The 72,089-nt window shown below is 36.7% G+C and overlaps 4 long non-coding RNA genes across 4 annotated transcripts; all 4 read left to right on the top strand.

Annotated features, from left to right (window-relative positions):
- Positions 1 to 2,378: 2,378 nt before the first annotated feature.
- Positions 2,379 to 3,651, top strand: LOC110352944 (uncharacterized). Its single transcript, XR_002402771.4, has 3 exons — positions 2,379 to 2,471; positions 2,560 to 2,628; positions 2,838 to 3,651. It is a non-coding gene; the product is annotated as an uncharacterized lncRNA (long non-coding RNA).
- A 573-nt stretch (positions 3,652 to 4,224) lies between these two features.
- On the top strand, positions 4,225 to 4,730 carry LOC119717777 (uncharacterized). The gene is made up of 3 exons (XR_005268079.2): positions 4,225 to 4,393; positions 4,545 to 4,565; positions 4,664 to 4,730. It is a non-coding gene; the product is annotated as an uncharacterized lncRNA (long non-coding RNA).
- An 18,420-nt stretch (positions 4,731 to 23,150) lies between these two features.
- LOC119717738 (uncharacterized) lies at positions 23,151 to 34,435 on the top strand. Its single transcript, XR_005267885.2, has 4 exons — positions 23,151 to 23,255; positions 25,132 to 25,338; positions 32,498 to 32,694; positions 34,326 to 34,435. It is a non-coding gene; the product is annotated as an uncharacterized lncRNA (long non-coding RNA).
- Positions 34,436 to 62,849: 28,414 nt separating this feature from the next.
- Positions 62,850 to 65,399, top strand: LOC110352945 (uncharacterized). Its single transcript, XR_003499266.3, has 3 exons — positions 62,850 to 62,950; positions 64,541 to 64,735; positions 64,849 to 65,399. It is a non-coding gene; the product is annotated as an uncharacterized lncRNA (long non-coding RNA).
- Positions 65,400 to 72,089: the final 6,690 nt, after the last annotated feature.

Here is a 72,089-nt window from a genome sequence, read left to right as displayed (position 1 = left end):
TGCTGACTTTGTCTGGGTGTCGGACATAGAGCAACCTGATCAGTCATAGGTGCTCTGCTCTAAGTGACCTGTTTGGTCCAGAAATGTTAGAGCTGTCTGCCATGCTTATGCAGATTTTCTCTCAGATCCACAGCAGTTCTTGCTGTCCAGGAAAGAATGAGACTTATGGATAATTTGTGCAAGTGCAGTATATCTCCAAAGTGCTGCATTTACTGCACACTACAGGGCAACTATAACCACCAGTCCTAGAGCTGAAGCTGTTTCATTTACATGTCTCTTAGCAAAAGAAAGTACTTTAAAACATAAATGTCTGTCTTAACTAAATCTACTCATTTGACATACAATTTTTCTAGCGTTGTGCTTTGTTTTTCACTAAAGTACAACTGCTTAGAGAGCTAAACTCTTAACCTTGTATCTCAATTTCATCTTGAATTGGGTTAATCAGGACACCCTGCGTAGTTGTTTATTCGTCTGGTACAGAGAAAAGTACATGCAAGGAAGGGATAATAACCCGGAATGGCAATAGGTTTTTGCCTTGAGAATTTTTGACCAGCAAGTTGATGAATACTGATGTTAAAAAAGAATGATCACAACTGTGTTGATTTAGAGGGTAGGAAAATCCTACTTAACAGTGCGCAGGTCACACTTGGCACACACACACAATTGACCTAGAACTGTTCTTTGCATGTCCAGCAGTCCATAGCCTGTTTGATCCCATTACTTTCAAAGATAATGTACATTACTGCTATCTGCTTAGATGGTGCCTTCAAAATAAATAAAACAGCAACAGCAGTTTAATGTGTAACAATGCATAATGTGTTATCAGGGCCCTTACTTCCAGTCTTGACTGGCAGTTTGCTCAGCTTTGTAGGAGATGAGAGATTAAAACTGTTGTCCAAAAACTGGACTGTGGCTGCCTTTGGTGAATATTGTGACTGTGATTCATTTTTAGCTGCATGCTTAGGCAAACCAGCTATCTAATCTTCACTCTGTCACGTGCCATACAACAAACCGTGGCTGTTGATTTCACACCTTTCATGCGTTACTAACAGGATACAACGTGATTTTATGTACTTTGTTTTCTTATCGCACATGTCTTTAACTTGGAATAGAAAGGCTCTTTTAAGATCAAAGATTTTTTCAGTTCCTTTAAGAGCAGAGGACTATTAATTGAAAACTAAATACATCTCCATGCTTATTCCAAAGTAAGCTGAAAACAAAGGAAAAACAACAAAAAAACACCAAGCTTCTCTATTTGTTTATCCGTTAACACACTATTTGTATGTTTAACAAAGTTGCTGATATTCATCTTTTCTTGTTTGTACATTCTTTGGCATTTCCACACTTACTTCCAATCAAACATGCAAGATTTTTTTTTTAATTGAAGACAGCAGACTATATTTTTAAAGGTGCCATGCATCTCCTGTACTTGCTTGAAGAACTTATTTCTGAAATACGTGTTTTTAAAATATTTTTAATTCTTACTCTAAACTTGCTGTGACAAATGGAAGGCTTGAGACATCAGACTGACCAATCTGTTAATATTTTATGAGCATTTGTGCATTTTCAAACTAGAAATTTTAACTGTTCTGTGCAGCTCTTTAAAGTCTTTCATAGTTCTTTTATATAAGAAGAGTCAGCTAGATTTTGTTGTTTTTCTAAATTTTATTCTATTTTTCACTCCTACTGAAAGAAATACATATAATTGTTACCAAGTATATAACTGTTCACAAGAAATTACAGTTCAAATCAAATTCAGAGTTCCTACTCTGGAACCTCATGGGCCTCAGCAAGGCTCTATGACGCTGAACAAATTTCCTTGAACAAAATCAAAACAGGGAAGGAATCAGCTGGAAAAGTTCAGAATTCAGACCATGTTAATTTCTTACAAGAAAGATGGTAGTAACCTCCACTGTTTCCTTGCTAGAGGGCACAGAAGAAATCCCGGGTTGCAAATAGTGCAGACGTCAAATTTTTGAGATTTTATGTTCTTTTAACAGAAGTGGAACATCTTGTCAAGGAAGCCAGTTCAGAGAGGCACTGGCTATGGTAACTCACATCCTTCCAAAGATCTCCTTTTGAGGTTATATACTTTGGTGGTCTAATACTGCTACAGCCTATGACTTAAGCCATTCTTTGGCTCCAGAGTGATGCCACTTGCAACTTTCTCATTTCTTCATTACTAATATTTGTCTTACAGCTCTCCAGCAAATACCATCATGTCCAACTTTACATGGCTTCCCTTCATCTTCAGTTGCTACCAATAGCAACAAGGGAGGTTAATCTTTCTGGCCGTCTGCAGCTGTGAACTGACTCAGCGTTTGCATTTCCTGATGATAGGCTGATAAAAGTGGCATAAATCATCCTCTTGAGAACTGTGTATAAATACATCTTGTCAAACGCAGGAGTTTCGGGAAGACTCAGAATTAGACACCCCAGACCTCTCTGGAGTCTTACACTGGCTCTCCATTGTAAACAATTTCTATACACAGTGGCTGGCTTTACCGCTTAGCTATTTTACTTCTGCTTTGATTGTTCATGTTTTTGGTGTCTTGACAGACAGCATTGGATAATCCTTTATACTCCACATGAGGTTGTGTGTGTATACAGAAGAATCAAATGTCTCAGGTCAGAGCTCTTTGAGAAGACAGAAATTTATTACTCTCTTCACAAACAGCTTTAAGTTCTGCTCTGTGTAGGCTAAGTCACAGAGCTAGTGGGATTTTTTGTCTGCTTCTTGCCTTCTGTGAGATGAATGGATGGATGTTGCTTTTATTCACAGACTGTGTATGCATTTGAATAAGACCTTGGCTAACTTTCCTTTTTCTTGGCTACAGCTCAAGCCCTTGAACTTCTGATACTGTTTTACCTTGCTGGATCTGTTTCAAGATTAAAATGCAAAGACCGTCAGCTTTTCAACAGGAATAGGCTTCAAGTTTTACTCAGAGAACACACTAACAAGATGATTTACCTTCTGCCCTAATTATTTTCCTCCTAAAAATGTTTGTCATTTGACCAATAGCATAAGTAACAAATGAGCAACCAACCTAGATAAATAGTTGAAACTCAACAGTCAAAACAAATAGTCTCAGACTGAACTTTATTGGCCTCAGCAATTTAGCAAATACAAATAATGCGTTACTTGTGAAGACGGTGAATTGAATGTGTGCCCAGTCTGAGACAACAAAGGTGGGCTTATGCATGCCACTGTGCTGTCAGGCAGCATTTTCTGGGTGAAATTCTGGGCTTTTATCTCCTTAAAGATCGAGCCTGTGAAATGACGTAAAGCTGAGACAGGTGCTTTAACTTCACTTTTGTCCTCTGCTTGGGGATTACATCTCCCCTGCCCCTACAAGTGACCTCGGACCTTCCTCTCCCCTCCTGGGTGTGGTGGCCTGGCCCTTCTACCTCCTCACGAGGAGGCTACTTCATGCTGGTCTTCTTTCTGCTCTTGCAGTAGTTTTTAGGCTCCCTAGATATATTAGCCTTGAGGGCTTGCCTGCATTCAATATCGTTACTAATACAGCTGCCTAATTGGGTACACACAGACTTCAACTACAGTTTGTAAAAAGGTCTGTGGAAGCTTGTGCAGGTCTTGTGCCTCTCCCTTTGGTCTAACAGAGGCCTGGGGTAGGTTTGCATAACATCAATCCTTTTATATGGCCTAACATGTTTGGAATGGAGCAAAAATGTTTGTTGTTTTTGCTGTTGATTGTTTCTTTTCTCTGTGAACTGAGACAGAGTTTCATAGGAAGAAGCTACTTAGGTGTTTGGAATGAGGAGCTTCTAAACGTGTAAAAGAACATGCACTGAGGTGCTAGTGGAGAACCGTATTGCAAAATAACCAGTTGAGTTCATTGCTTAAAGGCCATCCTTACACTGAAGAATACATGTATGTAGTCCTACCTATTTTTGGCATCTTAGTTACAGAATGTTGGTCGTTATATGCAATACACGTGGTCTGAGTTTCAGTGATGAATTTAATTTCTATGATGCTAGAAGTCAGCAATGATTATTTGTAGCAGTAAGCAAAGTTAGAACTACAGTTTCATTCATTCTTTATCAGTTTTCTTCTAATTCTGACTGATAACACCTGGGCTGGTAGTGCTAAAGAATTTGGGTTAATAACCTCTGCCTGCTGTGTTACCTAGTTTTAATCCAAACTGTTGTGTTCCATGAATACACCGCTGAGTTTCACAGTCCCTCCTTCAGGTACCAAAACAGGTTAAGAAACCCCAAGAACATTCTGCTAAATGTATTAGGCCATATTCATTTATATGTTCTGGCTAATTTGTGCTGCTCTGGTGATGCAAAGCAGCCATAAACCTGGATTAGTGCAGTGGAGCAGTGGGGAGACTTTAGTAAAGAAACAGGAAGACTGTAGTTTGCTGTGGTATTTGCTCCTCTCTGAGACTTGTATCATTAATTAATTGACTAACTTAATAAAATTCTAGTTCAATGCAGATCAATTCTCCCAGGAGTCATGCATATAATAAAATTATGACTTTTTTTTTTTTTTTTTTTTTTTTTTTTCTCCCTGGAAGAGACATAGACTGTATGTAGGGGTAAGTCTTCATCTGTTTTAATTAGTTATTACTCATAGTCTTAAAGGATTTGCCCTTAGCTGTGAAAAATGAACACGCTTTACTCTGCATCTGCACAGTTTTGCAGAAGAAGGAAGGAGACGGGAGAACAAGACTGAGCATTTGCTCTATATCCATGGGGAGGAGTAAGTCTTTTTTTCATTTGTTTAAAAAGTTGTATTTGCTTATAGTTGAAGGGTATAAAGAAATAAAAGAGCTTACAGAATCTGAGGTCAACTTCTAAGGTCTGTGATCACCACCTTTGACTAAATTAGCAAGGCAGTGGGAGTATCTTGTCTTGCTGTATTAGACTGTCACAATGCCTACCATGAAATAGTGAGCAACTGACATTAAACAGATACTAAAATGGGAATCTTTATTTCTAAACTCTTAAAATTATATATGATCCCATTCTAAGAAGAAAATGGAGTATGCTTTGCAGAAGAAAGATAAGGCTAGTCTTAAAGCTAGTACAACACAATGTTTTATACTGCCATTTTCTCCTTATTATATTTTATTTGCACTCTCTGTCAGCATAATGAACTAAATCTTGGGAGACATAAAAATTCCAGAAATAGCTAATAACGACTCTTGTTTGAAACACAGCATAAGTTAAGCAAACTGAGCTGAAGTAGGTGTTAATACTTCATTTCCTTTATATGTGTAACTAACAAACCTATTTTTACAGTTACTTTTTTTTTTTTCCTCCTGAAGAACAATTAATAAAGGACAGATTTTCATAACTTCAACTACAGTCTGTACACATGGCCCCAGTTTCTCTTGCTTCTGTTCCTTGATTGCTTTCCAGTAGGAAATTGATGGTATTTCAGCTCAAACTTTTTGAGCATTAGGATCAGCCCCAAAGGAATGAACTTGACAGCATTCCCCCTACCACACTGAAGCAAATATATGCAGCATCATGAGTGCGGCCTTCCCCTTTTTTATTGAGATTCTTAGAAGTACTGAGTTTTTCAATTTGCATAATTTACAGGAAGTCCACATAGAAATTAACATTAATTACATTGTTTCTTATTCTAAATTTATTCTTCTCAGCTAACTACCAGGTCAGATTTAATGCTGTGTTCTTCAGAGCTGTGCTTTGAGAAGCTGAGATGTACAATCTAGCAATGTCTATAGCTTTTTATATTCATTCTTTCTGTATTCAAAGCATTACTTGCCATAACATTAGGGCTTGTTCATATGCATTACTGTACCTCTTTAAATTAAGGTGTAATTTAAAATCAGTGTCATTAAACCAGTCCAATAGACTGTGTTGCCACTCTTATTTCAGCATAAACTACATTTATTTCAGGTTAGTGTAAATCAGCTAGGAACACTGTTAGCTTAAGATATAATAATCCATTAAATTAGACTAAAATTGCAGACCTCACAGGATTTTGCACCGCTGTACGCTTGCTTAAATTAGCTAAAGCAAGTTTATGTGTACACAAGGAATTAGAAATGAAATCAAGCACATTAACTCTGGCAGAGTGCTTCTCTCCTTCAGGTAAGCTGCCTTCTACACCTGAATGTGTTCCTTCAGCACAAACTGGTGCTGTTTGTACATGACGTTGCATTGGGTGGTGTAAACATCACCAGAAATACTGCAGAAGTTTCCAACTCCCAGCTTCCCAGAAGTTTCCTCTGGCTTTCCTCCCCTGGCACACAGCCAGGGTGCTGTCCTGCCTGCCCCTGTCCCGAGCTGTCTTCTGGGTTCCTGTGCCCTTAACTTCAGAGCTGGAGGTGGGAAGAGAAGATAATTTGATTTTGTGGTTTGCCCAGTACATTTTGCATGCTTGTTTTTCTCACAGCTCAGTCCATCTCTCTATTCACAAACATAATAGAGAAGGGGGACGGAGAGGGTGAGTAATACTAGGAGTGGGTTTTTTGCGTGAGGAATGGACTGTATGTTGTTGCTCTTCTGCAGGATTTTTAGGAGGGAAATATGCAGGTGCAAAATGGTAAAAATAACCTACGCTCTATATCTGGAAAGTTTATAGCACCATCTGTGCTTTGGCACAGCTTTCATCAGCAGAGAAATACTGGACTGCTTCCTTACTACTAGTGAATTCTTTTACCAAGTTGCCATTTAAAAAAAATATTTTCTTTGCGTATTCAGCAATATTTTCTGAAATATTTACTACATTTTTCTTTTGTTCCTTGAAATGAGTGAGTTCAAAAGTGTGTTTTTGGGGCCTGTATTTTTCTTCTGCTTAATTTAGGCTCAAATTATTCTTCTATTTTAGATGAAATTCTGAAAAGACTCAGCAGGAGAGATAGAAGGAAGGGGCATCTTTAGCCTTTAATTGAGGTTCCGGTCTTGTATTCAATACCTGTGGAGCTCTACACAGTGCCCAGCACTGAAGAATTGCATTGGGAGCACTGTGACAGTGGTGCCCTCCCTGGCAGGAGTACCCCCACCAATTGAACTTTCTTGTTTCCATCACAAAATTCATGGGGGGACAGAAGAGGTCCATCTGCAGCTGGCATCACTGAAGCATTTTCTCTTAAGAGCAGTGATAAAGACAACCAGAATAGCTATTTTCTCATGCTTACAGCAGGTGTTAATGCAGCAACCTCAGTGATCATCATGAGGGCAGCAGTTCGTTATCATATTGATATTAAGAAGGAACTAAGGCAAATACTATTTTTTATTTCCAATTTATTTTATATTTCTCTTGGTTGCATGTCAACATCAATAAGGACAGCAAAACAGCTTTTTCCTATTTTTTTTTGTGCTGTGAAAAAAAAAGAGAAGAGGCATTTAGGCTTCAGTCACTCCTACTGCTTATGTGCTGTGTGATTTTGATAGGAATAGATATTTTTCCTTTTTATCTATAAATTCATTTATATAGTCCTTGGTATACAAGTTGGGACCTGAGTTGTACTGGTATAAAAATTGTTGATGTTATGAGATGTCTTAGCTTTTTGTTTATTTTTCAGGCAACGAGTATCTGAAGGTATGGCTTGTTAATTATACAGTATGCACCTCGTCAGCTCCACTATCTTTAACCTGTATGAGAGGAGCTGTATTAAATTTGTACCCTTATGAAATACTAATTGGTCATCAACTGCACCAAAGTATTGGAATAAGAGATTGTTTTTTGTAATACTAAAACAAGAGAGCACCATTTTCAAGGGGAAATTGAATTAAGGTTCTTGAGAAGGAAGCTCCTAATCTTTGGGAATGCATGAATGTAAGCCCTGTGTAGATTTTATCTCCTAGCTGTAATAAAAAAATGAGCACTGTAATTGGAATATATTTTATATATACACATATATATAAGTAAATATAAAATTTCCTTTAGTTGATGGCAGGTTCTAGAAGAGGGAACCTTTGAATCTAGCAGTTTCTGAATTCTTGCAGTTTGTTTGAGGGGGCATTAAAACATTGTGAGGAAGCAAGTAGATCTGCAAGGATCCACTGGCTTGATTAGAAAGCAAACTTGATGAAGGTGGTATTTCAGAGTTCCTCAAAAGGCTCAGTTTGACCTGAGGTTCTTACTGGGAGCAGAATGTTTGCTAAGAATGGTCTGGTGAGTTTAATATTGCCAAATTGTTAAATACAAAGGAAAGTCAAGTTGCTTTTGTGCTTAAGATGCCTGAAGAAAAAACGTGTTAAGTAGGTTTGGGATCTTGTGGACTTTGAATATGCTATAGCTGGAAATCCAAATTATTTTAAATTTTTTTAAAAAGAAATAACAGTTTACTGACAGATTGGCCATCTGCCTTCTGTTACATTGACATTGTTTGCCTTTAATTTTAAAATGTAAATAGCTCTAAAATGTTTACAGATCCTCAAGGAAAATATAGTTTGCTGTTATATATCTTCAGGGGCCTATGCTGATTTAAGGAGGATTACTGAGCTAAACTGTCTTTTATTGATCAGCTGTGTGTAGCTTTTTAATTTTTATTTATTAGTTTTTCAGCACTTTCAAGTTTTTTGAACTACCAGACAGAAAATACATAGTCTTCAGATGCTCTCCATTGTAGGCACTGATTCTGAAAACCTGTAAGTGCTCATTTAACATAGCTGTCTGTTGTCTTAAAAATATAGCTACTGTATGCATGAGTAAGCACAAGCTTGTTTAAAAGCTCCTGAAGACTTGTCTTAAGGTAGGGAAAGCATAGTCATTTATATATACTTGCTACAGAGAGTTTTTCATTTCTACATTTCATTTGATTAGACAGTGCACTCAGGCTTGTAGTTTATGTATGTATATATATTGTGGTAGGTATATTGATTATTAGACATGTGAATCACCGCTAAAATTCCATATTTGTATGTAAAAAAATAAATAAATGTAATATAAGCTCAAGCTTCTGAATGCTGTGAAAGCAAGGTTGGTTTTCTTTGCACTGTAATCCATGTTCTTTTAACTGAGACTTCAAGTGATGCACTCAGTGCTTTTGTAGGTATATTCATTTGTTTCTGAGAGAGGAAAGGCAAACTCAGAACTTACAAGACTGATCGATGCTCTTTACATGAAGCAATCCTGGGAACACTGTGTACAAATGTAACCAGATTTGTGGTTCTTGCCTGCCTCCCCCCCCCCAAAAAAAAAAAAAAAAAAGAATTTTTGGCTTGCTGAAGACGATAGGGAAATGTAGCAGGACAGATTACCCAGAACAATTTGTTCTCTCTACTTCTTTATTTCATTTTTCTACAATGTGCTGTAAAAATCAAAGTACTATTCCTGCCTCAGAATGCTGAAGGCCGTGAAACTAGTGTTGTGAGGACGGAATGAAACTGGAAGCTGTGTTTCTCTCAGGGATTAGAGTGAGACCTGAACTTGAATTCCTTGTATAAAGGGGATGTTCATGGCATGTTTAAGCTCTACCCTATTGTGACAAAAGAAATTATTTGGCAACATAGTAGAGCAGCAAGTAACACAGGATGGTCTGGGCACCAGTCAAATGTTTTGACTTGGTAATGAATTTTTCATAATCTTACTGAGATTTTGGACAATTTAAAGAACCTTTTCTTTTTAAAAACATCAATGAATGTCCTTAACTGTCTTGCTGTGTCTACAGACTGTGTCTTCTCTACAATGTATTTAGTCATTTGCTTCATTTCCATGCTTTATCAGGAATGAATGCACATGCACTGCAGTTCAGAGTATGGTATGGGTCATCACATCTTGTAGTAACTTTTGTGAGATGCAGCTGCAAGTGCCTCTTATACCCTAATTATTTTCATATAGAAGTTATAGAAATATTATGTCCATGTAACAAGTACTGTGTCCAATATCGAATAGAATTCGTACTTATTTAAATTTATTGTTAACCAGCCCATTCCCATTTACAGTGTAAGCCTTAAGATGTAATAATTTAGCTTATTTTGAAGCTACAGTGATGAGTAATTACATAATTCATAACTATGTTGCTTAACAGATTTCAACAGCTATGTTCATATCCTTCTTGTCCTGGTGCATATATACATACATACATACATATATAAATATATATAAAATACTTCTTGCCAGTTTTTGTCTTTGTTGATATTCTGGTCAAGCTGTATGTGTGCAAAATAGCTGGTACCTGGCTTAGATTTATTAGATTTGCTGTCAGCTGAATTACCTATTCCATTAACCAGTTATGTCTTCAATTTATTTGACACTGTTGATGAAAATGGGAAAATGGAATGGATTTCATGTTCTTGTGTCAATTTCTAGAATACGGAGAGCTGAACTGTGAGTTACAGGGTAGTTTTTGTCCCATTAATATGACAATGTGATCCTGTTATGCAGCTGCACTTTAAGAGTTGAGAGATCTCAGGGCAGTGCTGGTGAGCGTGTATTTCTGTGCACATACTGCATTCTGTTTGGGCAAGTGGAAAAAAAATATCACTGAGAGTTAAAATAGGCAAAGAGAGAAGTGCTTGAGGTATCAGCAGAACAAATTTGGGGTATGACATTAAAAAGTACACACACACACAAAGCTCATAGTGAGACTTAGTTGAAACAAGAAATTTAGTTTTTACTGAGCTCGACAAGTGGTAACGAGGAAGAAAGTCTGATACCTTATGCAAGATGTGAACTCTGACCTGGCTGCCAAAGCCACCCTCTGGAAGGATTTATGTACCAATCTGCCTAAGCTGAACTGAAAAATTTCCAGCGGTTGCCTAGGCTCTCGTAGAAGATGTCATTAAACCTCTCCTTATTGAGAAAATAGCAGCTGAACATGCACTACAAAATGCTAATTGGATACCACATTATTGTGGTTTGAGCTATAGTGAGACATCGATAAAATACGCCAAACCAAGTGAATTATATTATTAGACTTCACAGTTCAATCAGGAGAACAGGCATCTTATTAGAAAATTTGGCAGTTCAGTCAATGCATTATGAATCTCAATCCCCAAGGTATATGATAAAGCAACGACTGCTTTAATGTATGCAATCTGATCATTAAAGTATAGAAACATTTATTGAACTAGTAAAGTATGTGCTTGAAAATGGAATGAGTTCTGTCTTAAATGGCATCTCATAACAAGGATCAATAAAACACTTATGCCGTATGAATCCTTAAGATGACTATGTATCTAAGAGTTGTTTTTAGCTGGTTTATTTTCTCGAGTTGGTGCAGACAACTGTATAGAAAAAAAAACAAACAGTGAAGACTGTCATTCAAGTACATTTGTTTTCATTCAGCATGATAAATGACATCCTTTTGAAGATACTATGTACTTGAATGTATTTTAAGGCTAGGAAGGTTTTGTCTGCTATTTTGTGTGTTTGTGAAGTTGGAAATGTTTTGATTTCACTTATACTTAAGTTTTGTGCATCATTAACTGCGTATTTAACGAGAGGCAAGGAAGACAAGTGCAACGCTTTCTTAGCTTTATACTTGTGTGAAGCAGAATTCTGTGATGGGACTGGCAACCAGCAGTCTGAAGACTCGGCTCTTCTCAGTTCTGCTGGTTATTGGCTGGTTTGCATAATCTCTCGGTCAGCTACTTCTCTATACTTGTTTTTCCACTACTTTTTTCATCATTATAAACAATTGTTCAGTAACTGAATGTTCATTGTAGTATCAAAGGCCTTGTTTTGGTGTTTGGAATGGTATCAATGGTGTCTGGAATAGTTTCTCCTTGATATTTTAAAGTTCATTTGCTGATCAGGATGATTATGAAATGGCTGAACTCTTCCCATACAAGTTGTGTACAGTTATGTACTATTAATCCTTGCCACAAAATTGGTGAAATATTTGGTTTCAACTTTTCACAGCAGTTGAGTACAAATAACAGTCATTTGTGTATGGGGTTTCTTCTCATGATGATTTGTTCTTTAGTTTAGACTTTTTATATATTTATCATAGTTGTAGTGGAAAAAAATATAGAAATAACCTGCAAATAATTTACGTCAAAGAATAATAACTATTGTTCTTTTTTTTTTTTTTTTTTTTTTTTTTTTTTTTGTTTGTTTGTTTGTTTCTGCGCAGGGGCTGAAAACTGCAAATTTTAAATATGCATCCAAAGATGTCTATTGCTAATTTTATCATCCGTAGGATGGACTGAGAAAATCAACAAGAGTTTGGGCTGTGCAGTCTCTCATTAATATGTTTTGGCTTCTGGGATGACTACTCAGAGGACATACCGAGATAAGTGTTGCAATATATTTACACAGACAAGAAAAAGCTGTTAAGAAAATTATTAATATGTGTTGAAAAATGCACATGAATATATATATATTTTAGTCTGAGTTAGTGGCATATGTAAGGATTATACATATATGTGTTTAAGGGGTGTGTGTATGTGTATAAATGCATATTACTTCTCAAAATGAGAATTGCTTGATTGAGATTGGAGTTGTTAATTCTCATGGCAATGACAGTCTAAAAAGGCAAAAGAGAAATGATATATAAACAATTTATTGAAAGTGAAGTCTGTAAATAACGATTTCTAACCTCACCTGGTCCTAGCTCTGTTACTCTTTCATTACAAAAGCTATTTTTAACAGTTTTTAATTGCTTATCATTTGCTACTTCCTAATAAATCTATGAAATACTGAAGACAGATAAGATGATTTTTCTGTCTTTTCCAACTGAATTTCTATTTCAGATATGGATGAGAAATAAAGATTTTATAGTATGCCTGACTGTTACTCTCATTATTTAGTATTTTTTTGGGAAGAAGATACCTTCTAAGGTCTTGGTTCCTTGCCCTTTAAAGGTTAGGAAGGAGGAAAGAGAATACAGATCATGAAGTGAATCAACAAATAACATTCATTTAATGTCTCAGAAATTCTCTTAATAACATGTTTGTTAATAAATGATAAGAACTGCTTTTTTAAATTTATTTTTATTTTTTTAAGACTTCAGTTGTAAGGAGAATTGGAAATCCTTATTTAGAATCAAACAGTTTTTTTACGCAGTATGGCTGAGGGTCCAGTTTCTTACAAGCTTGCATACCTACCTCCAGGTGTCAGCTGCCTTTAGTTTACATGAAAATGCTACCACAATGATAACTCTCATGTAGCATGTCTTGATTTCAGCATCAGAATTTTCCAGTATAACAGAGAATTTGTTTAGACATTAATTAATGAAGCCTGGCTTCCTGCAGATTTTCATCTAATAGCTGACTGACATTGAAATATGAGAAGTCATAGTGGCTTAATTCCACTGCCTTCTCCGCCATGTGGATTGGATCCTTCATGTAACTACACAATAATTCTTATTTTTTTATTATTATTATATATATATATATTTTTTTTTTTAATGAAAAGAAAATTATGTTCCTATACTTTTAATCTGGCAGATCTGACTGAAATTGGCTAACAGTTCCAAAAATTCTTTTGCAGCCCACGTGCAGCCCACAGACCTTGTCTGTCAAGAGAAGTCACCACAGTATTAGCTCATTTTTTCATGTGTTTTTTTTTTTTTTTTGGTTTTTTTTTTTGCTTCTTGTTAATTCAGTCACCTTCAGTGATGAAGTAAGCCCCAATATTTGTTCTTTGAGATGCGTTGCAATGGCTTACCTATTTCTTTTCTATTTGCACTGTTTCAGGCTTGGATCTTTATGTTTTCATTAGCCAGCATGTAGAATGTTGAAAAAGGATAAATTCTGTGAACTTGGTTTCAGGTAATCTACCCTGAGTATTTTATTGGCATCATGATATAATTCAGAATCAGGAAATGCCTGTGAAAGTCATGGGTGACAGGGACTGTGTTTATTCATCAGGAATATAAATGTCAGTGACAGGAGGACTGTTTTAAATACTCCACCTCTTTTGACAAAGTTGTGACAGCCATACCAGCTTCATGAGGCCTGTAAGCTTATAGGACAGCTTAATTAAGGCAAAGAAAATTTTGTATTTGAGAAAATCATAGAAGCAAATAAGCCGAATATAGTGCTTTGACAAGTTACTTACTCTGAGCCTGGTCCTTTTCTTAAGCCATCTAGTCTTTGGCTGATCACTTCGCCATCTGGTATTTCAAGAGCATGTTTGTACCCAGGAATGAGATTTCCGTGCAGCAACTCTGTCCTGGTTGCCTTCTGTATAAAACACCTGCAGGCAGTGCTACTATGGTAGGATCCTTCCCCTGGGATTGCCTCCAGTGAAAGTGAAGATATCAAGGTCATAGGTCAGCTAAAGAGCTTACACTCTCTCTTTACCTCCATAGGAAAGTACTTCGTAAACTACTATCATAAATTTTAAACTTCTGAGTGGAAGGATACCCAGGATGCCTTTGATCAGATTAGTCTATGTTAAAATTCCTTTTTACCAAAAAGAAGTGCTGAAAGCTATTTTTAGACATATATTTAATCAAAAAAAAAAAAAAATCAAAAAAAAAACCAATGCTATTTTTGTCAGAAATGAGGAAATGGCAAACCAAAAATCCTCTAAGTTGTAATTTAAGAAGGCAAACCAAATAAATAAATAAATAAATAAATCTAGCACTGCACTGTAACAGGATTTCCTTATCAAACACTTTCCAGATGCTGTAACTGTCATTTAGGCCATGCCAGTGACTGGTATCATGCCAACCTAATACAAGTTGGTTCCACTTGTCACCCTTTCAATTTCCCAGCTGGACCCAGTTTTAAAGGGCATATTAGCATTATCAAAGTAATCTTTAAGACATGTACTGGCTTTCTTTTAAATCTGCTTTGTTTCTAAATCATATTAGTGGGGAGAAAAAAAAGAAATGCTGGAAAGATAAAAGGAATATTATTATTTTTGTATGCTCTCAACCTAAATGCATTCTCTTCTTCTTTCAAAAGAATATGAAATATCCAACACATGACAATTGAAAACACTTTATTAAAGAGTGTAAAAGAATTCCTTTTGCAGTCAGAAATTCAATTAATACATATCCCCCGTTATTAAAATAAAGTTCATTAAATTAGCTGAAAAATGTTATTGCTTCTTAACTTTTCTGGAGTTTTTAGAGATGCTTGGATGGAAAGCATTGTGTGGAAGTATTTATGCACAAAATTATAGTGTCTTTAATTCTGTCAAAGACTGTGACATATTGGAACAATATCTCTGTTAAACCATTATGCAGATATTTAGAGCAACTCAGCCCTTTTTAAGTTGCGCACAGACCTGTATTATTGGTAACCTCAGTAAGAGAGATATCTAGCTCCTGGCATTGCTTTATTTGTTGTCTGTGAACTAGGTGACTCAGAAGATCTGATTCAGTTGTTGGTTTTGATTTTTTTTTTCTATAGTTTCAGTTAATACAATTGTTGTTACAAGTTATTTCACAATGTGTGACTGCCAAGAGAGCTCTGTGAAATAGCTTCTGGAAACAAGACCCTGTTCTTTCTTTAAGATTTTACACGCTGAAATAATGGAGAATTACAAAAATTGAAAAGCAATGGCTGTCTAAATGCTCTCAACAACAACAAAAAAGAATAAGGTTGTATAAATACCTTAGTAACAGAAGCTATTCTCTGCTTTTCCATCTCTCCTATCTCTTTTTTAAATTCTGTCTAAAATTAATTTTGTTAGGCTTTTTGTAAGACCTTTTTGAAATTGCAGTTGTGGGGAGGCCTTTTTGATAGCATGGTTCCGTTCAGATAATATATTTGCTCTGCTTTCTTCAGTTCTTACTGAGATAATTAATGGAAATCTTTTGGTTACCCAGAGGCATTATTAGAGGTATTATTCATAAATATCAAGGCTTGCAGTTTAAAAGAAACTGAAAATAGCACTGGAGACAGGAAGTGTCATCTGAAAAGAAATGATGAACAGAGTAGACTCCATGCAGCAACTATCAAGAAAATTGCTGCAACCAGAGCAGTTCAGTGCAAGTATGCTCTGTGAACACAACCAGAAAGGAACTAAGTCCTCTGTTTGTTCTTCCTGATAGGTGAATGAGTTGATGTTTAAACTAAAGACTGTTGGAGGAGTGGTTGTAATGAGATGGAGGTTACACTGGGGTGAGAAACGTACCTTTTAATTGTAGTAAAGTAGTCACATAAAATTCAATAGTCTAATAAGAGGTGGAAGGGAAGAAAAACACCTGCCTTCATTTAAGCAGATGGCAATAAAAAGTAATCTGTCTCCCCCCCAAGCTATAGTCTCTGCTCTGTGTGTAACTCTGAAGTGCAAGAGTAGCTCCATGGTCATCTGCTGTGTGGCAATTTTTTGCCCTGTGAGCCAGACCATTCATATTCTATACTTAGTTCACCCATTTTCAGGCCTTTTTGCCCTTGGAAATAGGAAGAAATTAGTAAAACTCCACAGAAATTACTTCAAAACTCCGGATTTCATTTCTACAATAATTTGAGGTTCCACATTTTAGTCAACACTGTATTGACATTCCCATTGTGATGAACGCAAGACTTTAATCTTTTCCCCACTCCCCTTTCTTTTCCTTTTTTTCCCAATTTTATCCAAATGATCTATTCATGTCCTTTATAAAACATCCTCTTCTCCTAATTATTTTATAGTCAGAGAGGCTCCTGGTCTGGCTGACTATACAGCTGCATGCACAGCGCAGGATGGTGAGGCACAGTTGGAAAGAGAAGAGGATGCCGACCTCTTCAGCTGATGCAGGTGGTATTGCTGCTGAATTTCCAACCACCGACTCACCCTCCAGTTACTTTCCTTCAGGCATTCCCTTCTTCCCCTTCTCTGGGCATTAATCTCTGATTCTTTCTGAAAGCCATGCTCTTGGCAAGAAAACAAATCATTGCTTTCTTTATTTTAATCTTTCCTGTCACTTTTCAGGTCATTTAACGGTGCAAAATTTTATTTCATCTGTCTATCCACATATAGCAGCCTTCAGCTAGATAATTTGATGTTTTTCTGCTCTATTGTATTGCTATGCTTTAAGTATCTTGAAGTCAGTACTGTTTGCCAGTAAAATACTAACACTGATAAATATTACTAATATTTGGTCTTACTTTTACTGGACTAAATTTAGAGAAATTGAATTCCTAGAAAACTGATAGGAAATCCCCTGATTAGCTCTGCAGCATTGAGTCACATCTGGTCAAAAATACACAGCTTCCCTTACTATTAGTTTTTAAAGCAGTTTTGTACATTTTTGGTTTTCCCTTAAAGAAGTATGAGGAATGTGAAATTAAGGTGCCACAAGTCAATTAAAGATTAATAGAATTAGAGGTGTTTGATAAAAATATTACACAGTTACTCATTATTAAATTTGCAGATGAAAATTCTGTTCCCATCAAAGATGATGCTTCAGTTTAATTAATTTTAATTTATGGAGTGTGCTGGATAGCACTGCATGAGTGGGCATATATTTGCTCAGCAATATTACCTCTTAAATGCCACTCTGGAGGCCGGCGATCTGAATGGTTTTGCGTCATCACACACAACTTTTTCACCCAACACAGTAAAAATTAATTTTAAAGCACTATCACATTAATCTAAAGGTGCTCTCGTATTTTTAGAGCAAGCATCTTAATCTGCCTAAAAGACAAAAATCAGTGCATCTGTTAGCACATTTGAGCAATACATTATGAGTAGGTGCCAATAGTTACCACAGAGACAATTTCATATTGCCTTGATTACATTTGAATACTACTTGTTCTCCTGAGAGCCTGCTTGGATTAGTTTTAAAATATTGCTCATATCCTACCTAGGAAAGGTGAAACTCACTGTTGCTGGGAAGGTTGATGCACCCTGTATTTGCCTTTAGAGAGCTGCTGTTTATTAAATTACACACAAACCACTGCACTGGCAGCAAGCATTTTCTCCTCAGTTTAGCCCTGCAGTACATGATCATAAATTTCAGAGAATATCTTGCCAAGGTAACCATCAGTCCTGTGTATCAGGCAGCAGAATCTAATTTTGTCTGCAGCTTTGATGTTGTCGATCCCTATCACATCACTCAGCACGTAAGCTTTTCTCTAAGTTCCAGAGCCATGTGTGATCCCTCATGATTTCTACTTACATTTCAGAAGGATTTATTCTAGATGTGGGATGAGACGAGACTGAACTCAACTATATTATGGATTACAGAGCCGGAGAGCATTTGAGGGATGCGTGGGTGGGGAGAGGAGACATTTGTTTGCTGATTCTGAACATTACTGTACCAAACAGTTTAGTTTTTGAGACGTGTGGCAGTGTTACATACAGCAGATCATAATATATACAGAGCGTTTGGGTCAATGGAAGTGCCTGCTTTCTTGAAATGTGGTAGGGGTTGCTGCTTCACTGTCTTCAGCTGCAGCTGAAATAAAGTAGTGGTGCCCTCTAAGGGCAGTGACAGAAGTCTGAAGGCTGTAATTTTGTGTGGAGGGTCAAAAAAATGGAATGACTCAAACTCTATCAAGCTGTGCATTTGTATGTGCATGGCTTTTTATTGTTCTTTTAATGTTTATACTTCTGTTTGCTTTCTCATTGCATAAATAGCAGCAGGTCAAGTCAGTGAGTGGATGGAAGAGTAAAAATGTCTGCATGGAGCTAGCTGGGGACCTCGCTGCTGAGTTTTGTTTACATATGAGGATACTCCCTCTGGCTCAGAATGGACTGTGATCCACAGAGAGTTGATACTTCCCCTCAGGATTGCCCCGTATGCCTGTGTTATGCCTTAATTTCCACTGGCCATCTCCTCCTGCCTTCCAGTTGCAGACAGGGTAACCGATTAGATGGATCTTTGGTCACAGCCATTCTCCTGCTTTCTCCCTCTTATGAGATGAGAGCAGGGAGAATTCACACAAAGATTTGTAAACTGAGGTTTCTAAACCAAGCTGCTGGAAGGGTGCACAAAATTTGCTTTCGGTGTTGGTTTTGGATGACTTTGTGCAGCTGGGATGCAGCAGGAGCCCAATTCAGAGAAGCACTTCTCAGTCTGCAGCAGCCACCCCAGCTCTCATTGCCCTTATGGAATGCAAATAATTCTGAAAGGATTTTCTCCCTGGAATCCTTGCTATATCAACATTTCAATGTGTATTTATGCTGTGTGTCTCTGTGTCCAAAGACCAGGCGTGGTTCTGCTCCTCTTCTAGTGCCAGTCCTTGTGTTTGTCTTCAGCCTCCTTGTGGACTGGTCAGACAGCTGCTCTTGACTCTCTCTTGTTCCAAGCTGTATTATGCATAAAATGCTGGAAAAGTTTGGAGACCAAAACAGAGGACAATTAGACAAGAACAGAACTTTCATAACAGTCAGTGCTAGTCACCTGGTAATCAAGAATGACAAATCAAGTAGTGCTCTGTCAGTTCAGAGCAGCAGAAAACAAGAGTTTAAATTTGGCATGTGTCCTGTTCCAATGTACAAAAGAAATTTGCATTCAAAATGAAGGGTAGAGTCAGCAGAGACTGATTTTTGGAGACTAGAGAGCAGGAAAAGCTTTGGGAGGTACTCTTTGAAGAACAACCAGAGTACTTGCTGGAGTGGGCAGATGGTATCAAATCCAGGGCAGTAAATGTTGAGTCTGCTACCTGAATGTTTGCAGTGTCATAAAAAAAAATATTATTTCTTTTGTAGGTGAGAGCTGTAGAGCTCTGAAATCCTTATACTAATGCCTAAAACATAAACATAGAGTTTTAGGCTTAGCATGCTTTCTTTATCACTACAGATTTTTTCAAAATTTTCAAAGGACTGGCAGAAGCAACTCTACGCTGATCTTAACGTATTTGTTTTTCTAATTGTTTTTTTTTTTTTTTGACTGGGTAGAAAAAAATACATGAATAGAGTAATAGTAATAATAGAATAATGAAAAATGAATGACAATATTTTGCATTGCCACACAAGGTGAAGTGGTACAGTTCAAAGACGTGCATTATCTGAGTGCAATCCCTATGGAAGTCACAAGGGTTGCTTTTAGGTTGGCTTGAAATTTTGCTAGAAGTAAGGTACTTCAGGTCCATTCTCACCAGGCAGCTGACAGCAGCATTAACAGAAACCAAAAAGCCTTCTCCAAATATCTTCAGCTGGAATGAGAATGGCTTCCCTTTCCTTCTTTCCGTGAGCCCCAGGGATCTGGAAGTCCTAGAAAAGAGCACAGAATAGCTGGAGTATTCTGCAGTCGGGTGCAGTTGTAGACATGTAAAAAAGCATCTGTTAGCTGAGAGAGGAAAAAATAAAAAAGGCTAGCACTTCTGTCCTTTTCTCCAAAGTTCATAATTAGAATTCTCTTCCGTGGTCTCATCTTATAAATATTTTAATACATGGTTATCAGTCTGGATTCTCTCTCTCTCTCTCTCTCTTTTTTTTTTTTTTTTCCTGGTCTGACTTGTCTTAGCTTACCACTTACAAAAGTGAAAAAATCCAGCTATGAAGCAGAGCCTAGAGATACTTATCTCACTGAGTATTTTTGTAATTCTGTTGGGCCTGCACTCTTGGTGTTGATTGAATAATAGCATCAGGATGGCTGGGTCTGTGCCCCAGTTTCTGCCTTTCTTCGCTCTGCACCTAATGAATAATATTAAGCTCACAAAGGAGGGCAGATCTAAGGGCCCAGAGGCAGTGAGTTCACTAGCTTAGGGGACTGTAATTGTTGCAGTTCAAAATGCTATCGTATATCTTGCTACTGCTAATTTGAAGTGGTGGATATGCTGTTGGCCAGCAGCAAACTGCTTTGGGTACTGAATAACAGCTCCTTATCTCCAGATTCACAGATGGATTTGTGGATGTCCCACTTCTGATGGTTAGCATTGAATAGCAAGTTTTGTAAATGATTCTTGGCAGGAGTATTCATTACATTTCTATTGAGATTTATCTCCACAGCTGAGTTTTCCTTTCCTTTTTTTTTTTTCCTTTCTACCATGTAATTAAATGGGTGACCATCCTATGCAGAAGGAAATGCTTCTATTGAAGATGAAAAGAACTGAGAGTGAAGCCAGCTACACACAGCATTAGGTTTTAAGCCAGCTTCACTTTTCAGTGGATATGAGAAAAAATACATAGATGTGACATATTCCTGGTCCGCACATAGTATTTTCATAAAAGACATGAGCATAAAAATGTTGCATTCTTATAGCAACCTTTTGGAATGGAGACAGATCCTTTCTCCAAAAGGAAACAAATGTTCTCAGTTCCTAACGTTAGGTAATGAAAGCATATCTGTTGCTCTGCTGACAACAGTAAATATTTCCTGTAGTGTTCTCTGTTGCCATTTTAATGGCCATACTCCCAAAGCTGACTAGACACTGCATTTTGCAACGGTTCTAAGAGACGCTCTATTGATTGGAGAACCCAGCTATATTTGACAAGTTTATCAAAATGTGTCTGTGAATCCATATTCTCTTGAACTGTTTTGAAAATGTAAATAGTTGGACATAAGCAAAATGACCTGAGTATCATTTAAGTTATGCTTCTACCCATAGCTGACATGTCCATTTTTTTGCTAAGAGGAAATTGAAAAAGAGATTTTTGAGTTGGGAAAATGTTTTCTAAATCCTGGAAGAGTCACTATGGACTTTCCTGGCTTTATTGGAGGCTGTTTTGGAACTCTGTATTTATGAGTGTGGGGTTTTTTGTTTGTTTGTATTAATTTATTATTTTTTTTCCATCCACCTTCCTCCCCCTTTCTTCTTCTTCTTCTTATTTTTTTTTTCATGTGTTTGTTCTGGTGCATAGGGGCAAATTAAGTTAAACAAGTTATTCCAAGATGTGCTGCTAAACGTTGTGGAAAACTTTCAGAATAAAAAAAAAAAAAAAAAAAACAGCATGCTGCTCTTCCAGTGACATTTGTAGCTGCATAATTTATCACTGCCTGTCTCATATCTTTCCACAATGGATGAAAAGAAACTTGAAGTTATGTTTTCTGCAAAGTGTTGGTGAACAACATTGGTAACACCTCTTATGATCTTATTTCTATAAAGGTCTTTGATAGCCCATGAAATATTTATTCAAAGGTTAGGGACACTGCCTATAGAAATCAACTTCTGTAAGTAAAAGTGGACCATTAGCTTTTTAATTTCTTTTATTTCTTTATGTATATTTATTATCAATTATGTACACACTACTTCATAGTTAAAATATTTAGTCTGTGCTCATCAGAAAACTGTACTCAGCTGTGAGTCATATGTAATTTGCCAATAGGTGGCATGAGTGCATTGCTAAGTTTTGCAGGTGTAAACTGCAAATAACTGCTTATATTTAACTTTCTGAAGATGCTTCAGAAAGCACTGTCTGTCATGTTGGCAATCACCAGTTCCTGTATACTAACATCTGGCTGAAATCTGCAGCATGAGTACTGCATGTTGTTGATGATGATGAAGTATTTTTCTTATGGAAATAATACAGAACAAATAAATGTAAGTTAATGCATAATAGTTAAACGAAAAAGGAATGACCTGAAATCATTCGAGACTTTGAGTCCTCATAACCACACTGCCACAGGACATTAAAAAAAAAAAAGAAAAAAAAGGCAGTAACATTTTCTTATCAATTAAAAAAACATTAATTTGTACTTTTGGAGGTGGGGGGTGGGGAACACCGGGGGGAGCTCAAACCATTTTAATAGAGAAAGGTTTAAAGCCTACTCAATGCAATTGGAACAAAAAATCAAGTCCATTTTTAATTAAGGAGCAGTTTGAGAATTAATCTCTCCTGAGCATAGCATAGGTAAGAGAAATTTATTTAGGGAAGTTTAGAGTTTGGTTGGTTTTCTTTAGGTTCAGAGCAGGGAAGTGGAGGTGGTGTGGTAATTTATACGGAGCTGTAAATGTTGCAGTCCTACCTCTGTTAGCTTCAGACTTGAATCCAGCCTGAGGGCCTCTCCCAGCCTCATCTGCTGGCTCTGACCAAACCCTACCCTCAAGGTCGAAGCTGTTCGCTGTCCCCTTCTGCCCTAAGCATCACCACAACGCTGACCTGAAGCCACTTATTTCATACTGGCTCACACAGTGCTAGGTTTAGAATGTAGAGTTGAGAAAACATTTACAACATAAGCAGAATGAAATATTGCCTTTTCTTTTACCCTTTTTTTTTTTACCTTTTTTTTTTTTTTTTTTTTTTTTTTTCCCAAAAAAACTTTCTCAAGCATTTACTGGTTGTGATTTATCCATACTGGTTAACTTTCTAAATATGAATTATGTGTTGAAGAGCAGCTATGAGCCTGCACAAATTCTCATTTGAAATTCTTCACCCTCTATTGTGCATGTGGTCAATTAGGTGATTATAACTATCCGTCTGCCTTTGCAGCCTATGAATCGATTTGTGGTGTAAGAACATGGACAAAGTGTTTGGGAAGTGCCCATATAATGATTTTGATCCTTGCCCACTGCTCCATTTCTTCACCAACACGGTAATTATCCTGCATTTGTTGATTCAAAACGTGTGATTAGGAAAGGGACATTCTGTGAGTTAAAACAGGTGTGGGTCATAGCCCATTTTTGTCATACGTGCAAACTGGCAACCTTCAGAATGGCAGCATCCACTCTTCTAAATGTATATATTTACTTTTCCCATCTTGAAACATTAAAATAGTATTCAACTTTTCATAACAATTTCATACAATACACCTTAGAACTGTTCAAGTTTTTACTTTAATAGCTTTTTTTTTGGTCAGTTTTTGTTTTTGTTTTTTAGGCAACGGTGTCAAGATTTATGCTGCTTTGCATGAAAATTTTCCTGTTCGTTCTCTTTACTCAGAGTTGATTCTGCAGTAGAACAGTCCCATCCAAACCAAGCTGTAGATCTATGTCAGTTATGTAACACCATGAAGCTGGATCTTTTTATAATTAATTGCATTTCCCCATGTCTTTAGGGATGGGCAGAGGAAAGGTGTTGCTTATATGTTTCCATTCCCTCCCTCTCCTTGTTTCCTTCAGCTTACTCAGATCCCAGACTCTAAAGATACCCAAACAATTGGTGTCCATCAGTCTGAAAAAATGAGTTAGGCATATAATATAATAGCTTAACATTTGTCACTGCTCTCTATTGAGTTTAAGTGAGTATGATAGGCAGTGTATAAAACACAGTGTCTGAAAATATTCTTTCAACAAAGGCTGAATGCACGAGAGACAAAAGACCAAATAAGTTAGCAGTAACACCCAATGTGTTTTTGACAGCTGTGTGAGTTAGAGTTGGGAGATGTATTTCAAATACCCTAATTCCTAGTCTTTGCTTTTGTGAGAGCAATTTTTTTTTGCCCCATTAATCACAGGACAAAGAGCTACCACTTATATTTTCAGCTCTATCTTACTAGGTCTTCTTTGAAATGAGAATGAAATACTGCTTTAAACAGAGATGGTAACAGGTGGTCTGCAGGTACTTTTTGTCCAGATGTTAGCAGTAGAGTAAATGGAACAGAAAACGGTGCCCATAAGGAGTTTAGAAACATCTCCTCAGTACATACAAGATTTCAGTCTCCACATGGTAGAAATAATAGCTCTAAAATAAATATGAATTACCATCATTTGTCTCAGTGGGATGTTGATTTTTGAAGTCGAAGTGCTAAGTTTATCTAAGTTTAAAATGAGAATTTTTTAAGATAGTTTTGAATAGGAAATATCCATGTAGTTCTTAGCAAAAAAAAATAAAATCATTAAAATTATAATAAAAATAAATTTGCTGGAGATCATTATTCTGAGCGTATTATCTGTATTTAGTGTGAAAGACTCACAGCCTTTGCTCTTCTATCCCTAAAAGCTTAGCAGCAAGGGGCAAGGCAGAATTAGATAATTCTTCAAAGCAGTGTTTTCCCTAATGTACCATGCAAAATGAACATTAACGAGACACAGGTTGGTTCAATTAAAATTTTAACATATTGAGGATATAATTTTTTAATTGTTCAGTTTTATCCTTGGAAACTATTTTCTGCTTTTTTTTATTCTTTTTTTTTTTTTTTTTTTTCCATAAGTTGATTTTTGATAAGTTGATATATGGTTTACACAGTTACACAGCTAGGAGGCTTGAATTAAGAGAGCTCTATAATCCATAGAATCTGATTTATTTATTTATTTATTTTGTTTTGTTTCCCTCAACAAAGAATATTATGTGTCTTGAGCTTAAAAAGTGGTAGCTAAAATGTGTGCTGACATCTCTATAATACTAGCATCTGTTTATGTGGAGCCAAAATGTAATATATTCATTATATGGAAGACTACTTGAATCAGTGGCCTAACTGTGTTCAGCTTCCTCATTTAACCAAAATTCGTTGTTGTGATTTAACCTGGCAGGCATCTAAGAACCATACTACCAGCAGATCATGCTCTCCCTGAGCAACAGCAGCACCCCCTCCATCCCCTCTCCAGCCAACTTCCTGGGTCTATGCAAGGGACCACCTGCCTTCAGAAAAGGATTCAGGCCTTGGTGCTATGCTGAAGATTACATGTGGCCTTCTGTGACATGTGGAAAGAAACTGGGGACCTTCTGTTTCCCATCTAGTAAGCACTACGTCTGTAGATCTAGGCATAATGGCAAGCTGGTGTCTTTGAATGATGTCAGTAACCATTTAACCATAGTTTTATTTAATTTTTCCGAACTTTCCATCATCTGTGCTATTCTTCTTAATGTCAATTTAACGTCACCTCACAACATAGAGGACAGAAGTAAAATATTCCTTCTCCTAAAGGTACTGAAACTTTGTGCTGAAACAATTTACTGGTACTCTTGCAATTACTTTCCTTCTGTTGTATGTGAGCTTGAGTGAAAAATTGCATCAGGTCCATACCTGCTGCTAGCTGGTGTAGAGTCAGTGACTTCAGCAGCTGAGTTAGGTCTGTTCATACCACTGGAATCACTGGCCCATGGACTGAGCCCATTTATTTAGTGGAAAAATACTGGCGTGAGCCCCATACTGCAGGTTTGGCTTGCAGACAGTTGAGACAATACTAAGACATTTTTAGAAAAATCAATGCCAGGGAGACAAAACTTGACACCCACCATCTTCTACACCAGTCGTGTTCCTCAAAAGGGCCCATATGAGTTGGCGCAGCACCTGCCACTGCTCTGAGCTGCTCAGCATCCCCTGGGAGCTGGTGGGGATGTGCCCGGATGGGAAACAGCTCCCTGCAAGAAAACAGTGGCGTAACATGACCCGGTGCTTGAAAAACAAAGTGAAGTAGGGGTTTTATTTGTCTCTGCTAAGCCTCCTGCTGCAAATTTATAGGCTTTTTAACTTGCTGTGCTACCTGTCAGTCTCTGAACAGATGCACAGCCTTCAGGCTCTTGGCACTTGCCAGCAACTGGCATCCTGCTGGGAACCGTGGGAGGACTTTCAGTATGAAGCAGGGCAACCTAATAATAGCACAGGAATGCATTGAAACCAGTGCTTGCACAAAGGAAGAGAGAAGGGTAACCTGTAGTTTGGCTCTTTTTTTCAGCCAACAGAAGGATGTATAACGAAAAACCATAGGCCATTGACTTGAGCACTTGCTTAGCAGCAGGATGGTGAATACCTTGGCCAGAGTAACCAGATGTTTGAATTTCCCCAAAGCTGAAAGAAGCCATAGAAATGTAAAAATAAACTTTTCCAAGTAGATGTGCTTCATAGGCTGTTCAAAATTTACTAGATTTAATTTGCTATATGAGTAAAAACAGAGGGTTATTAAAATATAACTATACAAGACATGCATTTTTATTTTCTTGATATTATAACCGTAAATCTCATAGTTCTTTACCTTAGAGATTCTGAGGGGTTTAGTTCAGTTGCTCTCTCATAAGCCACGTGCAATTTGAGTGAGCGAATGATGTGGGGCTGATGGTACATTTTTTTTCTGATACTTCAGCAGGAGGCCTACCTCTGGTACCACGGGATATGGCAATAAAGATTCACATATTGGCAACCATAAACTGAGTCCTGGTATTCCAAAATGAAAGGCTGGGTATAGTGTAGGAGACGAAATAATTGTTGTTGTTGTTACTGTTCTCACTGTGGCTAGGGGATACAGCTGCTCTAGACTTTCATTTTTGCTATAATTAACTTTTTAGGTTAGATGACTTCAGAGTTGACAACATATGAGAAAAGAGAAATTATTGTTAACACAAGTGTAAGAACTCTTCAGTTGTGGCATTTCAAGGAATAATGGGAATTCTTGATCACCATCTCACCATCTGTCAAGGCAGAATTTCCCTCATCTGGTTATGATAATTTGGGCAACAGTAAAGTCTTCTTTATGTTTATTTCTGTTTCTGGAAAGAAACCCCAAAATATTCAGTTGTAAAGATTATTATTAAGACTTTCAAAGTCATTCCAGCTCTGTCCTACCTCCTAGCACCCTATGCATTGGGAAAGAGCTAAAATAAGTTTATTTTTTCAGAACTGGGGAAAAAAAAAGTCCTGTCTGCTGTGAGAAAGAACATAAATAAGAATGAAAAATGTAGGTTTAGGAAAAGTAACATTGATATAACCCCCAAAATTCCTCTTATGCTTACTGGTTTGCAAGAGGGCCACTTTTGAATGGAGATAGATAGTTTAGGAAAAGAGCACTTATCAAAGCTAAATTTCAAGCCTTTGGAAACTTTGGTCAGGAATTGATTAAGATGTATGGAAAAAATGTTGCTAGCTAAAAGATGTCTATAGTTTTTAGAGTAAAAAACCACGTGCTGACACTGTTGTCACTTAAGTACCAGCACGTGCATGTTTCCATCTTCCCCAGTGGGAGCAAGGTCTTCTGAGAGCCTCAGAAGCTTGGTGTTGCTCTTACAAAGCCTGGTACTTAAAATTCCAGTGATAATATTGTTACTAACGCTACTTCCTGCAGCCTTCTCAGAAAAGAAAATTTTGTTTGCTTAAAAGTATCTATAGAATATAGCGAGGAGGTGGGGCGTGCGGGTAGTCTCTTCAGTATTTTCAAGGCCAATTGATTTTTTAATTAACAGAAGTATGCTTGAAAATATAAAACATTCATTTCTGGAAATTGGTCTGCTTCCAGTTATTGCTGGAATTGTTTGGCAAGTCATATTTTTTAAAGTAGAAAATGATATTCTCATGCAGAAAGATAAATTGTTTAACTTCCATAAAAGTATTTTAACTAATTCTTTTTACCTCAGATTTTGTTGTATTTTGTTGTGTTTAGATGTGCAGCATATCTGCTGTTGTGATTAAAGAAGTATAATTAATTTGAAATGCAGTTGCATTATGGTTTTCAATGCTTGCTTCAAATTAACTTATAATTTCCATTAATTTCTTAGGCATTTCTTCTAGATAGCTATTAGTTTTACTCCTGTAATATAATCAAGCACATTCTCAGCAACAGGAATGTGTAAGTGCATACACATTGTTTGAAGTTAAAAAAAAAAATAAAAAAAGTTTTAGTTTACTTGTAAACTAAAAGAATTATGAAAATGTTTTGGTAATTTGAAAATGTTCCTGTAGTTTTTCTGGACCTTGCTTTATTTTTACTAGTGTAGAAAAAAATAGTTTAACGTGTGCTACCAAAATTAATGTCAAAACTAATTGACCTTCATAAGCAGATAATTTTATGCTTCTTTGAACATGGTCTGTAGGTTCACCCCATTGATATTACATTCATTACACTTTTTCAGAAATTACTTTTTCTATAAAAACACTTAGAGTGACTTATCAGAATAAAGAGGACAAAAATAGTAGACATAAAAGTTCTAACTTATTTTGTTTGGTTGCAGAGTAGTTATTGAGGTGTGTGAAACAGCTCATATTGCATAGAAGAGATTGGAAGGCTTCTATTTGAAAAGGGTTTTATAAAAAATCAAGTTGCATATAATATGAAGAGTGCATTAATATTGGCTAAGTATCATTAAATTGTGTTAATGCAATTTCATTAATCAATACGTGTTAATGTATCAATATTTACTTATAAATGCATTGGTTATTTATCAGTATATCTTTCTCATCCACACTACTTTCCCATCCACTTTAATTTATAGATTCCTGTGAAAATATTTCAGTGGCTGTGTGCTGTTGCTGTTGACTTGTTTTCGGCATGATCCCACAATGGCACTGTAATGAGGCACAAAGCTGTGACTTGCCTTGTCAGAGCCAGGTGATGAAGAAATCTGAGATGTGCCCTACCCTGATCAACACAGTGGTTTCTATGGTACTTGAGTTAGAAATCTGAAAAACAAGGACAGTGATGACACACAAATTAAAAAATAACAACAACAAAAAACAACCAGTATTTTCCATTCGTAAATTGTCAGTAACTGACTGCTACATTCAATAGATAAATTATTCACAATGAAAACAGCAGGTTCTAATCATCTCCAAATTAATGCCTTCCTGGCTTTCTGTGTACTGGCTAACACAAAATAATTGCCTTGGCATATGCCATACTCTTCTATGAATTTTACAAGTACTAGGCTAGTCTGTAATAGTTGTTATCCACAGGATAATACAAAACACCTACCTTCTTCGTAACCAGTGCTTTAAACTGTATGCCACCATAAATTACTTGCACACCAGATAGCTCTCTGTCTCCTTGCATTATTATGAGGGTAACGTATCCTAGGCATGCCTCTCCAATTGCACTGCATCATCCTAAGCAAACTGTTAGCATGGCATTCACAGCTGCTCTCGCTATGTTGCTATAAATGATAGATGAGTACTACATTCTCTGGGTTTGAGTGCAATGCCAGTTCAGTACTTCTGGACTTGTTTACATGTCACTTTGAAAGCTATGGAGATATTGCAGAAGGGGTGGATTGGTTCAAATACAAAGAAATTAAAAAAAAAAAAAAAAGTATTCCCACCAGGAGATTTTGTTCACACTTGATTTGAATCTTTCAATACAGATACCCTCGTATTTTTTTGTTTGTTTGTTTTCTTGTATTCTGTAAACATAAAAACAAAATTCCTTTATTATTGTAGACTAACAGGAATGGCAAAAGTAAAAGTTTGAAAGAAAGTAGTTGAATTTCGTTGGTACTCTGACAAATTCTGTGCCAGAGACCAGCAGAGAGCAGATTCCTGGGTATTTAAAACTTCAGCAAGACAAAAAGAGGTCACACAATCTAACTGTGCACACCTTCTCTGCAGGGCTATATTCAGTTTTCGTAATACTGACATATTGTGAAAAACTAATGGGAAAGCATCGTAGTGAATCATCTCAAATTAGAACAACTTTTGTCTGAACATCCTCAAATTTTCTTAAGGAACTCAAATTTGATTCAAAATCTTCAAGTGATTTTTTGTTGTCAGGGAGTATAAGCACACACTGGACCTACAAGACTACCTTTTGCAAAATTAGACATTGAGGTCTGAATTCTCCATTTTAAGCCTGTCTCCTTTTGGGAATGGGAATTAGTTGCTACTAACATAAACTAACAGATTGCAATGCTATGGTGGCAGTTTCAAGTATAATTTTTCTTTTTGAATAGGAATGTTCGAGCAATTGTACAAGCAATTTGTTATCACTCAGATAAAGAAACTATTTTACAGTGAAAATCCCTGTTGTTTTGATCAAGACAAAATATTAACATTTAAAAATATATAAAATAAATTTCATAAGATAAGAATATAATAAATTTATTATTTTAGCCATTTATTTGATATATTTTTGGTGAGTTTTTCCTTTTGGCTTTCATGAGAGATTGGCCTAAAGCCCTCCAAATTCTGGTAGGTTCTTATCAGTGAGGAAAGCATATATATTACATGTGGATATATTCCTATGCAATAGCATGGGTGCTGGGTCCTCAGCACCTCTTTCATTCATCTGTTGTCCAAACCACTTTTAAGTGCAGACATAACTTGTGGGTGTTTACTGTGCTGAGGGAGAGAATGAACATTTTTCCCGTTCCCAAACTAAACTGAAACCTTAGCATTTTGTATTAAAAAAAATAAATTGAGTGACATATATTTTATAAAGAATGAGGTGCCAAAGCTAGTATCAAAAAAATGAGGCATGGAGATCTAGTGATTTGCTTCATTGCTCTGTCACTGTATATCATTCTGAATTTCTTCATTGCTTTTTGAAATCTATTTTGCCTTGAAATAATATGGGTTTTATGTATAACATTGTATTTCTGGTGTTGATGTTCATGGGTTCCCAGGCATCAGGAATGCAATGTTCTCCTGAAGTCTGAAATGTATTTTGGGCATATATAGGTAAGGGAAGATTTGGTACAGCATTAAAATTTAAGGGTAGTATGGTCAGAGTTATTAAAATCTTCAAAGTACATGGAAAAGATCCTTATCCTCTTATTAACGTCTTGTAAACAGAGAATAAATCATGGAAAGTGTGCTGTTCTGAGTCTAGTTAGGAGTCTGGTTTAAAAAAAAAAAAAAAAGAAAAAAAGCTAATGTTTTAACTATGAAATTGTGAGACATTGAACCATATCAGTACTTTTTTTTTTCTTTATGAAATTGGGTAATGGAGTTTAAGTACAGCATTTTTAATATAATGTATTGCTTTGATTTCATAATTGTTACAATATCTTTTTTCCATTCCTAATTATAATCACTAAATTTAGTTACTCAATCCTCATTTTACTAATTATTTGTGTAGAATCTAAGCATATTTTTTAATGTTACTGTGATCTTTTTGATAATGTGTGGTATTAAAACATTTCCCCAGCCATATCAGGTGTTGTCACGAAACACTAGAGTTTGAAATGAGTCTGTGATGGGAGAACAAAACATTAATGAAACTGTTCTGTTGCCTTGATGTTATTCCTTAGCATTTTTGTTGCAAAGCCAGAATTAAAACTCCAAGCTTTTACATGCTCTGCTAGGAAAATTTCCTTTTATCTGAGCTTTGTGATATCCTCTTAGCCTGTATTTTTAATAATTCTTTCCATGTTATCAAGTACCAAACTTCTGTTGATGTGGAAGCTATGCAAAGTGAACAGCAGAGAGTAGAACACTATTAATCTGTGGTTGTCTTTTATATTTAATACTTCTCCCCAGATCAGTAGACTGAGGTCTGCTAACTATTACCCTGCATAAAAATCATTGCACAAATCTGAGCATAATGAGACCTGGATTTTGGTTTCATGCTACTAGTAATCAGAGCTAAAGTACAAATTAATTCATTATTTTATTTTATTTTATTTTTTTCCTTTTCTGAGGTAGCTCCCGGTCCATAGCAGGATAAGTACGAAGATTTATAAGTTTTAACAGATCTGCTGGTATGATAGTTCATTGCATACTAAATGAAGCCCATCAAAATTTATTGAGTGATTCCTACATCAATTCTGTATTTTACAGGTGAACCAGAACCTTACAAAGATATCTAATAATAATTTAAAGATTTCTAAGTGAGACAGTCAGTCTACAGCGTCCTTCACTATTAGTTACCATTACTATCAAAATTTTATACTTTAGCTCACATTTATCTTGATACAGGTTTTTGTCTGAGTTTTTCCATTACTTTTTGGTTAGCTTTATCCAGTCCAAATTCAGAAATCTTAGCATTCATGGAATATGAACTTGTGTGGTTTGTTAGACATAAAATATGGTGCAGATAATTTCTCTTTTTATTGTAGCCAAATTTTTACACCTCCAGAGTAGATGCTGGCAGGGAAGAGATTCTAAGAGCTACTACACTAAGGGCATATTTGGAGTTTGGTCTGAGTTGATTGCTAGTCACATGAAAAAAATATTAATCATCATTATAATCACCACAGGTCTTCAGATTCTGAAGCAAACAGAATGTTATCTGACTGACACAAAGCAGAGCTACGTTTTGACAGAAGTCACCTGCATCTTGTTAATATATTCATGTACACACGTTCAGGCCAGTTCTGTCTCAAATGAATTAAATTCCTGGAGTCCCACTGATGACATGAAGAAGGAAAATGACCTGAAATCACATGTTGAACAGGTAGGAGAATTCATGAGCTGTTTGTAACATAATATGAACTAAGTCATTGGCAGATTCTGGATCTTCAATAAGAAAGGCAAATTTATTCTGGAGATATGTCACTTCCTCTTTATTTTAATATTATTTTTTAAATCTTACTGTGCTGTTGCATGAATTTAATCTGTTTCATCACATGCTGAATTTGGTTTACAATTCTGTGGAAGAAAAGGTAGCCCTTATGGGATAGTTCACATATGCAAATTTCCTTGGAAACTGCCTCTTGTTTGGAACTTAAGATTATTTATTTTCTCTAAATTTAAGTAGCAATTTAAGAAGTGATACTAGAAGGAAGCTGTTTTGCTTCATCCAAGGTGACGGTAAAAAGGAGCTCTCCCTCTCTCCACTGGTGGAAGGTGTGAGGAGTGGCAGGAGACAAAGCCAGAGATTCCTGTACCTAGATCAAGAGATCCAGTAGATATTAGAGCAACCAAGGGGACTAGACTGGTCAGTGCCTCAGTGCATTCATGCTTCTTAGTGGCAGTTTTAACTTGCTTTGAAGTACATTATTGTAAGTGTCCAAACTTACAACACAGTCTTCTAAACAACAGTCTTCTAAAGTCAGTTATTTTCAATCAACAAAGCTTGCCTCTTTAAAAACAATTGTGGAAATCACTGTTGAGAGGAAGCCAATCAAATCCTCTGCCATGACTGATTGATTTTTCTGATGCCTGGAACCAACCAGAGCTTTCAGGTCTCTTATCAGTGAATAATTCATGTCCTGTGAGTGAAGAACCCAACAAGAGTAAACCAAAATGTGCAAATATCCATCTTTAGACTTTCACAGCTCATCTTTGGATAAGACTGTTATAAAGTCATTTGGAAAAAGAAGCTCATACATAAAAATGAATGTTGCCATGCAACAAGTGCTAAAGAAAGAACCACAAGATTTGAGCCTTAATTAATTTTCCATAGCAGCTGGGAATGTTCAGGAATAAGGAAATTCAGGAGCACCAGTGTTGATTAAACTTCATTTCCTACAAATCTGTGGCTTCTAGTTGAATGACTTTAATTCTGAGGGGATATATCTCCAACAGACACTTTTTCGTGATTGCCACATTTGTTAGTGTATACTCTCCAATGAAACTTCCTTAACATCTAATAAGATCTAATAAGAGTGTAGGTTGCAGTCTCTCTCTATTTAAACAGGTACTATCTATTGCACAAGTACTTATTTTTTTCTAAATTTGTAGGAGTATAGTCATCTCTAAGGTCTTCAGCACCTCTGTTTAATTTGTGTCAGTATCTTGTAATAAGACCTGCAGAAGCAGATGGCCTGAGATCCTGTGAAGTTATTGGGCTCCTCCATGTGGATGAAACTTAAACCAGCATTAGGACTGGTGTCTGTAAGAGGGCATAGTTGGATGCAGATTTCTAAATGCTGATGTCATATTGAAAACAAAACAAAACAAAACAACCACAAAACACCAACCCTATGGTATTTACTATTTAGCTGACAGAATCCTCTGCTTCTGGGATTCATGAGAAATAATCTGCCAGACTGTGATTCATTAGTCAGAAGCTGATATTGTAGAAAAGGAAGAAATTTTGAAAGACACAAATTAAACTTGTCATTTCATCTTTTTGTGATTCAGTTCCAAATAGAGAAAACTGGATGTATCCATCTGGGAGAAAGGAGAGCAAAACAAAGTCTGTTGGTAGAAGTCTCAAATATTATGGTGTGTTAATGATCATAAAAGCATGTAAGTATAAACATGAATACCTTACATTCAACTATACAATCTAAGCCTCTTAAAATCCTACAGCTGGAGCATGCATGACCAGAATGGTTTTACTGTTTCCTCCATGAAATTGGTGCACTGTATGCACAGTGATTTTGGATATTGGTGACATTCAGTAGGAAACATTGCAATTAGATCACACCTGCCTATGGCATGTTATTTTTCTCAGTGAAGGAATTAATTTTTGCCCCACAGAAAACAAATAATTAAGAAGAGCTGATTCCTCTCTGAGCTACTGAAACAATTGTTAATTTTTGAGTGCTTTTCAAATGATCCATGGAATCCATGAACATAAAGGTTAGCAAAGTTATGCTCTATGACTGTGATGCAAAGGGCAGGTTTCTAGTCTAGCAGGTGCTGAAGCAAGTGGAAACATCCCATTTCAGCAGCTGACACAATTATGGATTAGGTAGGATTAGAGAACGTTCTGTTCATTTCTCTTATTTCTCTTTCCTGTCCCACTGCAATTGCTTTTGTCAATTGTTATAAAAACTCATGGGGTTTGAGTGCCTGGTGGAAGTATCTCAGTTTGAATTCAGATGGCAGTGGATAGAGTCTGACTGAGTCACTGTCACTTTTGACCTTCACTACAATGTTAAACCCTGGAAGTAGAGTCTGTATCTTTAAAGGGATTTTTGTTTGCTGTCACCAAACATGATGCTTGCTTGCTGCAAAAGGATAGAAATGGAGCTTCCTTATCTTACGCAACAGGAAACAATATTAGCCCTGATAACACACCCACTTACACTGCTATCTTTTTCAGTATCAAATTTTGTCCATCGTATTTACAGTAACAAAATATATTACAAGCTGCTATGTTGACTGTGACTTGAGAGGAAGTTTGAACAAGAATTGCCGGGGGTAATATTCACTTGGATATGATTCAAAGCACACAGTTCAGAGATTAATAGATAACATAAAATAAAATTACAGATCAATGTGGCAAAGGATCATTCTAATGTACTTGTAATCATTTTCTCATCCATTGGTTGTGCTATCTCCCTTCTATATTGGCAGGGCCGCTTATCTTGTGGTACTGTGGCAACTCTGAACGTTTTATCACTTACTTTAAAAGTGGAATCAATTACAACTCTAGATTAAAATAGTGAATGTACTTCAGGGAGTAAAAAAGATATCTTGTTATGTGTTTTCTGAAATTGCTCATAAGGCCTAGCTGATAAGTCATAACTCAAAACTTAAGGAAATTAATAGGATGATTTTGGAGTAGATCTCATCTTGGGATGGGTGGAGGATGCAGATTCCTTCTTCACTGAGAACCTGTGGCAGCCAAAACTAGTAAGAAAAGGAGGGACTTTTAATACATGTACCATGTATATCTTTGTGGGAGAGATGGAAATACCTGTGTAATATGAAGACAAGGAATCACAATGATGGAGAGTGCAATTTTTCATCCTCTCCTGGCCTAGATTTGTTCTTGCTGCTTTTTTTTGCAAGCCCCCTCTATGCTGACTTGCTAATTTAACAACAGGAGCTGAAACTATGTTGCCTATGTTTCCTACATTATCTCATTTGAGTTTATCATAAAGGAAAGGTTCTTCTCTTCAGGATGAAGTTTTGGAAAATATGAACACAAACTACTTGTCGTTTCCAGAATGGGAGTAAGAACAGAATCGTTACACTAAAAAGAAAACTTAAATCCAATGATTTTTTTGTTGCAGTTCAAAATTTTGGTAAAGGTCTTTGAACCTTGGCACAGGGGTGGAAATTTGACAAAACTTATATTTGTGATTATTAAATTTCAATCAGCTCAAGTCCCTGAAAAATCCATCTAAGGTGAAAACGTCCCAGTGTGATATAGAAGAGGCTCAGCAGAATTTTGCTGTAATTGTGACACCTACCTGCAGGAAGGCCATTTGCTTGTCAGGCTCTGAGGAAGAGCAGCAAAGCCATTTCTTGCATTGAAATTGCTGTCTCTCTTCCTTCTGTTGGTCCCTGGCATCAGGGTAGGGAGTTGTCACACTCAAATACAGAGGAAGGAATGAAGACTGGCATAGAAGAAGGCACGAACTGAGAATTGGCATTGGATAAAAGGGAATAGGGAATGAGCTGAACAAGGAGATCCAAACTAGAAACTAGTTTGGGTGGGCAAACTAATGGGATGAGAGAATTGGGAAGAGGAGGGAAAGAGATGAGAAGAGGATCGGCTTGTCCATATTCAGATTCTAGTTCTTTAATGTAATATGACAAAAAGTTGTCAATTTTTGAGCTAACTTACTGCTTTGCAAATGTACTAAAACAGTTGTGAAAGCAGTGTTTATTTGGGGTAAAGTATATCAGTTGAGTGCTTTGTTCATGGAGCTGTTTCCTGTTTTTTTAGACCTGGCAGTCACTGCTGGCCTGAGCACTTGCCATTGAGTTTTGCTTAACAGTATAGATATAAATTTGGTTGCATTTTTTCTGTTGCATGTTAAACAATCCCACTTTTCTTTGTGGAAATAACACAGCTAAAATATATACTATTTTGGCATTTGGTGTTGATTTTCATTTTAGTGTCATGAGTGGACATTTTGGTGGAGCCTGAAAAACCAACAGGATCATATATGGTGCAAGGAAATGAGTTGGCAGACTCTCAAGGTAATTAGGCAGCAATGCAGAGACCAGTTTTTCCTTCTAAAGTGTTGTGTGGTATAGATCTGAGAAAGGGGACTGTTATCTTTGCAATTCATCGAAGAAGTTTTGGCAAATTCATTATTACCAGACATCCATTGGCTGCTGCTCATGCCATAGCAGGTGTAGAGCAGACGATAAGGCTGTATGGGCTACAGGGATTTGGATTCATTCTGTGCTTAGTTTTGCTCTTGCTGCCATTGAAACGAAAGGAAGACAGACAGATCTGTACAAGATGTGGAGTACCATTACTGTTCATGGTTCTCCATGTTGTACCCACTGAGTGGACCTTTGGAGGAGGATCAGGAACCAAATTTCTTTCAGTGGGAGATGAAGAGATACTGTGCACTTGTTAGGATCAAACTTTAGAAGATTGCGTTCTTAATGTCACCTCTATTAAAACACTCAGTTACTAGTTTTCCTGTTTTATTATATGAGCTTTCATTACTGTGACATCGATGCATATCAGTTCAGGATTACATAGCATTTGTCCTGTATCTAACCACATCCTGAATTCTATCTTGTGGTTCATCTGGCTGCTAGTGTTTTTGACATCTGAATGCCATTGGGTTGCAGGATCTCATATCCTACAACCTTGTTCAGCTCAGTTCTGACTTCTAAATGTATAGATAAAATAGAGAATCTGTCTTATAACAGTTGAGTAGATGGAGTGTTTGAGTTTACAGAGTTATTCTAACTGGACTGTCTTGTTGGTAAGTCTTGACATTTAGGTTTGATATGTGGCAATCGAATGAGCTTTTAGTACACTGCTAGGATTGTATCCATTAGGCTTCTTTTCAGTAAAAAATCTTGCTGCTGTTTGTTGTGACATTTGAAATCTTGAGTCAAATGGCATTTTCGGAACTTTTGTACTCTATTACAACTCTGGTGGAGAAAAAAAGTTGGCACTAGCCATGACATTTTATGGGAATACACATCCAAACTCTGTCTGAGCTTCGATGTGAGTCTTTATTACAAACAAAGAGGACTTGTACCAGTATTTTTGCCTACCATTACTTTCAATTATTACGATTTCTTAAACAATTCATTTTTGTTTCTGAAGGTTTGGGAAAATACATTCAGGAAAATTAAGTTCCAGAGGATTTTAAAACTGCCTATGACACTCTTAAGATCATTAAAGAATGAAGTTAATGTTCTTGGTAATAATAAGAGCATTGTAATGTTTCACGCTCCGTGTGTTAAGAACATCTGAGACCGTCTTCGTGCTGTGCTATCTTCTAGGAGGAGCATAAATGAGCAGGTGAAGACTGGAAAGTGTTCAGGTTTATATGATGTGTGTACAGCTCCAGACTTGAATTGGGACTGCAGGTAGTGTCACTGAGGTGGTTCCAGACCTAAAGAGTTTTCTCTTTTCTGTGATCTGCTGAGCAGAGCTGGGATGGCAGCTGAGCTGTAAGTTTAGTAAGCACAGTACGTATAGGAATGCCTGGGTGGCATCACATGTGCATGGGCCCTTTTTCACATTTATGCAGTAGGAGCTGGACTTGAATGTGTATTTTGTCAGGGAGGTCACTAAATGGGCATTGTATGGTGAATTAATTCAGGGAAATCCTGTGGCTGTGCTGGAGGTCAGGCTAGCTGATCACAGTCATTGCTTTTGCCCTGTAATCTGTAATGGATGATGTCCCTGAGAGTATCAACAAGAGATAAATGTGAATAACCCTAATGTACAAGGTCTTTCTATTTTGCCTCAAAACAATCGAACTCATTCAATTCAGAGAACGTCTGAATAATTTTGAAGAGTGCAAAGTCTGTTGCATATGACTGAGCTACTGCTCTTTTTGTATTTCCCATAAAATGAATAAACTATACCCATGAGTTTCATTTAACGTTATAATTTCCTTCTTCCCCAAAAAGATTTTATAAGTAGCTTAATAGAAAAACACTGTCAAATTAGGTTTTTTCCTTAAATGTTTTTGGACTGAAGCCTCTGTCTCAAAGGGAGGGTTTTATAACCCAATAATCTCACTTTATATATAACCCAATAATCTCACTTTAGTCCAATGTTTAATTAATTTTTATTTCATTTCCTCAGTTTTGGGAATCTAAAGTGTTTTGTAGGAAGAAATAGAAAAAGGGAGCATTGTGAATTCTTTTTTTTTTTTTTTTGTTGAAGTCATAAAACAAGCCTCAAAGGAGAGCACTGCCTTTGTTCCAAACAAAATCTTTTTGTTCAAGTTTCTTTGATGAAAAAAAACTATTCAGCTTGCTTGTGGGTTTGTTGTTCTGATAGCTGGCTACTCTAAATGCTTTTCAGGACTAGTGGACCTCATAGGACAAGTTGGTACAGAGTCAGTGCGCTTAGGCTGCAGCTAATTGGAACCTGAATTTTGCCATTAGTGAATGGTGAATGACATTTTTCCCTGCATTTGCCTAAACTGGAGGAGCAGAGGGTAAAATAAAATGAGCAAAACAACCTTCATACATATAAATGCTTAAACTGGCCACAGACCAGGTAAACAATAAATCATAATCCCTAAATAGCAATAAATTAAAATAATGAATATTTCCAAGTGACTGAAATAACCTTCATCTGGTTATTGGAGCAAAAGGAATAGGAAAGAGGCTTAGGCTCTGTGTTTGAGAGGCACAGGGACAGGGGAAGCCCTAGAGGATGTGTTTTGTGTGGTCTGCTGTACGGAAAGGCCAAAAGAGATGAGGTTTTATTTTGTCTTCCCCCCACGCCCTCCAACTGTTAGCCTTCCAGTCTCTTGACGTGCACTGACTGTGTGGGTATAAGCAGCATTCTGTGGGGCATAGCATTAATTAATTACAGTCATAGCATGGAACAGGAACCATTCACCTCACTAAGGGAAAATTGAGTTTGTCCCTGTTCCTGCAGCTTTATATGTGAACATGTGTCTTAGATTACAAACTCAATGATGAAGATGAAAAGCAGATGCTCTTTTGCTGATGCCTCCTTTAAATCTTTGGGGAATGCAGTTAAATTTAGTACATGTTGTGAAGATAATGAATTTTTCCATGTTGAACTCACATCATCAAAATAGAAAATCTCTAGTTATCATTTGTTTTTAAGAAATGGCAACAGGACAACCCTTCATTTATCTCTTCTTGTTACTGAGCTGCTTTATCATCTTGGAATCTATGAAGAGTCCTATAGCAAAGCAAAATAATGAAAAAAACTTGCATTGGCTGTTTAAGACATTGAAGAACATAGCTCTAAGTGGCATTTTCAAGACCTTCTGAAAAGCCTATGGTAAAACCATCGATAAGCACCACCAAGTGCTTACTGTTGTATCAGACAAATATGCTTTTAAAATTGTCAGATATATTCCCGTCTTTTATATGTCTGAAACTAAAACATAACATTTAAAGGAAATCTCTAACTAGCTGAGCAACTAACTGAGAAGAAAACTACCTGCAGAAACATTTTTTACATTACTTATTTGAAAGCAAGTCTAAATGCCTTACGGGGTAATGCAGCATAGACATATGTGTAGCTCCTGCTTACCTAAAATAACTTGCTTAGTTAAGTGACATAAACACACAGACTAAATCTCACCATGCCCAGCCTGAAGGGAATGCAGATTTGTGGGAAATGCTTATTCAAGTCTGAATAGAAACTGTTCTGAAATTTCCCCTTTTTCCTCCTTTTCCCCCTTCCCCTCTTTTTCACTTCTCTAGGCACTTTACATCTGCCCTTGAAGGGCAGATGTAAACTTTAATGGGACAAGAGGTGGGTTAATGATGGACACCTCTGGTCTTGTGGATGTTCTTGTCTCCCTTTTTTAAGTACTTCAGGAACACCAGTCAGGCTCATTGTAGGAAAAGCAGAAACCTGCTGGGAAGACCTTTGATGACCCCAGGTTTTCTAACCAGAACTGCGAATTTCTTTAACTAGTTTGGGGTGGCCTGACAGGGGGAATATGGGTGAAAGGGAAGGAACCTGAATCTTTTATTTATTCTTTGTGCAGGGCTTCTCTGACCTTTTCTGGTATTCCTTATTTCATTTCTGGCTCTTTGTTCTGCCTGTGCTTCTTGATTACGGCTCCCTTTTCTGTGGGAAGACTGTAGGCCACAACATGAAATAATGAATGTATTCAGAGTAGAGTGGTGTATTTCGCTGAATGCACTGGAAGCTCCAACCTGGCAATGTTATTCTTGTGGCAATAATTGCAAGAACTGAAGTGGTGTGAATGAGAATGAAGCAGGTTACGCACACATAAGCTTAACTTTCCCTGAGAAAAGCATGAAATTAAATCTACCCAAATGCCTTTGAATCCTCACCATAAAACTTGTTAGTCTCAGTGGGAAAGGTGTTCTAAGTACGATCCCTGGAATCAATGCATACTGTCAGTCTATGTAGAGCATTATTGCTGTGCAGGAGGAATTGTACAAATTGTACAAATGTTAGTATGGGAATAAAGAAAATGTCATTAAGGACTGCAGTAAATGGTTTGTGAATTACAGCACAACAGAAGTTGCATTTGGCAGAATTATGAACTATGGATGAGCATGTACAGGTGGGACCCAGCAATCCATCAGTAAGACATGTTTCCTAATCCCTAATGCCAGGAGGCCTGGCATTATGCAGCTAATAAAATGAGAGACAAGGGTATGCGAATGCACCCTTCACAGAGGGTACTGTGCATGTATACAATTAATGACGCTTGTGAATTATGGAGCAATGACAAACAACACCACTATCGCAAAGGAGACCAGAGGGTTCATTCTGGGCAGATAAAATAAATTATGTACTCGTACACGACTCCTTAGATCTTCTTAGCCAACGGCCTCAGGCAATTAAATGAGCCAGAAATTGAGCTCTCCACAAGCATTTAAATAGCAACTGTTCACATGCATGCACAAGCAATTATGTGGTATTGAAATAAGAAAAGAAAATTGAATATAAAATCTGTTGGATAGGGAATAAAGCTGAACTTCAGTTTCCTGGCCATTCAGGAACTTTGGTCAGCACAATTCTAGGCTTCAGAAAAAAAGATAAGTTTGAAAAATCAAATCAAATAAAAACACCTAAATGCTTTATGTAGTTTCTTTATGTTTAAATGTGTTGAGGCACAGTATGTGCTCAATGTTTAAATGTGTTGAGGCACTGGTCTGTGTTTTTTGCACAGCTGCAAATATATTTTTGTTATTCTTATTGTTATTTTTCTTATTTTATGCTCCCTCTAGAACTTTTCCATTCCCTTAGAATTTTTCCATTTGCAGTCCTCTTGCTTTCTGGGAAGATCAAAGTGTGTATATATGAATCTATACTATATATGTATATATATAAACATATATGCGTGTGTGTGTGTGTGTGTATAACTGTGAGAAATCTATTAAACTGACAGTCTTTCCTGAAACAGCAAGATAGTACCATGGCTTGGACAACAAATCACAGTAGTAAAACATGAATATGGTGCCTATATTGAATAGTGCATGTTTAAAATAATAGTCATTTAATGCCCCTTCTTCTATCTGTATCTAATTACTGAAGACACCCTGCAATGTCAAGTAACCCAATACCTTAACAAACCCAGTATCACTGTATCGTGGTTTCTGTGTGCACTGATTACATAGGCTGGACATGTAGGGATGACAGAATTGGATGAATAACTCCATTTGAGTAGTAAAAAGCTGAAGGCGCATAATTGACTGAGGTATTTTCTAAATTTAAAAGTGGGCTCCATTCCTTAAATAATTTGAATAGTTGAGCCAACTTCGATGATACTATGCCAATGTTTTTTTAATCTCTTATTTGGTAGAGATACAGATTTTAAAAGATCACTGAAAACTTAAGATTTAAAAACCCTAGTGAAATTATTTTTAAAGCTTTTTTTTTTTTTTCTCTCTCCAGTAACAACTCTGATTCCTTCTGTTGTATCAGAGCTTTGCACATTTGAAATCAAAATTCATTAGTAGGAAGAAATTGAGAGTTATTATATTAGATTATCAAGTTAAGTAGGTTAAGAAAGTCAAACCTATTGAGGAGACTACAAACCTGAAAGCCAGATTTCTAGAGATATGTGTTTCTACTGCTTCCTGATCTAGGACTTCAAAAAACTTACAGAGAATTGCATTTTTGGTGCAAAAGAAGGCTCTGCCTCCTGGATGGAGGAAAGTCTCAAGGAAGTTCACCTTGGTGAAATCTCAGCAAGGTGTAGAGAAAATTCAGGAATGTCATCCAGTTATGATACAAGGTAAGAGATTTTAGAAGTTTGCTTAAAGATCACTGCTTTGTAAGTGGCTTCTGTATTCTCACTGGGATTTTTTTTTTTTTCTTATTTGTGCTAACAGACAGTACGAAGTTATCCTAATAAATTCAATTCTGTAAAATTCCAGAGAAGTGCATGCTGTTCATGTTAACTCAATTTATGAATGTCCATTTGCAACTGTTACTGTGAGCTGGTTTGTAGTGTAGGTGTTCTAACTACAGGCACATGCACACACTGTTCTTTCCTTTGGAATTTAATTTTGGCTCTTGTTTTGTTGTTTTTCCCCTTCCTCTGAGTATCAACAGAAAGTGCATATTTGATTTTTATGAATATAGAAGATATTAAAGATTTTTTTTCTACTTGTTAAAGTGATACACAAAGATTTTCAAATGTTAAAAGCAAAATACCTCATAAGTTTTTTTGTTATATTTTTAAAAGAAAAAAAAAGTATGGATTTTAAATTGAGCTATGCACTTATAGACTTTGGCTGGTTCTTATTGTGATTTAAATTTGTGTATCTAGCTATAGTGGAACCTTTCTTTGTAGTACTATTGATTTTTGCATCACCACCAAACCGCTGTAGTTAGAGATGTGCTGACATGTCTATTAAATAACCTTTTATTTTCATGGAATTTTAATTCAGTGGTGGCATTTTTAATGGGGTGCAATTAAAAGTCAATCAACAGTATTCTGTGTGAGGAGTGCTGACTTTCAGAAATGCAAGTAAATATACAGAGTATTTTGCTTTGTAGCATCTTTGGTTGGAATAGCTGCTTTGACTTTCCAACTACAGAATTAATAAATACATTTAACATGTATTTCAGAATATGCAAAATGGCTGAAAAAGTTCTGTTAAACATTTTTATTTTCAGAGCTACCATATTCCAGGAACCTGCTGATGTTTATTGAGTTTTTTTCTATCGCGTATTTTGTTACTGAAGGATTCTGTTTTGATACAGATAATGTAACTTGGGGAAGACACGTGGTTTATATGTGTGTGGATTCACTCTGAGCAGCAGCAAGGAAAGGCATTTTAAATAAGAATGAAAGTAATGGGATGTAATCACAGATAATATATCAATTGCTTCTCTTACCTACTTCTCTTACCCATTGCAAAAAACTGTTTCTGGGGGAGGGAGATTTAACAGGTATTTCCCATGAAATTTGTCATGTACTGATCTATCAAAATTAAATTACTAATGACAGCCAGTTTATCTCCCTCACCTCCCTTTTTTTTCCAGTCAACCATCTTGGAAAATTATTTCAACCTAGAAATTCTGTGATTCTGTGAAACTCTGCCTAAAAAAAGGAAGTAGATAAGGGGATAAAAGAATGAGAGGGGATGTCTAAACAGATTACACAATGAGACTGAGGGAATATTTACCTTATGTTGTGGCATTAAAATGACTCCTTGTATAAGTAGAATGTTTTGGGTTGGAAGGGACCTTAAAGATTGTCTGCCAGAGGCAGGGACACCTCACCCTAGACTACGTTGCTCAAAGCCTGGCCTTAAATACTTCCAGTGCTGTGACTTCACTGGAAAACAATGTGATATTGGGGTGCTCATTCTTTAATAGTTTTGCTTGTCATTGCTAAGTAAAATAGACCTGGAGATGACTTTAAAAATCACCAGATGTACTTTGTTGCTGGTGGAGTTCCCCTTTTTCCTACACTCTGCCACAATGGCATGCTATTGCCAAGATGAAACTTAGAACAAAATTTGCAGCCAGTATGTTTCCGTTCAGTGACCTTAAAACAATTTAGAACAGCAGTTTCTGCCATTACAGGATTTAGTATGCTGTGTTCCTGGGGAGGAACATCACATCCTTTGAGCCTGGCACTATAAAAACGAGCTCACAAGTACACTCATGACAGTATAGAGAATTCTCCTGCATGTTATCCCTTTTATTTTCCTGCCACAAAAATAAAGGGCAAGCCTTAAATCCAACTGAACTATAATGTAAAAGCTGAACAACTGTCATTTTTACTTTGGCTGGCTTCCCTGTAGAATTTCTAAGACATGAAGCAAACCAAAGGCCACCATGCGGGAAGTATACAGAGTTTGAGGGCTCCCTTTATGTCTACTGCAGTTACTGAAGTCAAAAAGCACCCTAATTCCATTCAATTACCTTCAGTGTAATGCTATTTTTGAACTACCATGCAAATGCATGGTGTGCTGTTCAGTAAGACCCTGCAAAGGTCAGTGGAGCATCAGGAACTGTGTCGTGAAAAGAGAATAATGATTCTACAAGGCAAGAAGTGTTACTTTTTAATTATTATTATTTTTGTTTCAGCAGCTTCTCCCCTTTCCTCATTTCATCATTTTTCTGATCTGGGAGGAGAGCTGCTTTGTCTTGTAATGATCAAAGGAAGAGGAGAGTGCCTGATGGTATCAGGATTTTCACAGTGTGCCAACATTAGTAAAGAAAAAGATGGGGAGGAAGGAAAAAGTGAGTTATAAAATTACTTTTATTTCAAGATATGCTGTTTATTTCAGGAACATGTTGGTATGCATTTGAATTGAGAACCCAAACACTGAAATCACACCATTGTGCTTGTGTGCCATAGGAAGGTGTAATTGTTCTTTCCCAGCCATCTTTTTATTTATTTATTTATTTTACTCCAATGTTTGTCAGAGTAGTTACTCCAGTTTCCATTGTTTTTGCTATGAAATCAACAGCATAAGACAGAGGAAAAAAAAAAGTGAGGATAAATCCCTAGAAAATAATAATTGATTAGAGATGGCAAATCTTATCCTTGACAGTAGGAGGTATTAATGAGACCCAGAAGTGATTTTGCTCCTCTTTACCAATGAAGGATTTATCTCAGCGAAGGAGTCTAAAAGATTTGTACCATCTGCCTTCAAAGCTGGGACTTTCTACTTTCAGTTCCAGAATGGGAGCACCTAATGTAGTTTTTCCCCATTTTTCAGTAAGCTCAGTAGCATACAAAGCTGGACTTCACAGCTAATGCTGTTCTGAATAAGAAAAAACAGTAAATTGAAACCTTGAGTATCTTCTAGCAGTACAAAGAGACAACAGGTCACTCCTGAGCAGCAGCCAAATGTAGATGCATAGGACTGTTTTTCTACTTCTTACAAAAAGTTTATTTTCTTCTCTGATCTTTGAAAAGCCTAAAAAATTAGGACATAGAATATTTTCTTTTTGTTGTTGGAATCTTTTTATGAAGATAAAAGTATTCTCTCTTGACATGGAAGATAGCATGAGGGATTTCAGATTTTCTTCTTAGCTCTCTTTTATCAAAAATATTGAATAACCTGCTCTTTGTTTGGTTGTTTTTTTGTTTTGTTTTCCTCATGTAAAACAAAGCTTGCAACTGCTTAAGTCTCCTGGGGAAACAGCAGCATTTGTATGTGAAAAATAGCAAGCTGGGTGAACTAGTCATTCCAAATAATTTAGCCATTGAATTTGGGTGTTTATGAATTACATATTTTCTGCAGATTTCTCAAACATTTGTTCTTTTTTCACTTCTCTCTTTTATTTAAATATGTATGTATTTATTTATTTATTTTGGTGAAAACTAAGCCTGTTGTGTGGGTTCCTTTCATAAGTCTTTCTCCAGTGCTTCTACGAATTATATTTGTCAGGGTATCAAGCTTCTAGATCTGTACAGCTTAAGATGGTGCCTCCCTTTCTCCACAGTGATTACAGCAATCAGATATGAAGCCATCTGGTACAGGTTGTGTTAAGCTTTTAATGTTTTAAGTGAGATTTAAAACTAAATAAATGAACAGAAATATTAATGGTGTCTGTATGTCTCCTAGCAGAACTCTGTGCCCCAGCCTCAACTCAGCAATGTTTTGCCTGGTTGGATTTGGATCAGAGCTTACTGTCTATCTTATTACATACTGAGACATGTTGAATTTTGCACTTAGATCAGAACCTACGGAATGGACTTCAAGGCTGTTGCAGTTGCAGATAATAATGAGCTACATTTAGCACACTGTGATATTGGAATGGGCTGCCCTGGAAGTCTTTAAAAGACGTTTAGATGTAGAGCTTAGTGATATGGTTAAGTGGGGACTTGTTAGTGTTAGGTCAGAGGTTGGACTCGATGATCTTGAGGTCTCTTCCAACCTAGAAATTCTGTGATTCTGTGATTCTGTGATTTTATATTTTTAAAAATGACAAATATTTGCAGAGCATTGGGCTAAAATATATTCTCAAAGATTTAAAATTATATTTTGAAATCCATATATTAACTCTGAGGTGCATTACCCAATTTCTCATGTGTGCTGCACAAGTGTTTCTGAATCAGATGTACATTTAAACTAGCAGTATGAAAAGCTGCTCCCTAGTCTTTTTTTTTTAAATTATAAAATATGAAGGAGAAGATTTTTTTTCCTTTGTGTGACCACCCAGGATTAATTGTATGAAAATTTAACTAATAAGAAAGAATAGGTATCTAAATTAAGAATGAAGGTTTTTTATTATTATTTTAATTTTAATTTTCACCTTGTTTCAGGTTGCAATAAAATGTCATGCTCTTAACTAAGGTGTTAGGGGTCACTTGCTTAGCTCAGAAAAGCCTGGTACCTAATTAAATGTGTCACTTCTTAATGTGCTGGAATTGTCACTTCTTGCCACAGAGGGTTCATAATGCAGGAGACTGAATTATGACTCTGCTTGGGTTTAACCGAACAGCTCTAACCTGAGAAAGAAGAGATTGTGGGCTGTATGTGCTGTTCCTCTGGATTCTCTCTCTAGAAGTTGAGATTGATATAGTAGTCAAACTATTAAGAAAGAAAAAAAGGTATTTCTGAGAAATGTCCTTTTGCAAATCATGAAAAACTGCATAGCATTGTTACTGATGCCATGTCAGTGATTCTTTACCTTCAAGGGCTTTAATACAAGAATAGACAGAAGATGAAGACAGAATGAGACATATACCACATAGATGCTGGGAGTGCAGGCAATCAAACTTGATCTTTACATCATCTACGGTGGGCCTTCAATGTCACTGGCTAATGCCTCTGGGACTTCCCCTGTGGAAATGAGGTGAAATTATGTGTCTCCAGAAGCATCCCACATCACCTACAATAGGCCATTTTTCAGAGTAAACTTTCAAAACACCAGCTGCTCTCCATTCTTTGTAAGGAAACCCACCGAGACAGAGGTAAGTTAGGTGCCTAGAGCTAGATCGAGTGAGTCTACTTATATCTTGAATGATGCAACCCTGCAAACATGAACAAGGTGCCCTAAAGGATGCCATGTGCTGAGAAGACCAACAAGATGTAGGAAAAATTCAAGATTTTTCTTTTGGCTACTTGTCAAAGGTCAGGCAGATGAACCCACAGTGAAACAGAGTGCACCAAGGGATTTGAAGTCCTTTTATTGTGTTATGGCTTCTTCCATGCATAATAGCAGAATCATGGGCTCTAGATAAAGTTTTTTTTTTTTTTTCCTTTAAAATATATTTTTGAAATTCAGATTTATGCTGGTTTCTGTTACAGTATTGAAATACTCTGTTGCTTTAATTCTTTCAGCTTTGAAAGGAGATTCTTTTCTTCCCAGAAATTATTTGAGAAGGAAATGATTTTTATTTTGTTTGAATTTTATTATGAATGTGTTTTAGAAGAAAATGAATACAATGCTTCTTTAATATCAGTTTTCAAAGTTCATTTGGGATGACAGGTAGTACTTGAAAAGTTATTATTATTATTTATTTTTTTTCAGTGAAAAATCAGAATCACACTCAGATTCTAAAGCAACTGAAAACAAATATTATGACAGCTGAAAAACATTATCAACAGACAAAACAAAACCCGTTTATTAAACTGTGTCAAAAATAAATATATAAATCCTGTTGATATGAAGCAAATATAGGCTACAGTTTAAACAACTATTTTATTTTGTAAGCATTGATGCTGGGAACTTGGGCCTCTTTTTGGGAGGAAAAAAGTGTCTATTCCACTCTAGCGATAAAAAAACAATAAATAAAAATACTGAGAATAGATTCTATCATACAGAATAACATGTTTTTGGAATATATATACTACTAGTGTAGCTATAAAGAGAAGAGGGAAACGTGCTTAGTGTGCCATAAACTCAAAATGCTGTCGCTCTGATAAGCTTCAGTGATTTGGCATTTGTTTTTATTAAATGCACTTTGTTAGGTTCTTCATGTTTCAAATGCAGGTAGAGCACAAATTAATTTGTAATTTCAGTCTTCCATTTGTCTCTCTCTCTTTTTTTTTTTTTTTTCCTAGAGAAGTCTTCATTAAAGGCAAATGATTTTGCATTAGATACCTTATGATTTGTTATAATGCAAGTAACATTTAGCACATCTTGTAGACTGTCTGAAGAATTCCCATAAGTTTCCTAGCAAATGTCATCTCACTTCTGAATTGAGTGAAGTACTGCCTTCCTTTTGCTTTCCTGCAATTTGTCATGCTTCATACTTGGCTAAATCTGCCAATTTTCATTGTCCTCACTGACAACGGCTGTCAGCATGCCACTTATGTCTTCAAAACTCTTGGTGGCAGCATCCTCTAAGTTACAGCATTGACATGCAACCTGAACAATTTAGAGATTTAGATCTGTGTGGCTTCTTGCTATATCATGCTCAGAAATAACACCATAAAATCCCTTAATTGCTCTAGAAAGGAAGAACACAGCTGGATGTAATAAAGTGGCCAACAGGTCCAATAAAGTCATCATTATCTCCTGACTGCCTTGGAGAACTTGTATTGACAGTGATGGAATTAAAATCATTCAGAGGAGCATGCACATAATGAATCTCATCACTGTGAAAAGACAGGGTGCAGGCCAGCTAAATAATTTTCTTCTTTTATCAGCTACAGAGCTGAATAGATGCTTTCCTTTGTACATTCTCATTTATTGCAAACTCATGACTGCTTTGGAATTCTTCTCAAATGTAAGAGGTAGGAATCTGTAATCTGCCCAAATTGTGGACAATTCCCACTTTTGAGAACAAAACTGAAGATAATTTTTAGTCTTCTGAGAGAAGTTCCGCTCTTTATGGTTAACTTGCCAGAAAGTGAGATTATTTTGCTATTTATTTTACATTTTAAATTATTAATATTCAAAGTAAATTAAGGAATTCCTTGTCAATTCCACCGTCTTATTGAATTTGACACTGTCATATATATATTGTAGTCCAGGCACTGTTCATCCAAACTCACAGTCAGTGTTGTGGAGAGTCAGATGAATTATTACCACCTTTTTGGTTTGTTGTTAGATGGACTAACTCCAGGGAGGGTTTGGCTTTTCAAAGCTATCTCAATCATATTTTTTATTTTTTTTTAAGTAATTCAGCAGATGGACAATTCTGATAATTTTATCTAAAAAAAAAAAAAAATACAAAGATGGTATTCAGTAGAAGTAATTCCAGTTGAGGCATATTTCAAATAATCATTATTTATTTTTGTTATTACTTTTAACTGTTATTTCATGAATTTGTTAGTTTTCATTTAGAATTTAGAATTCTAAATACAAGGGATGAATTCAGAAGACAATGAAAAAATGTGTATATGTTTTAAAAAGTATTTAAAAAAAATCTGATATTTAATATTGCAAGTAATATTAAGATGCCCAATATATCTATTGGAACAAAAGGGAAAAGAACATCACACTGAAGATTAATTTCAAATCATACTTATTATTTGAAATACTTTAAAAATAACTGTTGTATTTCCTTGTCCTAACTTGACTGTTCACCTTCAAGGAGGATGACATAATGGTTCAAGTCACAGTGGGTATTTTGGGATGCTTTTAGTTCATGCAGAAAAATCAACACAGTCTGTGAACACCTCTGCCTAACAACTGCTAAGGAGTTGATGAGGATTCATTGCCAGTATTAAATGTTTGCTGACAATTCTTTTTCTTCCATAAAAGCTTTGGGTCTTCTCCTATGCTAAGAAAGGCCTGGCTAGCTCTTGGTAGCTCTTCAGAGAGTCATTACTAGCCTATATTCTTTCTAACCTGCATCTCCATAGATGTCTTGAAGGAAAAGGGAAGAAAAGAGTGGGATGTATTGACATGGATTACAGGGCTCATGACCCTGGACGTTCCAGTTGTACGTGTTTGATTTCGTTTACTCATTAGAAGCTTAGTGCAGAAGGATTTTATTTTGTCCAGCCATTTTGATAGTCCTATGCGCTAAGCTTGTATTTAGTCATTAAAAACCTAACATGAAAATAGTCTGAATCACCAAGTCCCCCCTCAGATAGGCAGGCTGTCTGGAGATAGCAGCCCTGAAGCTAATAGCTTAGCCTGCTATTGAGTTTGCTGCAGGGGAGTGTTTTAGCATTGCTTTTCCTGGATGAAGAGTTTACAGTGCTGTTGGGCTCAAGTTGCTTTGGGCTGCAGGTGCAATTCCACCCTTAGGCAATCTAGTTTGCTCTTCAACTTTCTTTTCAGCTGAGAGGTATTTGGAGGACTGTCTATTTGCCATTGTAGCTGTGAAGGCTGAAATGGTCACCAGAAGTGGTCAGGGCATGGTGTGAGAAGTCTGTGGCTTCTGGGAACGGTTGGTGCTCCAGCTGACGTTGGGTTGTATTAATAAATGAGGGTTTTGCACTGATCCGGGAAGGAAACTTTATACAGATAACTTGGTACAGAATTTTCCTTCACAGTCTTCCTATCACTTTTTAGAGTTGTCAGCATTTACGTTCTCTACAAGTATTGAATAAAATTTCTACCTTGGCAACGCTGTTTTCAAAGGATAGCTTAACAGTTGGTCTTTGATTAGGTCTTAGAGAGCAACAGAACAGATCCACAATAAGTCTCTCTCTCTGATTATGTGTTTTGCAATTCTTTCCTGCTGCAATCTGTACAAATACCCAGTAGCACTCCCTTACATGCCCATAGGCATGTCCACATTACAGCGACTGCCACCCCAGGTAACTTTTAACTGATTACCCACATATACCTTTGCTCAAAAAGTTCTATAAGAGCTGCTGCCTAGTCCCTATTTGCCTTGCTTTCAAGCAGGTTTTGACCTCTGCTGTTAAAGTGTGCTCCATGTACCTGAGACAGCAAATTAAGCAGTGCTAAAGCACTCCCACCCAAGCTTCAGTCTTGTGGTAGCCGTATCCTAAAATGCTGCTGTTTGGAGAGGTGTACCTGGTGATAAATTGTACTGTCTTATGGCCGGTGTTTGGGTAAGAACAGAACCATACCATCACAAAAGGTCTTTCAGTTTTTCTTCTATTCACCAATGCAGCCACAAAAGCAATGTGCTTTATATGTAAGCAGTGTATGATGTTTGCAGATAATGTGCTTTTCTCTTGCCCCAGAAAAATACCATTAGCTCGTGCTAGAGCAGCTTGTATTTTTGTTTATGGATACTTTCAGTTTATCAGTCAAAAATGAGGATTAGTGTGCATAATCTAGTGCATCACACAAAGGCCAAACATAACCTTATTCAAAGTCACAGTGTATCATATGTAGCCTTCTCTCACTGCTGGTAAAAGGAGAGAGGTAATACCTTCTTCATCTCAGAAGTGAGGTAATAGGGGCCTACCACCTTAGCATCTGTGTCCTGCTGCATATCCCAGAGTATTCTAATCTCTGCATTTAGCTCCCTTTTCATATGCATTTATGAAAGAGCTTTGCACAGATGGGTAAAATTCTTTATCCACATTTCTTGGTGGTTTAGCGTAGCTACATTGGGAGGAGTAATTATTTCTATCAGCAAGATTGTGACAGCCACCACATATTATGGAAATTTTCTTCATTGAAACTTTAAAAATTTTTCCTTTTGTCTGATTCTCATAGCAACACAAAGAATAGTTTAGAAATATAATTGCAATCTGTAAAAGAAATATAACCAGACTGGCTATGACGCTGAATCACATTAGAGCATTGGGAATAGAGCCACCTATAAAAGAAAATGAGCAGAAAGAAAATCACAGCGTGGGCAGTTGTCTTTTGTCAAGAAAAGGGAATTTGTACCGGCCAACTGACCACCCAAGAGAAAAGTCATTTTGGCAGTGACGGCATGTAGTCTGCCACTGTTGGAAAGCTCCCTGGGTATGTATTTAACAGCAACAATTATTTTGTTATCAGGCACATGAAGTATAGTTTTGCTACTTAACTGATTTCTTCTGATGCTTTACCTTGTATGTGACTGGGCTGTGTGTAGTGCTAATACAGTTGCACTCTCAGCTAAGACATTGAACAATCAGCATAACCTTTTCTAACTCAAGGGTTCAATTGTAAAACACCAAAAAATAAACCTGGCAGCTTGTGAGGAGTTGTAAATGAGATGTTGATACAGTTACTGTGTTCTTCAGAAGGTCCTTATAAAAGTTGAAGCTACTTTATTTGATGAACCAATTAATACATGACATAAATCTCTTGATGCCTCATCCTTTCTCTACATTGTACTCACTGAATCACAGTCATATATATTGTACACTCGCATATTTTTCTTACATCCCTTTTTTGGCTTTGCATACATGCAATCTAATAACTAGTTGCAGTAAAAATTAATAATATTTTCCATTTCTGTTACTACTTCTAATAAACTGTTATTCTAAATTTTGTGTTAGCTGAACCTCATAAGAAGTCTTGTGAGAAATCCTAATTAGAGTTTTACTGGATTCACACACACATGTTCAAATGTGAATCCTGTTCTATTCCACATAGACTTTATAAATGTAAAACTTTCATATTGATTAATCCTCATTGACCCAACAATGTAGGTCAGCCTCCCTTTCTCACTCAAGTGTGTGCAGTATAAAGAAATTCAAAATTCATATAATAATTTTTAGATGTGATAAATGTAAATCTGCAACAATATGGGATAGAAAAATGTGTACATTCATATTCCAGAGAAAGAGACCATATTACTGCAGTTCTAAAATATTAGTTCAACACACCCCAGAGGGAAAAAAAAATTATAAATGAGATAAATGCAATTGAGAGTCTTACATTTGAAACAAAACATATTTTAGATAGACTGGAAAAAGAGAAATGTAACCTTCTCTCATTTGGGACCGGGATAATTATCTTTTATTACTATTTAATTATAATGCATGATCATAGAGATATTACCTAGAACTAATTACTGGTCAAAAGTAAAAGATGACTGTTTAAATGCCTTTATGTCTGCAAATTCAAAATAATTTACTTATCTATGAAAATATGCATTTGCCAATTAAGTGGAATAGAATTTCAATGTTGACTTCTTCATTTTAGTGAGTACTAGTTTAAATATTGTTTAAACATTGTTAGAAATTTTCTCACAATATCATCACTGCTTTATTAAATCCTTAACACAAAAAATGCTACCTTGAAAGGATGGTCTCTGCATTTACACCTATGTAAGGAATAACTTCAATGTTTTCAAATTCCCTACTGATTTTGAACATCCTGGAATTTATTTAGGCCATGAGATGCAGCTGGTGAGGAGCACCTTTGCTGAATCTCAAATTTCCATCACTCTTTTTAAGAACTCTTGAAGGAGTGTGAATAGTATCCCTAGACACAGACTGAGTGTTTCAGCCCTGCTAAGTGATGGGAGAGCTTCATGGGATGGAACAATTTACGTGGTGCTACTCCAAGCTGCTGCTGTTTCCTCTGGTATTGGTTCATCCTCACCGTTTCTGTGTTTGCTAGAGGCACGTAATAGCAAAGGTGGGTATGTTTTTTGTGAGAGAAAGGGGGATGATCTAATCGCAGCTCATACCTTGGCTTGTGATTCATGCTATGGGCATTTGGAGACATTGCGAAGAGATGGTTTTGCAGGGTTAGATTGTACATTATGTGTGTGGCTTTTTGGGGTGCCAGCCAGCCAGATGTTTATACAGCTCTATGAATAACAGAGGAAGAACGGAGAGTGTAGCTGTAAAACCAGGAGAGCTGACACTACAGTGCAGGTGTGTTACTGTGCATTTATTGGCCTAATTAGGTTTGAGTTGATGCAGGCTTGTTTGCGCCCAAGTTTTTGTGGATACTGCTGTGTAACAATGATTTGGAGGGATTTCTGATCTCCATAAGAAAATATAATTCTCCTTGGTACAAATAACAATGAGAAGGCATGGAAAATCCTTCAAGATTACACTGTGGCTCTGTTTGCCTTTAATAGATAAAAAGCATAAGCTACTTGCACCCTGCATGAGTCCAAGTATATTAAGATATGTTGTTGTCCAAACTGAGATGAAAGCATGTTTAGAAAGATACCCTTTCCTGCACCTGCTTCTGAGAGGTTGCTTTTAGTTTTGTCAGAAACAGTTTAAATGATTAGGTTCTGGAAAGGAAGAAAGGACAGGAGGTAGCATTATAGTCTATTTTTATGCGTGATTTATGTGGTATTAAGCCCTAAATATACAAGTAAGTAAAGAGTATCAGCAGCTGAGGGAGGATGATTTTAAGAGGAAGGTAGTTTTCTTCTTAAAGAAATTAGAATTTGTAGGAAGAAGGCATCCTACATAAGGAATTGTCATCTTATCTCTGCAAAATGCAGAGATCTCTCCTTAGATTTGGTGATAATTCCTGTTATGTCATCTGTTTCCCTTTTCTTTGCTGCTATCTGGATTTGAAAGTGCAGAAGCAGAGAAAAGAGTAGAGGGGCAATGGTGGAAAGAGGTGACTGGTTGTCTACTGACCTCCTCCTGCAGGACAGTTGCTATTTGTTGCAGATACAGGAGGCTATGCAGGTGTTAAAGCTAGAGTCATCTGTGACCGCCCTATACACCAAGGCAAACAGCTCACATCTGACTTTGTCTTGGTCAAGTTTGTGCACTTAGTGATGCTTGGTTATGTGCAAGGACATCTGTGGTATGCGGGGTATGCTTTATCTTAAAAATACAGAAAAAATTTATTCTAGAGAATAAGTAGGTAACGTTTAAGAGATCTTACTGCTCACAACTGCTGCAGTATGTGAAACTGAAGCAGAGCTTGCCTCAACTGAGCTGACAGTAGACAAGAAAAATGTGATGCCTAGCTGCTGGAATGACCAAGATATGAATTTCTGCAGCAGGTGACTGGGAGGGAATGGGTTTCAATGAACAAAGTAAATTTCTTGAAGTGATTTAAAATTCTGATTTGAAAGACACCTATCAAGATACCTACTCGACATTATCAAGATACCTACTCGACATTAAACCAAAACAGAATTTTACTCTTAAGTCTCTGGAGTCCTGGAAAAAAATCTGCTTGAAAATCTATAGAAATTGGCAGAATATGCCCGTACATATAATGCATGAGTTCAGTGTGGTGGTGTAAATGACATTGATTTGCATTCTCATGTGGATATGGAAAAAAAAAAAAAAAAGACAGGAAAAACTACACTTTAGAACTAGGATTTGTCATATTTACTTGTAGCAAAGGAAATGAGTGTTTTTATCTCTGGGTAGAATAACTGCCAGAAATAAAGTAACGGAGAACGTGTGTTCGAATGAGGTATTGATGCTTTTACTGCTGACACTTTTTTATGTCAGCCACTCATTACAGGCCAATAAACCAGGAGTACAAGGAAATTTAAGCAGAGAGCTATGGCAAGTCAATAACAGACATGTTCAAATGATTTAAGACAAAAATCTCTATTACAGAGTGTGTTATTGGTCAAACTTGGTGAGCGTCCTTCATCGCACAGTTTATGTTTCTTAAACAGCTAGCAGAACTACTATGCTACCATTCAGAAAGTAGAAAACTACGCTGCGCAAAAGTTGAAAATACCTACTGTCATACTGATGGAGCTGTCAAGAGAATCTTTTTGGAAAAAATAGCTACAAGCTTGATTCAGTTGAAATTGGCTACGTTATGCTGCTCTAGAAAAGCAGTGGTGAATTCAGTCTCAGATATTGCATATAAAATTTTAAGGGCTGAGAGAGAAGCCTGTTTTCTAGTAAGCATTTAGTATTTTGTACAGTGACTTTACTATTAGTGCCACCGGTCTTATAAAGGTATCATAAAAGTTATACTAAAGAATTCCACTTGTTTGCTTTCTTGTTTTAACCTATTGAACATTTAATTATTTCTTGTAAAATTGCTTAGCTTTGACACCTACTCTTAGAACAGAATAAGCTTCATTTGATGGTTGCTTAGGACTGAGAGGTTAAGACCTGCCAAGAAGTAAGAGATATAGACTTGAATCTCCTTTGGGTAAGAAAGGAATTGAATCTAGGTTCTCTTGTGCCTCTGAGTAATCTAACTACTGAGCAGCCAGATAAATGGAGGATGATATTTTCTTCCCCATTCTTTCTCCTAATATTTTGTTCTAGCTCAGGAAAACAATGCTAGTAGGTTAGGGTGTTATGGGATCTTTATGCAAGTTAGGGACCTTAGGGACCTCGATGAGTATGGCAAGGGATTTGTAGTAACTTTTTTTTTTTTTTTTAAACCTGTTGTCTGTATCCTTTCATGAATTTTTCCAAGTGACACCAGAAATTTGGTAGATTTAAAACCTAGCTTTTTGAAAAATGAATATCATTAAAAAGTCAATTCTAAAATTAAGGTAACCTCATTTGAAAAACTTATCCTGCGACAAGTGTGGGGAAGCATTAAGTTTTATAGGCAAAGGGTCCTGAGATGCACAGTTGTTTTGGAAAACACTTTTCTTTGCTAGTGCTGAAAACAGAGAGAGATAACTGTTAATTGTTTTTCACATTGGTATAAATTTTTTTTTCATTTTTTTTTGTTAGTTCCTTGTTTCATTAAAGATCTTTAGTGAGCAAATGGAGCTAACAGTGGTTTGATTCATAGTTAAGTGGAAGTATATTAAAACAGTTGTAAGGAAGTTTTTGTAAAAAAAAAAATAAAATAAAAAAATATATAAATAATTGACTTTACTTATAAATTATTAGTAGTAAATGCAGAGAGATGAAGATTGTGATATGCACCGTAAAATATCCCATGGAACTGAAGTGAAGTTCCCAACTCTCTCATTTTATGTTGACTAGGAAGTATGGAACCCATGTCCTTGGGAGGTTGTGTGGCTAAGAAGTAGGATAAGCAGCCAAAATCAAGTGCCCTTACGATTCTGTTTTTCGTCTAACTGTTATCTTGCCATTTAAGTGCAGCACACTAATTAAAAGGAAAAAAAACCTCACAACTTTGAAGGCAGTACTGTGCTTAGGATCAGTATTTGTGAGTCACTGCTCTCCTACTGCTTCTCTGAGGGTTACAGATTATATACTTATACCCAGAAGTTTACATAAAAGCATATTTTAGTTTTAAGTGTATGCAGTGTGATACCTTCACATTTCTCAAAGTTGCTTAATGCTAATTTGGCAAAAAGTTTTGTCAAGCAGTATGTAATTACAAGAAGCAAAATCCCTGCTTTTGCAACCCTGGCCCCTGTAGGCAGTGACTTGCTGACATAAGGAGTCCCAATGAAGTCATATTTTTTTTTTAATTATTTGAAGTGATTTCAACTCCAGCGAGGGCAACAAAACAGCAGCGGTGAGTTAAGAGCTTTCCCCCAAGTTGCAGGCTGGCAGAGATGATGGGTATGCGGCGCTCCATACTCTTGCCTGGACCTGGCCAGCTGCAGAACTGAGGACACCTCATTCTTAGATGTGCTTGGACCATACACTGCTTTCACAGGAGGTGTTGTGCAGCCATCAGAGTGGTAATGACTTCTGGGGTTAATGAAGTGTTTTAAAATCTCAGGGTTGTTCTCTGCAGCTGCTAGCACTTACTGTCTTGTGACTGTTTTGGTCTTAGTCTGTGGGTGCTCTGTTCGCCCAAGATGGGGACCTTACCAGCAGTGGTTTGGTGCTGGGAAAGATGAGTTGCCATCAGTTTTGCAATGGCCATTTTTTTTTTTTTTTGTATTCTTCATCCTTTATTGTCCATGAAGCTCATGTGTTTCTGTGGAGTTCAGGAAAATTAATCTGGTAAAAACAAACAAACAAAAAACAGCTGCACTGCAGTACCCTGTCGCTGTGCACTGTTATGGGAACCCAATAAACATTCGCTACAGTACTGTGCCATATATTCCTTTCAGAGATGATTTTGGGGGGGGTTAATGCAGTGGCCAGGCTCTGGTGGGTACCATATGGGTGTGGGGAATTATGTCTGGTGTTTGCTCTCTGTTCCTTTCAGCTGGCAAGAGACAGAAGCCCAAGAGAGGCAGCACAGCAGACGCTGGGGAGAAGAGGAACTTGCTTGCAGTTGATGATACCTCTGGCCAGCCCCCAGAATGGTGCTGATGAGCTCTGCAAGAGCTGTCTCCAACCCTCCGCAGCTGTGGAGATGGCTGTTGTGTCTGGCCTTAAGGGAAGGAAAAAGTAAAGAGTGGAAAATTAGAATGTCATGGAGGATAATTGGTCCTGAACTAGTTTTAATTTAATTTGTTTTTAATTAAGGGCTTAAGGTAGCCCAAAAAGAAGACAGTAAGCAAATAACAATGCCTCATGACTTGCAGGTGGTTTAAGGAACATACTTTGCAAACTAAGAAGTTATAGGTAGAATACTGATTTATTTTTTCTTCTTTCTTTTTTTTTTTTTTGGTTAAATTTTCTACAATAGATTGATTGTATCTGCTGTGTAGTGGCTTAATTGCTATTAGAAATAAGGGATTTGAGGGGTTACTTTATTGATTTCACAAAATTGATGTTTTTAATTAGAAATGAGATAATCTATCTGGGAAAATAATGATGTTGAGAATGATTTTTTTTATAAACAGGTTTAATGAAGCTAGAGGGTACAGTGGGAACCATAACATATGGTGTGTTAGGGTAATCACAGAAATATTTGAATGAAGCATTTGCTTTTCCAAAATCTTTTTCCTCTTTAAGGGAACTATTGTGCACATCTTAGGCTATGAATTTGTTTACACAACTGGGTTAATGCCAGTTGTAGCCTTTGGATTAGATGTGGTATGGAATCGCATCAGTCAACCTGGAATAATCTGAAGCAGCAACCAATATTTTATACATCTTACACATTATTCTAAATCTCATTATCTTTTAACCCAATAGCATATTTTAAAGAAGAGTAATGGAATATACAAAGGCATTGTTAAGAACATGGGCCCACAAATACGTTACCATAAAGTAAGGAAAGGTGGAAGTTTACTGACCAAGTGTATCATTTCCTTTGCTTTAAGAGTCTCTGCACAGAATCTTACCCATTACATGATAGGAGCAATAAACCACACTTCTTTTATTGTATTCAGAGTATATAAGGGCATAAAGGTGGTAAGTGGAGTAGTTGGGATTATTTCCCATTGTGACTTGCTTTCTGCTATTTCGCTGTTCTTGGTGGCAGTTTCTCCTTGAGAAAATTTTTGGGAGTTTCTGATCAAGAAATACACTTGAATAGCAGTCCAAAACCAGGCCATATTTTTTTCCCCTGTATGCAATGGGAAATGCAGTAATGTGGGGTAGATATTTAAAGGAGATAACTAAGGACAGCCTCTCTAACGATTATGTAAAGATGCTTTTCTTCAACTCACACAAGTGTTTATGACCTGAGTTCACGTCACTTTAGGGAACAGAAAAGGAAATAGACTGTGAAAAATCAGTGATCCTGACAAAAACTGTGGTGAAACCTGGGGAGGCAATGGACACTTGTTGGACCTCATGTGCTATAGCACTGTAAGCAGTTTTCCCACCATAAAAGATCTCGAGGGAGACTACGTTGAATGAAAATTCTCAAGATAACTGCTGTCAGAATGTCTTGCCTCTTAGACACATAAATCTTCTATTATCAGCGTAAAGAAATGCATCTCATTTGCAAACTTTTTTTTGTCTGAGCAGCTGGAGTTGTCTGAGGTTATTTTGTTCCCCTGTGCATAGTCTCAGGAAGGCGTAACGATTTGTATGCTCCTGTCTGCACTATGAGGCTTCAGGCAAAATGCATCCAGCACTCCCCTGGGACAGGGAGACTCCATGCCGTGCCCAAAGAGCCCATAAATTATTTGTTCACCTATTCTGAATATTCATAACTTCAGCAAGTGGGACACTGAACAAAGCTGATGGCACTGCAGTTTTTCATGCAACCTAAGAGTTTCAGTCCTTGATTGTCTTAACATTTTGAATTCAAATTGGCTTTATCTAACTTTCTATCATTTAATGTTTTCTTAATTTGAGAACATACGAAGCAGCATCCTCACAGATTTTTTTTCTTTTATTTCAGTAAAATTCACACAAAAATACTAATCAGAGCACAATTTGAGAAATTAAAGCTTGTTTTTTTGGGGGGGAGGGGGAGAGGATGGTTCATTCCCCTTTTTAATAGCTATGTGCTAGTACTTGCAATTCTAAAAAGAAATAAAGAGAATCAGGGGAATACACAAATGTGATGTAAAATTGTCGTCAGCAGAAAAAACGTGTTACTCACACGAATCTCTAGGATTCCTTTCAGTACTCAGTTTAAGAGAAAAAAAAATGTAATGAGAATATAATAGCCAGCTATGATATTGGCTTCATAATGTACCAGATATGTTGCCTATTTTGTTTCAAATGGTATTTAAGGCTGATCAGAATAACACAGACAGAACTGAACATAATAACTAGATCTCTTCTGTTTAGTGGCCTGGACTCCAACATTTAATGGAACAATTTCACCACAAATGGTATTTTAACTCTGGCTGATTCACATTTTAATTGAAGCCTAAATTTTCTAACTATGCTATCATTACAGAAAGTTCACTGGAGTGCACTTCCATTACATGAATTACAGCATTCCAGGGATGCCAAGTTCAGTGGAGAGTGATAAAATTGATGTTGAAACTCTTGTTTTATTATCTTGAGGAGGGGGAAGGATTTGCAAATAAAGCAGACTTCATCACATGGCCTAATTATAATGGAAAATGGAGAGATGGCGAGATTCGACATCAAGATCAATTTATCTGTTAGAAAAGTAGAACAACTTAACACAACTGACCCTTCTAACAGAGGCTATAGCAGATGCAAAGTCTCTGAGCTATCAAATATACAATGGAATTTCTTGAAGGTGTCCAGTGATTTATCCAAATTCATCCTAAATTTGTCATCTGACATTGATGAATATTGTCTTGAGATCAGGATATTTTCTGATGTGTCCAAGTGTGTTTCATTTATGGATTTTGATTGATTGGTAGTTAACTGAAAACTTTTTCCACACAGTTTTCTCCTTAATAGTCCAGATACTTGATATGTGAATTCAACTAAAGTACAACTTAAAAGTATCCAAGGGATGGAGCGAGACACGCTGTACTTTGCTTTTATCACTTTTAAAGCCTTGGCTTCAAGTCTGCCCTTTTCTGTATTTTCTGCTCAACTGCTATCCTTTTAATGGGTATAAAGCTGTACATCTCAGATCCACGTTTCCTCAGCTAGATGGTGTTGCCTGCTCAACTGCACACCATTTCTACTGATCTCTTATTTAAGAGAGAGGGAATGGGAAACATCACTTGATATTGCATTTGAAGTCATACTTTGACCTAGAGCTCAGGAGAAGCAAGGACTCATATGCCTGAGCAAAGAGCTGATTTCATCAGAGGGTGGAAAAGATTTACACTTGTTACCTTTTGTTCTTTTCCTCTTTTCTTATATCTGTGTTTAAGCTGGTAGCATTAATGTGGAAAAGAAGTTTCTGTAACCTTTTTTTTTTTTTTTTTTTTTTTTTTTCAGGTGCTTAATGGTGAGAACACAGGGGACCTTTCAAAAGTTTAGGTCGTGTTACTGCAAGGATTGCAGCATCCAGTGGCAGACACACGACTGGGACAGACGTATGGAAAATTTTGCCGTATTTGTATCGGTCAAATTGGGTAACTCTGCAGATGTTTGTTTGATGCTACAAATGTTTGATAAAGAAAATGGTAGCAGCTTCATTACAACCAGTCACACGTAATGTCAGTTGTACCATGCTGGTGCACAGTCTTGTTTAGATGGTGAACTTACCTCCCTGTGGATATCTGTTCTGAAATCATAACTATGTAGGGAACCTTGCTAACAACTGACCAATTCATTCCTACTTCTGAAATACCTGAAAACTCTTTGTTGGCCTCTTGTGTTGTGTTGGAGGCATTGTGGAGCTTGTCTGCATGACACTACCAGTGTTCCTAAAGGAACCTTTGGAGGCAGAAAGTCACAGGTTTTGGATTAAGCTTGTTACAGCCCTGAACTCTAAACAGTGACTTAAAGCAATTATATCTTAGGTGTAATTTCTGTTATTTTAGTCCATGGCTTCCAGTTATTTACTCTGAGCCTTGCAGGTAGTTTGCACACATGTCCATCTGTGTAGCATTTATGCATAGCTGTGGATTGTCTTGTGCTACCCTAGGTTTATCTTTGTGATAAGTTTGCACTTTTGCAGGTTAATATAACCATGGAGTTGTGTAATTTCATTATTACTATTAGAGTAATGAACTGTAACTTCAGATCTTACTATTTGCAAATGAGAACTTCCACTTACAGTGGCACTCACCTCTGCAACCTAACCAAAGCAATTATACTGAGTTATGCTTCATATGTATAACCACTCAATTTCTTGCAGGAGGCAGCTGCAGAAGTCATCATCCTGTGCCAGAGTAATCTGTATAATGCATCTCTACTGTATATATTAGCTCTTGCTCTTTTCTCTAGCAATACCAGCACTCTCTGCCTCTTTGCTTTAGATTTCTCTGCCTAAGGCTTCTTAAAATTATAAAGCATAGAGAAGGGTTCACTAATTGGGTATATTGGAGGTGGAGAGAAACCTCGTTAAAATCAAGGAGTTATTTGTGGATGTTGAAGAAGAATCTAAACACTTGTAGCTGGAGTTGACTGGATCATTATTTTAAATTATATGCGAGGAGAAGGTACACTAGCAATGGAGATGCACACATTTTGCTTACAAGATCCAGAATTCACCAGAATTCCATTCCATGCCTTGACATTTATTTTTTTTTCTTTTCCTTTTTTTTTTTTTTTTTTTTTTTTTTTTTTAACACATGAATAAATTTGGTCACTTTGAGTTAATTTTATTTATTTATTTATTTGTTTTGGTACAGTACATCACAAGAATCCAGAATGATTTTTACAAATCTTACTGTCACATACGTATGCTGAAGGATGAAGATGGTGAAGTTGGGAATAATTCCAGACCAAGTACCTTTCAATACCTTCAACTATTCTGTGACCATCTATAATTTTTGTACATACTTTTTTTTTTATTTACAAAAATGGTATGAGAAATGGTATGAGAATAACTGTGAATGAACCTTAAATCTTTATAGTATAATACTTCTAGATTTCTTTACCTTCCTCTGCAGGCCTTTTGGATTTTTATTTTTATTTTTTTTCCACGTAAAAATATGTGTTTTCCTTACAACTACCAGATGACTGGACCCATGTTCCAAATAACTTCTTGCAGTGGCCCCTGAGAGAAGTTATGTGTGAATATCAACTTTATCACAAAGAACTTGCAGGAGAGCAGCAATTTTTTCCAAAACAGAATTGGATTAGTTTGACATATGGAAGATGGCTGTTTTTGATGCTGTGAGGATTCAGTGAGGAAACATATTTTTCAGAAGGTAAGTGTGCATTTAATGCTTGTTTTCAGGGTTTCTTGAGATAATGTTTTAAAAATGGAAATCCCAAGAGTGCAATATGATTCTATATTTCACCTATGTACTCCATTTTACAGAATGTGCACAGCAACTTTCAACAACCACAGACAGTTGGCTTTAGGAGGTCATTTCATGGCTGGGAGAGATGGAAGTGGTTTGAAGATGTGATTTTTATGGATGGAAAACTATGCCTTTGGTTCTAAGGAAACTCATTTTTATTGGAGAAATGAGACAGAACAGTACATGAGTACAACTAAAGGTTGTTATAGTTATTTTTCCCCTCCCTTCTCTTCCACCTGACCCCCAACCCTCTTGTGAGAATGCAATAGGTTTGTAGGAAATGAAGTGCTAGGATCTCAATGTATGCTATTCCTCAGACCTAATCTCTGCTCTCTGTGCTCATATATACTTTTATTATCCCTCTTACATATATTTTGTAAGAAAAAAACAAAATAATCTTAGCATACTCTTCAATACTCTTAGTATTGAAACTAATTTGTATAATATTCTAAAAATTCTTCTAACCCTGAAAACGAGACCCTAATTAACTAAACCATGACAATTTTTTTCTCTTTGTTGACTAATGCTAAATCATAATCCTATTAGCATTGTGTAATGCAACTGATAATGTTAACATAAAAATTATAGAACATAATATTGCAGATAGATGCTCAAATATTCTGTAAACTTGATTTGAAGAGAACTGAATGTGCAATGAATTACTTTTAGGTTGGGACCTTGTTGAAAACTGTCACTAGAGCACCCATGAATAAATTGTTAAAATACTACTGTTTCATATAGTGATATGGCACTGTTACTTATTGATTGTATTATCATATATTTTTTTAGAAGGACAATAAGAAGTACTTCTTAGTGAAGTTACATTGAAAGCTGCTTTAAAGTTGTGTGTTTTTCACCAGCAACCTTCAATCTCAAAGACAGAAATTTATTCATTCTGTACATCTGTGCACAGCCCCAGAGATTTTAATAGTATCTTAGTTTAAGGAGAGCTGGTGAGAGAGAGAACTTTTTCTGCAGTGTGTAAGGCCAGAAGAGAGCATGTAGCCTGACCTTCTGTAAATGTCAAACCTTAAGAGCTCTTGAGCTGTTCTTTGCTTCTAATAGAAGACATGCAGCCTTTCTTGTTACAAAGAATTGCTGTGACTTCTGAGGGTTTATCTGAATAGTTCATTAACCTACTTGTATTCTCTTCCAGGCTAATTTGCCATCCTCAGCTTCTAACTAATTTTTCTATTGGATGACAAAATTATGTTGCTAATATTTTGTTCTCAAAATTCCTATAGTGGTCTATTCAGATGGCATTGTAGAGATGGTGGAAGTCTGTAAATAAAATGGTAGGACCTTACATTTTGGGGCCTTTTCAGAACCTTCCAAATGGATAAATAAAAATCATGTGCATTAAAAAATTTACAGTGTTATTTTGACAAATATAACTTGTGACCCTATAGCCCAGAGGAAAAAGCTAGTAGATAGTTAAATGTGATCAATCCTTCAAATATTTTCTGATGAGTGGACTGAAAAAAATGCAGTCTGATTCCGTATTATGTCTTCTTATTTATTTATTGACGTAAACATCAAAGCACCTGTTATGTGAGTGGTACCTAGTGAATTCACATGTACAATGTACATGTGTGTGCTGTACCACCTGTGCAATCTATTGCATTTCCAAATGAGCAGAGATGGTGGGTTCCTGATTCTCAATTATATGCTGAATTGTTTGTAACTCTGAAAATAAGACATTTTTCTGAAAGATGGAGTTACAGAACAATATTGAAAACATACATGGATGAATTGTTCTTTCTGAGGGTGGTCACAAAACGCTTAGTCACATTCAACCAGTCAGACCGCACCACTGATTTAACCATCCATAAGCTGTAATTAAGCAACACAAGCTGACAGGCAGTGCATTTCTATAAGCTTATTGCACATCTCAGAAGTCTTTGAGATAATTAGGCTTTCAGACTGCTCCCTTCTTTTACTCTGGGCCCATAGATACAGAATTGATTTGACTTTCAGCAGTTCCTTACCTCTGCCAGGCACAATTATATTTCCATTCTTTGCAAACAAAAGAAAAACCCAAAGTATTTAATGTTTATCTCTTGGTCTAGGAATCAAACAGGTTTATGGGGAAACAAAAGAAACAGTGTTGAAAGCCAGTGCATGAATCTGTGACATCTGAGCTATATAACAGGAAAGGAAGTTAAACAAGGTTGGTGTTATACATTTCCAAGGCATTCAATATAAAGTTGTGTTTCCAAGGAGGAATACTGCTAACATAGAATCCAACTCATGTATTTATTTATTTTTATATAGAGCCCTTCATTGAGAGCATTGCATAATGTGTAAGTGTGAATTATAAGCTGCAGATAGTATCTAACTACGGCATTATAGAAGCCCTGAATTTGAGAGCTAGAATTTAGGGAAGGCATAAAAAAGGAGATGGGGGGGCTGGCAGTGTAGCAAGTCAGACATGAGTAATGCCTTGGCCCCTGGTAGGGCTGGCCAAGGTGGGATCTATGCTGGCAATATTCCTGTTGTGATGAAAGATCTGGGAGAGAAACAAGAATCTGGAATCATGGAGATTCCCCCCCACCCACTTTTTTTTTTTTTTTTTTTTTTTTTTTGTTGCTAGCTAAGTCACGAGTGAGGTAAGTGTGGAGAGAACAGGAGGACCCAGAAGCAGGAGTGGAGCAAAGCTCCACAACCCAAAGGAGGTTTCAGAGCACCCTGAAGCTCTCTGGGACCCAGACATTGTGTAACAGAAATGGTAGGAAAGTCAATGGTGATGGAAAATTGTCTTTGCAGACCTTAGAGAAGCAGAATGAGATACAGGTAGATTTATTTTCACACTTTAATTACTGTGGTTTGTATACAAAATCAAATGTGCTGCTAATTTAAGTAGGATTGTGGTCTTCTGTGTTGAAGTTAACCAGGGATAGGAAGAGGACCAAAGGTCTGAACACAGAATCAACAAATACAGGCCTCATTGATGCCTGCAATATAAATGCTAGAAGGGACAATATGCTTTAGTTATGCTTTTGAGCACACTTTAAATCTAATTTTAGTACACAATAAAAATGAATGCTCCGTTTTCCAAATGCATCTGCTGAGCTTGAGTTTCCATACCAGATGGCTTTATATTATGCTAAAACTCAACGTACAGTATGATAGTGTTCACTGGATCTGCTGAAAGTGACCTTGCATTTTTTTCTATATGAAGCCTAAATATGATATTTATGAATTTTGACATGCAAGAATGTTAGCCTTTCTAGTTTGCTGTCATAATCTGTTTTACCTGGTTTTAAGAGTTAGCTGTTTTTTATGGTCTGATGTGTGCGGTGTTTCTGCTTTAAAGATTGATTCAGACATAAGCCATACCAACATTGCATAGCAATCTTGTACTACACAATGCATGTGCTACTAAATAAATATTGTACACAAATCACATCTATGCCTCCAACTCTGTATCTGAGTTTGGAATCTACACCTGGCTCCTGTCCATGCTTTATCTTTCATTCATTGCTCAGCTTCTTCCACCCTCCCTCATGCTCTGTTGTAGCAGCCAAGCAAACCAAAAGCGCTGCTGTGCTGACACCAAACCAGTAGAGCAATGCTTTTGGGTCAGCTGGCATCCCTGGAGCTCTGGTGGCTTGACCTCAGGTTTGTCTGCAAAAACTCTGTGGACAGAGCACTGCCTAAAATTAGATGGTGAGGTGGTGAGTAAAGCTTGGTTCCACCTCAGAGGTGGAACCTTGATATAAAATGAAATGTCACCATGTCATTGACATCTGTGTGATTTGTTCCACTGCACACACTGAAAACTTGGAGTTCTGCACATCTGGAGCTGTGCCAAGTGCATGCAAAATGCTGCCTTTTTGATTGTGTGTGTGGTTTTTTGCTTGTTTGGTTTTTATTTCTGCTTTATAATCACAAATGAGTACTCAAGCTGCACGGCAGATGTGAATCTCCGAATATATATTTATTTTCATAGTATTTGGGACAAATTCCCAAACTCTAAGATAGTTTCCTAGCTATATAAATATAACAAATATAAATTCAGTAAAATTAATGTTATTTAAGTGCTTGGTATGGTCCAAAACTTGTTCTCTCATTGTTTTTCAAGTGTTTTCACACTTGAAAGTCACATCCAAAAAACTGGGGAACAGCTATATGCAGCAACTCTCTTAATGTTGTTCTGGTTCTCTGTGGCCCAGATTCTCTTAAAAATCTAGGCGTGAATGCTTAATTTCCTCAATGTCCTTTTGACATTTTTGACAAGTGTTCGCTAGGGTCTTCTCTTGGTGAACTTCGTCCCTGAATTAGCACCTCTCACGGGCTGTCTCTGTGAGCATCTCATATCGTTCTGACATTAAGTGCAAGCGAAACAGAGACAATAGTGATTGAGACTGGCAGTTTGTTGGCTGCTTTTCGGTCATGTTTCACTGAAGTCAATGTCACTTGATAGCTCCCAACACCTTTTAGCCAGGAACTTTTGTGTTAGTTTTGGCAGCAAGTTGTCTTTTTCGTTTTACACTGCTTCCTTATCTAGGTCGTGTCAATGTTACTTATTTAGCAACTTAAAATTCACAGAGACACGTGCAATATTCTGACTGCTAACACTGCCGTGATGCTGTGGCCTAGGGATCCATAGGCTTGGTGGTGCACAAAGTGGTGGACATCTGTGTTAGTGCCATTCTGTTTTCTTTGTTTTGGTATGTTAAGCTGCATTAAAAACATGTAAAAGATGCAAGAAGTAATTTTCTATGTAAGCAATTCTTACCTTCCCACAGGACACTTGTTAAATCACATCTGGAATAGTAGAAGTCCCCAGGGCAAATACTGTAGGAATTCTTGTTCATCGAGTGAAAAATGTTGAGCACCCCTGCAATAAGATATTAGTCAGTACATGGTAATTTTATATCAGGACCAATTCAAAAATCTGTTGGATGCATTTTCTCTCCTTTCCAATAGATGCCTAAATTTTGTCAAAAAAAAGTCTTGTCTACGCAGCATTCTCATAGTGCAGAGAAAGTGAGATGGTGCTAGACAACAAACACAAGCCTTTTTAGACTTAAAAAACCAAGAGAATGCAATTTGTTAAACAAGACCAGTGACCATGTTCAATTTAGGCTGGACTAAACTTGTCAGTTTTTCAGTAGACTACTGAGTTGCAAGTACCTCTTTGTAACAATTGTGGCAAAGAGAAAGACAAGGTAGCAGGAAAAATGCTTTAGCTAGGCTGCAGCTACATTCACTAATAATAGAAAACTATCCAGCAGTAACTCAGCCCTAATCCCTATACTGGCAGAAACCTACAAATAATGTATTTAATCTCCTCATAACATTGTTGATAGAAGCTTACTGAGGATGACAGGAACAAGCAAGCTGGAGGCCCTCACTTTGTAGCTTTTAGGAAGCCCAGGCCCTTTCAGACACCTTCTTCAGCAGCTGTTTTTTGTTATCCTGCTCTCAGAAGTGTGCATGTGGAAATGTGTGCATGCTTAGGAAGGCTGGGGTGTTTCTGAGACTCAAATTTACAGCTATTTTTGTAACCGGTAAAAATATTTTTATTACATTACAGTTTTGCTGCTCCCTGGAAGTTGCTGTCTAGGGCTGTGTGTGGACATGTGGGGCTAAGTTATCACTCTGGGATCTCCAATGGATTCCTGCCTGGCCGTGCACACTTTCCCTGAGGTGTAAGTAGTTCTGCACTAACTCCAAAGGACAGAGAAGCAAGGGAAAAAGGAGTACAACTTTGCTCTTTACTGACGTTTGTCTTCATCTGCTACTTGCAGCCTTAAATGAGTTTTTTTGTGGAGGCGTTCAGGTCTGCATCTAAAAGATGCATCACAGGTGAGACACCCTGTGGAGGTGTTGTGCTGATTCAGGATCAGTTCTATAATTTATTTAGTTGACTTTTTAATGTATGACACAGAAAATAATTTGACTTTATGTTTTTAAGTTTAGACTGTTTTTGACTTCTGTGTATGTTCTGATGTTGTTAGTGAATTATTGCTCTCTGTTTTGCTATACTTTGTTTCCAAAATGATTCTGTATCATTGAGTACTTAACTAATAATATGCAATGCAGCTTCTGAAAATTTCCATGTATGGCTGCGAAACATAAAAAGTCATCTTATTATTGATGTGTTGCTATTAATATTGATGTCATAACATGGTGTTGCAACAATTGTAATAAATTGTGGAGATAAGGAAAGTAAACAGAAAATGCTCCCGGTAGAGTAATTCAAACCTTACATACAGAACAGCAGTGGCAAAGTCATGCAAGGAGACTTCACAGTGGCATTTTAGTGAATAACTAAAGTTTTATTGACTTATGTTCCACATGACACAGCATTAAGCAGTACCCCACACCCTAATTCCTTTCTCAATGGCAGCAAGAATGTCCTGCAATTTCCATCAAATTATGTTTCCTTCCCACTGAACCTTTTGGTCTTTATGTTTCTTTTTGACATAACCACTTTTTCTTTTTCCTTCTTCAAGTCAATCTCTAGAGTTAAGGATTTTCTTTAGAAAAGTTTAGAAGAGTGTTTATTTATTTATTTATTTTTAATACAGTTGATGTGACAACTTTTTTTTGCAAGATTTGCCTCTATTTCACTGTGCTTTGGAAATGCATAGCTGCTATATAACACTTGATATTGATAATAAAAGGAACCCTACATATTTTTAGGAATTATTACCACAGCCCTGACATTGGAAAGTCTTGTCTCATTTCCCCAAAGTACAATCAAGGTGAAAGATGATCATATGCTGGGTTGTTTGACCACACTGGTGCATTGAAAAGCAAATTGCTGATGTGAGGCCTCAGAATTTGTCTTATAAGGGAGTGCTTTATAGGTTCTTTTATAGTTCTTATATGACCCGTACAATGGTAGCATAATATCATATCCAAACCGGTACTTTAATACACACAGATCAATGCAGACAGAAGCTATGTTTTAAAGTCTGGGTTGCTCTCAGACTCCAGAAAGTTGAAACAGGGACAAAATGTTAGTGCCTGGAACCAGTGCTCTACTTCATAGGCACAAAACAGGTGTTTGTTTGTTTGTTTATTTTACATACAGGTGGGTTAAGAGGATTTTTCTCAGAATGCAGTATACTGGTGATAGCAGTTATACTGCTTCTGGAAGTTAGGAGAAACAGTCCTGTCCTGAATTAACCAGACTCATGGCAAGTTATAACTGCATAAGAATAAGTTACATTTAATTGGCTTTAGTTTCTCTTATATGTATGTTGGAACAGTCATCTTAATATTTTCACGTTGAAACTTGATA

The sequence above is a fragment of the Anas platyrhynchos genome, chromosome 9 (assembly GCF_047663525.1).
Source record: "Anas platyrhynchos isolate ZD024472 breed Pekin duck chromosome 9, IASCAAS_PekinDuck_T2T, whole genome shotgun sequence".
In the NCBI taxonomy this organism is placed as follows: Eukaryota; Metazoa; Chordata; class Aves; order Anseriformes; family Anatidae; genus Anas; species Anas platyrhynchos.
Note: the sequence above shows the minus strand (reverse complement) of the source record. Positions and strands in the feature narration are given on the sequence as shown.